General features: G+C 32.9%; 1 protein-coding gene and 2 pseudogenes across 1 annotated transcript; 2 read left to right on the forward strand and 1 right to left on the reverse strand.

The window, feature by feature from the left end:
* Window positions 1–19,071: 19,071 nt before the first annotated feature.
* On the forward strand, window positions 19,072–21,380 carry LOC120144417 (annotated as a pseudogene).
* A 537-nt stretch (window positions 21,381–21,917) lies between these two features.
* On the forward strand, window positions 21,918–26,846 carry LOC120144412 (annotated as a pseudogene).
* Window positions 26,847–28,583: 1,737 nt separating this feature from the next.
* On the reverse strand, window positions 28,584–30,439 carry LOC120144345 (ninja-family protein AFP3-like). Its single transcript, XM_039158433.1, has 2 exons — window positions 29,717–30,439; window positions 28,584–29,003 (listed from the first exon to the last, which is right to left on the reverse strand). The coding sequence occupies exons 1-2, from the start codon at window positions 30,300–30,302 to the stop codon at window positions 28,612–28,614; spliced, it is 978 nt and encodes a 325-aa protein (XP_039014364.1). The 5' UTR covers window positions 30,303–30,439; the 3' UTR covers window positions 28,584–28,611.
* Between the last annotated feature and the right edge of the window lie 41,650 nt (window positions 30,440–72,089).

The raw sequence follows: 72,089 nt of genomic DNA on the forward strand, positions 1-72,089 counted from the left end.
ACCCCCCACAAGCTCTGTAGCTATGGCATCTGAAAGTCTCTAGGTATCACCTTGCTCTATTGCAAGCTTCACCCCTGATCTAAGTCATTCTAAGAAGGTCTTGAGTGCACCCCATTCACTCATTGCACCCTTGCATATGAGCAGCTCACCCTTGAGCTCATCCACCTCATTTCTCAAAGCCATAACCTCGGCTTTATGGGTATTACTCCCTCGAACAATCTCTAACTAGTTGAGATCTTGGTGTATCTCATCCTTGAACCTGTCCTCCATGGACTCCAATTTGTCAAAACGAGACTCCACAACACCCTGAGTCTCCTTGACATCTTCTTCAGCTTTTTCAAGTCTTATGACCCCTTTCTCCAACCAAGTTAAGATTTCTAACATACTATCCAGTACCTCCATCGCGTACTCGGAAGTTTCTCCACTGAACTCGTCGAATAGCTTTTATACATCTTTCTCTGTCTGACTTTCTAACTCCTCCAACCTAGTAACCCTTTCATCTACCAAAGCTATCGACTCCCTTAAAGTTCCATCTCAAACTCTTTCGTCACGAACTAGTTCGAGCTCAAATCCTTGCCAACTTAACTACTAAAGTAAATTGAAAATATAGTAAGTAAATTAAACTTACATGGTTTACTACTTCTACCAAAAACATACAAAACGATCGTTGTCTGCCCACAACGACTCGTTCTGATACCATTTGTCACGCCATAAGAACATTCAAGGCCAAACTGTCATAATATCAGAGTTAATGTCTGACGGAACGTACAGCCTTAGACGCTTCTTGACACTTCTAGGTCTTCTCTACGACAAAGTAAGCCTTACCCAAGCCTAGTGAGCATGCAGACTCACCAAGGTTGGAACCAAGCAACCCTCAAGGCTTCTAAGATGTGGAAGCTTTAACACCAACGTGGCTACTCCAAGTCACCAAGGTTGGACAATAGTATGGAAGTGCAAATACAAGTGTGGTTACTCATAGCCACATAACTTTATTACTCTCTCAAGATAATGAATGGAATGAGATGTTACAAATGAGGAGGGGAGGCTCTCTATTTATACTTGAGCTCCCTCTAAATTAATAGCCTAGATCTATTTACATCAATGACTAAGATGATCCTAATTAATAACAAATCTTTATATCTAAGGAAACTCCATCAATCAAATCCCTTATTTAAGGGAGACACCCAAACACCATCTCATCACATTAATTAGTATGATTCCTTCCTTGGATGGCTGATCACACATTATATGATAAGATTCCCCCACAATCTCTTCTGATTTGTTGTCTCTTGCCATATCTAAACTGCCTATGTGGACACAATTTGATAAGGTGCCACTTTCCTTTTTTTGCACGGCCAGTGTGAACGGGCTCCACAACATTCTTCAAGTGATGGGCCAAGTCTGGTGGTCTTGCAAGCCCGATACTCTATCTGGAACCCCTTTGTCAGACACTTGCACCAATATCCCGAGCCCAACTCTACAACCCGTGACACAAGTACCGAGGTAACTGTTTTGTCTACTTTGAACCATCGACCCATCTTGCTCTCTTCAACTCAGATCTCTTAGGACCCTCAGTCGTAATCTTTTCATTACCTATCAGCCTGGTCTCTCTATCATGACTTTGAAAACCTTCTTATGAACCATTGGAACTCATCCCACCCCATGGCTTTGACTATTGTCTCATTCTCTAGTGTTACTTCTTCTTGGAATTGGGATATTTTTCATTCGATTGGAAAGAATAAAAAATTCTCATGGCTCTTCTGCGTGGTTTTCAGCATTGTCTAGACCAACGAATGATACAAAGTTTTTTTAAGCTTGAATTTAAATTGTTACAGGATTTGGAACTTGTTACTGATCAGAAAGAACAACTTTGGATCCAAAAATCAAGGGATGACTGGATCTTTTTTGGTGACAAGAACACAAACTTTTTCTATTCCAAGGCTATTTCGTCGATGCTCTTCTCATGCGATCCATGACTTTGATAGTGAGACTTGTGAGGGTCATACCCATTTGCGTGATATAGTCGTCGACTATTTTGAGTATTTATTTACAGATACCCCTTTTTCTGGTCTTGATTATCATTTCTAAATGTTGATTTATTCGATGATGAAATTAAAGCAACCTTTTTTCTCAATAGCCCCCTTAAAGGTCCTAGATTATATGGTCCCCATGCCCATTACTATCAGAAGCATTACAAAATTATGGGTTTTTCAATATGTGTTATGGTTCATTCGATTTTCATGAGGGCGAACTTGGATTCGACTCTTAATCGTACTATCTTCTATTTCATCCCAAAGATTAACCGTCTTGAGTACTTCACTGATTTTTGGCCAATTAGTCTCTGTACCGTTCTTTATAAATTAATTACCAAAATTATTGTCTGCTGCCTTCAACATAATATGCATACTTTAATTGAACCTAGTCAGATTAGCTCCCTCAAAGGGCATAGTATTACTGAGAACACTATCATTAATCAGAAAGTGATTCATTCGATGCATACAAAAAAGGGTCGTACTGGCTGGACGACCATTAAAATCGATCTTCACAAAGCTTTCGATAGTCTCCGTTGGGATTTCATCCAGGATACTCTCTTTGATAAGAAGCTCCCTCCCTATATCACCAGTATTATTTTGCATTGTATCTCTATTACTTCGATGCAAGTCTAGTGGAATGATACACTTAGCCTCCCCTTTAAACCCGGGAAGGGCATCCGTCAAGATGATTGGTTATCGCGTTATGTCTTTAAATTGAACATGGAGCATTTAAGCCATAGTATCACCCTCCTGGTAGATTGTGGTTTCTGGTCTGGCTTTAGGTTATCCCACTCTGGTATGCCTGTCTCGCATATCTTCTTTAAGGATGATTAGGTCTTATTTGCTAAATTCGATGTTACGCAAATTGTGCTTATTATAACGTCCTTGATTCCTTTATCTATTTTTCTAGTCATTCGGTGAATAAACGGAAAATGTAAATGTTCTTCTCCCCCAATACTTTACCTCATGTAAAGTTTGAGATTTGTTCTCGCCTTGGTTTCCAGGAAATTATTGATTTTGGTGTTTACTTAGGTGTTTCGGTTCGTCACACTGGCTCTAATAATGACATTTATAATTTTTTTTTTGATAAAATCAACAAAAATTTCGATGGGTGGTTCACCCACACTCTTTTCTTTACTGGAAAATTAAATTTGGCTAAGTCGGTCCTCATGAGCATCCCTTCCTATCTTATTCAATCTTATAGGCTTCCTGTTAGCGTTTGTGACAAGATTGATCAATTTTTTTGGCGATTCATTTGGGGCTCTTCTCCAACTTCTAGTCGTATTTCTCTAGTAAATTGGGACCAGGGTATCAAATAGCGTTCCAAAAACGCTATAGCAACCGTTATATTACGGTCGTGCCACCATCCGAAACCGCTTTTCATGGTTTTTGTAGTGGATCACCGATTCACACCAATTTCGGTCAATTGGGTCCGCGATATAACAGGAAACGGAGGATTACGCCGATAACGGGATGCAACGATCGTTATTCACCCGTGATTCCAAGACAAAAACAAAAATAAACATTCCCTCTACAATCAAGCATTCAACCAACAGTATACAAAAAAATCAAAATGAATGGAATATAGATAAAACTATTTAATGAACGGTTGAATCAAATACCCATTACTTACACATCTTACCAAAAAACCAATCAGGAAGGGGAAGAGCCAGAAAAATAAAGCACATTCAGTAGGAAGTCTTTTGTCCATTGAAGAAGGTAAAATTGTAAAAGTTTTTTGTTTCCGCTTAGCTTAGGAAGATTGAAGATGCAATCTTCACTCAGAGATTTGGGGTTTCGAATATGCAATCTTTCATTCAGTGAAGGTTGAAGAAGAGTGAAATGGGTGGGGTGAAACGAAGAAGATTGAACTGGGGGAATGGGGATTGGAAGAAAGAAACGAAGAACTGAAGTGAACTAGTAAAGAAGATAAGTTGAGAGAAGTGGGAACAAGAGCCGGTCAATTACTTATATTATTAAAAAATATATTGGTAAAATTATTTCATGCACCAGTGAAGAAAATTTGTTTTACAAGCTAGGTTCTAAAGAATATAAATTTCTAATATTGTCATATATTTTATTTAAGATTTATGAGTTAGCATTTTAGAATTTAATTCTTAATTCTTTTTTATTCTTTAATTTAATTCTTAATTTAGATAGTAATGTTTAATTTTCATTTAATTTAGTCCTAATTTTAGTAATCAAAATTTCAAATATTTAAATTTTACACTTTTATTTTAATTCTATTTGATTTAATCATTTTAAAAATCTTTAAAAATTATTCCTTATAATTATAATTATTTTTATTATATTTTAAGATAAGTTGTGCAAAATTTAAAAAAAAAATTCATGACCACAACAGCCGTAGTGAACGTGATGGCATCCGTTATGTCTGCAACCGCGATAAGCGCGACGCGACCAAAAACGTGACCGCAAATGCTATTTAAAACCCTCCTCTAGACCTATTTCCTCCTCCATCTCTCGAGAGCCCCTCCTCTCTTGTTAGATTGATTTCCTCTCTCTATAATAAAGTCTGGTTCATTGACTTCATCCTTATTCGACGAGAAGCCAATGCTTTTATTGATTTCATGGCCAAAACAACATACCAACATGATGGAATTCTCAGGACTTTTCCCACGGGTCTCCTCGATTAGGGCTGTAAAAAGTTGACTCGACCTGCAAAACTGATTGAAACCGACTCGAATCAAAACTGTTTTTGACCTGCACTGTGGCAATCCGAAACTGACTCGAGTCGGAACTGGTGTTGACCTGAACCCAATTTGGACTTGGAAATTGTGGATCCGAACCCGACCTGCATCCGACCTGAACCCGAATTGAACCGAAAATATGATACCCGAACCCGAACTGCATCCGACTTATATGAACCCGAACCCGAGATTGACCTGGTAAATAAATGGTATTACCCGACCTGTTTTCAACCTGACTTGTTTTCAACCTGACATGTTTTTAATCTGACATGTTTTTAACCTTACATGTAAATGATCTGACTTATTAATGACCTAATCTGATATTTACCTTACTTATATATTACCATGGAAATCTTATAAATTATCAGCTTTTTAGCTTATGATGTAATTCAAATATTAATATGATTACTTTTTAAATGTTATAATAAAATATTTATTATGATACTTATATTAATAAATAGACCTATTATATAAAATTAATAAAATTATTTAAATGCAAATTAGATAAAACATTATTAATAATGCAAAAGGAAAATTAATATAGTTTAATTTATATAAAGAAAAATAATATTAATAATAAAAGTATTTATTATGTAACATATATTAATGGTTTACATTAATAATATGAATACTTTTGGCAATAAAATAATAATTAAATTGATAATAACTGAATGTTAATATTAAACGTGATTAATTCTCTAAAATATAAATATAAACTATACCGTTTAATTTTTGTACAAAAAATTATCTAACAATTATAACATAAATGAAAAATAATATAAAACATAAATTTAATTGATAATGATAATTTAAATAACATTTAATATAAAATTTGAATTACATTTGAGTCAATTCAAGTTCAATACAATAAAATGAAAAAAAAATTAAAAAATTTTAAACTCTCAGATCTTATAACAAAAATGTTATAAGGCTAAAAGCCTAACTTTGCTACCATAAATTTCTTCATCGAGCTTTTATATCGAAATAGCTGTAAACATTATTAAATTACTGGCAACTTTTAAAGCTACCAACATAATTTAACATAAGTAGCTATTTCGAAAAAAATGACAGTTTGAACAATCTATTTAAGTAAAACCAACAAAATAAAATACAAGGCAACAACAAAAAGCAAGCAACAGGCAACAACATCAACAGAAGGTAGATTTTTTGCAATAAACAAACATTTAATTAGTGGTAAAGCCAAAGGAAATACGATGGCCAACAGTGCCAAACATTTTCGACTTTACCAAACCCTTACATAATAAAACATTCAACTTTGTTTATGAAAATAAAATTAATATCAAGCAAAATCAAAATGTGTTATTTTGGACAGAAACATCCTACAAAAAAAAAACAAAAACATTAATTAAAATATGTTTCAAATAAACATAATAAACACAATAAGTAATTAATAAGTAAAAGTTACCTATAACAAAAAAAAACCAAGACTGAATCGTAAATTCCAATGGCTTCACTTAACGTTAACACCCTAAAAATTAAAATTAAAATAATTAATAAACAATTTGAAATATTGAGATTAAAATAATATATAAATCAATTATATCATATATTTACATAGCATAGTCATTAACCACATTAAGGTAATCTTCATCCTTATCCTCCGACTCAAAACCATACAACCAATTACGTGTTGAAACAAAAATCTCAAAATGTTTTAGTAAGAGTAAAGCTCTTAATTTGGTCAAAATTCTACCCCATACTAAAGGACGATTCAGATGCAACTGAAGTAATTGAAATAGTCAATATATCTCTCGCCATGCGAGAAAGTACAAGATATGAAACACATTAATTTTTCCAATACTCCAAAATATCAAAGTTTGATTCTCCAGTACGAGAGATAAGGGGCAAACTGATGTACGAGTCAACATCAGATCATTCACTCCTTGAAGCAGCTAAATTGGCATCAAAATTTTGAAAAACAAAAGACAAGAAATTAGTAAATAAAAGCATGATATAAATAAGTTAAAATTCAACTAGAAATTATATTAATTAACCTGAAATAAATCTGATTTTCTAAATGTTCGAGGTCGATTGGAACTTGAGCCACTTATGTCCAAGGTTGTGTTACTTTGGATAGAAGAAGAAGAATAAACACTAGGTTCATTTTTGAATAAAATACATATAACTCAAGAAACTCGTCATAAATGAGACTTATCCTCCGTTGAACCTCATCCTCAACATAAAGAACATTGTACAACTTCTTAAGCAGTTGTAATTTATATCAAGGATCAAGTAAAACATATTGCCAAAGTACAAAGCCTTCATATAAGAATTGCAAATACCAGTGTACTTCCACATATTCATTTAAAACTACGACAAAGAATATACAAGAAATCAAACAAGCTAACAGATTAAGCATTTCACAGAATTGGTTTCATGCTAATTTGCCCGAACAGATTCATAATATTTCCAGAAAGCAACAAACTTGGATTACCTGCCTTATAGGTTCTGGCACACGAAATTTGCATGTCATATTTACAATATTGATTGCCGTTTCAAGCGATACTCTATGACCAATTGAAACAAATACAGGCTTTAGTGAACCTTGAGAAGCCAAACCAAAACCTGGACAAGGAAAAACTCAACGTACAAGAGAAGGTGATAACTGATAAAGGCACCAAATAGAGTAAAAGACTAACTTGCCTCGAGGGTGAAGTAATCCATTACCATCCACCATAAGTACCTGCTGAATGCATGCACGGATTAGACAACATAAAGGAGATGATGAATAATAATAAAACTAAAAAATTTAAACTGAAATACAGAGGAGAAAACCTGAGGGTAGAAAGGACTAGCATCTTTTTTCATATTCTCCAAGAGATGTACAAGAATGAGAGCCTTGAAAAAGAAAGAGTTAAATGGGCTGAGTTAAATAGTTGAAAGAATGAAAGAAGACTTGGGGTATCATTTAGACAAACAGCCTCTCAGAACATATTTATTTCCAATTTTCAAACAGCCAAATACTCATCTTTTCAATAAATTATCCAATTTGTACCATGCTACAAAAACAGTTAAGCCAAGATGATCAATGATAATACGAAAATGAAATTGGATAATTTAATACTCAATAAAAACATGTATTCCAAACTTAGATTTTCAGAAAACAAAACTAAGCAAAATTTAACAAATTGTTGGTCTCCTGTACATGCTAAAGCCACACTTAACCCTAGTGGCATATGTCAAAACAAAAATCCAAATTAACTCAGTTGCAGAGAGTCTTAAGTGTATCAGAAACATCCAGTTGGTTGCAACGTCAAGAACATAAATCATTATTCTAAACTGTTGGAATAGTTTGAACCAATGTCCTTAGTTTCTCTGACAATTAAAAAAACTACTTTGGAACAAAAAATCGCTACCAGATCCAAATATCTATTAGTAAGAATCAAACAAATCAAAATCAAGGGAAGAAACTTTACTGCCAAAAGAATCAAAGAGAGAAGATTTACATGAAGAATCTAACCTTACTCAGAAAGTTAAAAAGATAAACGGATCTCTACCGCTCTTTTAGAAATAGCCAAAACAGGGAACAATAAAGATATTATTAGTAACGAAAGAGAACAAACGTTGTTTGGAAGCAGAGAAAATCGGAGAGAGAGTGTGAGAATAGGGCGAGAGGGGGTTAAAATAACCGGGCGGACTCAGCGAGTGGCAAGCGAACAGAGAAGGGTAATTGTTGTCTTCAAATCCTCCAGAACCGAGTTCAACTGAGCCTGCAACTCAGATCCCTTACTGACCCGTGTTCGGAAACTTTTGGATGTTGAGCGGGGAAGAAGAGGGAAAACGAGGGAAATATAATTTTGGATGTTGAGCGGGGAAGAATAGAGATCGAAAATAAAGGAGGGAGGGTTTGGCGGGAAGAGGCGGGATAAAATGGTATTTATAATTAATATTAAAATAATTATATATTATAATTAATACTAATATAATTAATATTAATATTAACTTATATTAATATAATATAGTTTATAATTTATAATTAATATTAATATGAAATATAGTCTATAAAATTAATATTAATATAAACTATATGTTATAAATTATATTATATAGTTTATAAACTATATACTATATTAATATAAATCATAGTTAAGATAATTAACATTAATATAACTATATAGTACATTAATATAAACTATAGTTTATAAATTATATACAATAGGTTATAAGTATAAACTATATAGTACACTAATATAAACTATTGCTTATAAACTATAGGTTACATATATAGTTTACATAACATATAAATAGATTGTATATATACATATATTATAAGTTATATATATAGTTTATATATGCTATACATAATTTATACATACATATACTATACGTTACATATATAGTTTACATGTATACATATACTATAGGCTACACATATATAATTTATTACTTAATAATTTATGCATAGTGTTTCTATAAACTATATATATATTCTATAGATTACTTATATTAGTTATACATACATATATATAATATTAATATAAATTAATTTATATAGTTTATACATATATAGTTTATATATATATATATATATATATATATATATATATATATATATATATATATATATATATTAATATTAATATAAATTATATTTTATAAACTATATACTTTTTATAGTTTATACATATATAGTTTATATACATAGTTTATATATATACTTCATATAAACATAATATATATATATAGCTTATAATAATTATATAGTTTATAATATAAATATAGTTTATATATAAACTTATATTATATATATATATATATATATATATATATTATAATTTTTTTCAATTTTTTAAATGAATGCAATTTTTTAAATATAGTGTATATAGTTCACTAATAAACTATATATATAATTCATATGTAAACTATAGTTCATATGTAAATTACATAAGCAAGGGTTAAGGTTCAGGATTTAAAGTTTAGGGTTTAGGGTTAAGTGTTTTTATATAATATATACTTTATTAATTTATATAGTGTAACCCCACAGATCGATGCGGGTAACCCGATCCGATCCGATCCGGGAAGTCACATTAGGGCCACCGGAGCGACCCACTATAAAAATAGTGGAAAATTTAAAACTTTTTATCAAAACATGTAAATTCATAAAATCATTAATCGGCATGTAAAATTAAAACAGATTTTCAGACTCACATATAAAACAAAATACAATTACATGCCCCCTAATCACATGTACCGTACTCTGAAACAGCACCGGAAGAACTCCTTACTGATGACAATAGTTGCACTGATACAATTCTTTTAACCTGCAATGTTGAGTAATAGAGTGAGCTTCAGAAAGCTCAGTAATACAGAACTACCAGATGATGCTGAAAAACGTGCAGATACAGATAAACATATGTTTTCTTATTGTTTCCGAACATGTACAGATTTTTATGCTAATCAGAGATCCTACTGATTTTTCATATGGTAACAGACAATGAGCTTTCAGTTCAGATAAATATTTCGAATGACTGAGTTCAGGAGATCAGAATAGGTTATCTAGTGTGTTCCTGTAAAACCAGTAAAAATATACAGATTTTTTAAACATATATATATACACCCCCATCCTTTCACAATCTGTTTGTGTAGGTTCCCCGGAACCATACACCCAGCACAACTAGTGAGGCCCTGAGCACACAGTCGAGAAGCCTGCAGATAATCTTCCTCCAACAATAAACCACCCAGATAAAACATTTCTCCATCGGTAAACAGAGATATCAGAAATCAAAACAGAATTCAGATCAGATATCATAACAGAATCTAGATCAGAAATCAGAACAGAATTCAGATAATGTATTAGAACAGAATTCAAGTCGGAAATTTGATAAAATATTTATATGATTAGGGAACACACCAGAGTTTACAGATATTATTCAGAGGTACTGAATAATCTTAGCAGGCAGAGAAACACAGATTTTCAGTATACCGATAAAATACCGGAAGTTAGAAATACTATTGAAAAAGTTATTAACTGACGGAATCATCAGTTATTCAGAATGTGAATTATCAGGATCATATCTTATTCGGACAGTTTTCAAAAGTTGTACGTAATCAGAAGGGTATTCAGAATCCTTTACATCCATGTCAATTGATCGGATAATCGAACAACTTGAGAACGAAGATTCAGAACCTTAACAATTTATGTCGACTGGTCAATTCATTTTCCTTCCAGTGTATTTACTCTTTAATGCCACAAATTCTTGTCCATAGATCATCTTCAGAATCATCGCTGAATAGATCTTCCAATGGTCTTTATTTCATTTCCAAGCTTCTACGATATCATGAAATACTGACGTGCTTGATTTGTAGTTCATGTTCCATAAGGACAATACATCTTATAAACTCATCAAAATTTCCATACTTATCCAATTCACTTACTTAATCCTCAGTCATTGAGGTTACTTAGCTTATTTAGCAGTTAAGTCTATTCTAGTTACTTTGGGGTTTTCCAGAGTAATTCAGACGTTTTTGAATTTCGAATACATATTGTACTTTTGTTCAGTTCAATTCGGTATTTGTGGTTGATTTGTCGAACAAATATCCAATTATTTGTGCTGAATGCGATCTAGAGTTGAGCTGAGCTGAATACTTCCAAAATTATCATCGAGCCAAACTTGAGTAGACAAACTTGAGCTGAATACATATCATTAAGGTTGATCGACTCACTTAAGTTTTGTTCCATAACTTTTAAAGGTAGTCCAACACCTATGCTTATTTGGATTCCTTAATTAATCCAAGGCATTTACTTAATATAGGCCATAAGGGTATTTTGGTCATTTTGTTGTTCAGTTTTATCCTAATCATTGCAGAGCTTGAGGATATCCCATCATTCCTGCTTGGTGATATTCTTGGGTCATTTCCACTACAGGGTATTCTGGTCATTTTACAGATCCAATGTATTACAATCATTTTCTTCCGTCCGATCTTATTATTGAATTCAAACTTATCATTTATTTCAGTACATTCGAACAATTCTGACAAAAGAACACCCCCGATAAATTGTTTTTCAGGTATTTAGTCATAACTCGGATATTTTCAGGTCAAGTATCTTCTCAGATTTTTCAAACGGAATATCATGAATTTTTCTGCACTAAGTCAAGGATCTTAACAATCAAATACGTACTTAAATCGAGTTAAGTACGAATTCTCAAAGTACTTTCTAATTCAGGGTCAACTAGAACTATTTTACCTCTCAAGGGCATTTTCATAATTTCTTAACCAGATAATTTCGATATTAGATCTTAACAAAAATAATTATAATTTAAAGATCTTATGGTCAATTGCTTTCCCGAACATTCTCTGATCTTGAAATTATTCCTTAACAAACTTCTAGCATCTTGCACAAATACTTTTTGGCGTTAAAAACCAGTTATCCAAATTTTCTAAACAAAACTATCATTTCTTATGCACATCTGTAATTATATCAGATCAATATGTCCTTTCAGAGTTATTAACCAACTTCCAGGGATAATTCTTATCATCCTACAACATAAGGGTATTTTCGTAATTTTACCTTATCAGAATATTCTCATAATTTCTCATCCGAGTACCTTTAATATTTAACCTTTGTTGATATAACATATAAGTTACAGATCCAGGGCTGATTCATTTATCACTAATCACAAAACTTGTAATTTAATTCTAACAATCTCTCAATCTCCTATATTAATCATCTTAACCATAATCAATTACTGAACCTTTTTACCGTATTCAGATCGAGTGTAATAATTAATTAACTACACAAATGAGACTAATCTTATCTTAATCATGCATTTACCAATATTCACATGTTCCATAAAGCATAAAGAGGTAGTAAAGTATTACCTCGATTTTTGTGTCATACTGATCGACCATAAAAATTCCATTCAAACGCCTTTGAACTTTAAATCATCTTCCAATATTTCCTCGGATCCATATCAACATAAATTACATTAAAAAAAACAGAGCTTAATTCTGAAAAACGGATCGAATTGGATGATAAATTAGTGAAAAACAGCTTACCGGGCTCGAATTTGGTGAAACTTTGGAATTTTTGAAAATTTGGAAATTTTGGAATTTTCAGTCAAAATCAAAGTCAACGGGTTTGACTGGCAATTTCGAGGCCTTCGGGTCCGAATTTCAAAAAACGGACTGCGGAATCAAATTTGGAACGTCGAAAAATATCAGGTTAGGTATACTCGGTCAAAGCCAAATGTCGTTTAATGCCCGGTCAAAGCCCGTTAAAGTTTTGGTCAACACCGGTCAACGGTCAACAGGTCAGGTCAACGGGTCGGGTCGGGTAAACGGGTCGGTTTAAAACCGGTCAAACCTGTCACAACAGTTCCAAAACCGGTCGAACCGGTCATTTTTCGCTTCCCCACTTGTAATGGCGGCACGTGGGACCCCTTCAGTCAGCCTAAAAATCACGGAAAAATTTCTAAAAATTATTTAAAGCGATTTCGAGGCACTTACAAAGCTCGGTTCACAATTTTGAACGGTGTAGAGCTCGATTTCAACAAATCGGAAACTTTGACCGCTTCACCTCCTCACGTGCCGCCGTCGACGGAGACCAAGGATGACACCGGCGGACTCAGAACGATGCAAGGAACATGATGGTGCGGGAGGTGTCGTAAACGGATCATCGTGAATCGATGAAAAACCAATTGAAATCGAGTTATTACCGACGATACTTCCGACTGAAATTAACGACGAACAACGACGATTCACGATGAAAGGTTTAAGGGGTTTTGTTCCTCGGTTGATAACGAACACGATGGTGGTTTCGGCTCGTCGATCGGAGGTCGGACGGCGAGTAGATCAGAGTTGAAAGAAGGGTTGTTGGAGAGGAAAAACTGGGAAAATGTGAGAACCTGCGCACGGGGAGGGGGTTTATAATTCAACTCATAATAAAAATAGGTAAACCACGAGTTTAGTCACTGAACTTCTTGCACTTCTTAAAACGGTCTGTCAACTTTAAAATTTTACAATTTAATCCACTGTTTCTTTCAAAATACCAATTAAATCCACCACTTTATAATTTCTTAAATTTAGCCCATAAATTGGGGTGTTACATATAGTTTATGCATATTGTTTCTATAAACTATATAAGTAATTTACTTTATATGATATATATATATATATATACTATACATAGTTTATACATACATGTACTATAAGTTACATGTATAGTTTACATTACATGTATACATATACTATAAGTTATATATATAGTTACATTACATGTATACATATATTATAAGTTACATATATAGTTTACATTACATGTATACACATACTATAAGTTACATATATTAATTATTGTTTATAGACTATAGATTAATGTTACATATATAATTTATCAAATGTATCTATATATATATAGTTTATAAAGTTTAGGATTTAGGGTTTAGGATTTTTATGAACAATATAATTTATTACTTTATATAGTTTATGCATAGTGTTTCTTTAATATATATATATATATATATATATATATATATTATATATATATATATATCTATGTATTACTTATATTAGTTATACATACATATATATACTATATAATATAAATTATAACATAAAAACTATAACATATAAACTATATAGTTTATACATACATGCATACATGTATACACACATACATGCATATATGCATACATGCATACACGCATACATGCATACACGCATACATGCATACACGCATACACGCATACATGCATACACGCATACATGCATACACGCATACATGCATACACGCATACATGCATACACGCATACATGCATACATACTATAATATAAATAATATTTTAAAATATACTTTTTATAGTTTATACATATATAGTTTATAAATAGTTTATATATAGTTCACATAAACATAATATATATATAGCTTATAATAATTATATAGTTTATAATATAAATATAGTTTACAATTTTATATACATAGTTTATATATATATAGTGCACATAGATATAATTTTTATATATAGTTTATAATAATTATATAGTTTATAATATAAATATAGTTATATATAATTTTATATTATATATATATATATATATAGATATATATATATATATATATATATTATTTTTTTCAATTTTTTTGAATGAATGCAAGTTAGTATATTTTTCATTATTTCTTCACATTTTGCATTTTTTTTATTTAACTCTTTTGTGTTTTTTAATTTATTTCAATTTTAAGTCTTTAACTTTTATATGTATTCAATTTAGTCATTAAATTTATATTTGCATATTCCATTGTTAGTTGTTATTTATTTATATTTTTGTAACTAGCCCATAATTTTTTAAATGTATTTAATTTAGTCCTTTTTTATATTAATTTAAACCTCACATTTTAAATTTATTTTGATTTAGTCCATTACCTATGTGTGTTGTTTAATTTATATTTTAAGATTTTATTTGTAATTTTACATTTCTTCAATTTTGTCATTAAATTTATTTTTTTACAAACTTGATCCATGAATATTTATTTCTCTTATTTTACTCGAATCATATACAATTACAACTTCCAATTCAACAATCACGAAATATGACAAAATAATTAATCCAAAAAAATAAAAATGACCCGACCTGAACTCAATCCGTATCCGATAAACATCCTACCTGAATTTTATATGTCAATGATGTGACCCGATCTGAACGAGATCCGACTGAAGTCAACCCGAACCTGAATTAACCTGGTCTTTATCTGCTTCCGACCTGAATTGTTTTTTACCTAAACTGACATCGATCCAAACTGAAAATGACCCGACCTGAACCTGATCTGGATCTTGTGTCAAATCAACCTGAATTGACCTGTACCCGATTTTACCCGACCTGCCAAAATCCGACTGAAACTTGTCCGATTACCTGATTTTACAGCCCTATCCTCGATACTCTTTCTAGAGATGTTCTTGGGCCTCCTTACCATAGAGTAAGGACTTGATGTACTGGCTTCGGCCTCCCTTTCATTAAAAAAATAATTTAGTCGATTTTTCAAAAATAAAAAGTTTAATTACTTTAATACATCAAATGATCGGTAAAAAATGTTGATTTTTCTAAAATTATTAGGTTCGAACAACAACGTTTGTAGGATGTGTTTGCATTATCAATAAGTCAAGAAAATTTTGAACTAATACTATCTTATAGCCACTTCAAATTATTAAAAAAATCTCTAATTAATTAAATAACAATGAGATTATATTATTATTCAAGGACAAAGTTAAGAAAACATTTTAACAGAGTCAGTATTAAATTAAAAACCAAAATATAATTTTATCATTATTTTAATTCAAAATTTTAATTAATTATTTAGAAATTAAAATATTAGCATAACTTTTTAACTAAACAAAATTAAAATCTTTAACATCTCTCTTACGAGAGGATCTTAAAAAAGTTGTTACTGAATTGGTGTATATCAAGAGGGAGCAGGTAAAGATGGTTGTCTTTCCTAAAATTTATATATATATATATATATATATATATATTAGATTGTTTTTATATTTTTGATTAAAAATATATTTTTACTATTTCAAATTTTATAAGTTCTCTTATTCTTAATATTTTATTAATTTATATTTCAAATTTTATAAGTTCTCTTATTCTTAAAATTTTATTAATTTATTTTTTTAGTATAAAATCATGCAACGTTACGTAGGTACCCAGAGTTGCATGCCCTTCTGGTTTTGGGTGCTCTACACCTCTTGTGGCCTTGGGGTTTCCTTGGAATTGGGTTTGGATTTTGATGGTTCATTGAATTAAAAATATATATTTTTTGTGAGCTATTTGATAAGTTCAACCTAACAATAAAGACTATAAGTAAAAATATTTAATAAAAGAAATTTATTTTTAATTTATTGCCACTTGAATTTATATTTTGAATCTAAACTAAAAAAAATATTTTAAAAATATAGTTAATTCAAAAACCGACGAAATTAACTGGATTAGCTCAATCCTATTAAATATTTTTAAAAATAATTCAATACAGTCAATTATAAAAAATTATAAGAGTTCGGTTAATTCAATTTTGGACAATTCGATTCACTTATTAACCGGACTGATCATTTGAACACTATATTAATATTAACAACGTAAAATTAATAAATGGATATAAAATTTAATTTCGTAAAAAGTTTTATTCATATAATTAGAGATATAATCACAAATAATACATATTTCTAGTAATAAATTATATGTGGTTGATTGATAATCTCTTAAAGGAATAGATGTTAGAATGTAAATAAATGTGTATATTTCGGCCGTTTGGGCTTAGACCAACAAAGTATTATACACACGTTTCTTGTAAATATCTCGTAACGCCCTAAAATTTGATAATCCGAATTCGATTGATCAAATATAATTTTTTTAATTAAATTAGAGTTTTATATTATATTAAAAAGATTTTTATGGTTGAAATTATCTGATTTATTTTTTGTAAAATTCGATCTTACAAATGTAGTATCAAATATTTTCATGAGTTTTTCTATATCGAACTTTGTATTTATTTATTTATTATTAAAATAGCGAATGAATATTGTTAAATTCATTTTGGAACATCAAATTAAGAAAGTGAGGTTATTTATTTCATATACATATATGTATATTTTATTTTTGAAATAAAATATGAAAAAGGACATATAATTAGAAATAAAATTCAAAATTAAAGCACATGTAATTAGAAAAATGCCCCATACCATTCTTCTCTCTCTAGTTATTAATATCACATATACAATATTTATACAATTTGATGAATCAAAATAAAATAAAATGATTTAGTATGAAGAAGTCTCTAGACTCCATAAACACATAATTACAAAAGTAACATATTACATATATATATATATATATATATATATATATATATATATATATATATATACAAAAAGTTTTAGGTTAGGGGTGGCTCCCCAGTCCAGGACATGATATATCTAAGATTCAATTAGGATTTACATATTAATTTACAGATTGTCCAACAAAAGTGATGGTGATAACATTTAAACTTGACCTTACAAGCTCAAATTCATGAATTCTAATCAATGGTATCAACCTACCTTGACTACAAAATACAATATATAATAAATAAAACCCGATCCAAAACTATTAAGCATCACTTTAGAAAAATTATGAAAAATTAAATCTGCAATATATCGATAAGATATATCCTTTTAAATTTAATTATTATTAAATTTTATATTCGATTATGTACATTCACTCCCTTATGAGAGAGCATGAATCTTAAAATTTTTGCATTTCGAATGTGAAAAGAAATGGTTGTAAAGAAAGCATGCATGCCAACCATCCACGAGTTTAATTGACATAACCCTTTTTTATTTATTTTATAAATTAACGTGAATCACGTGTATTTTTTTGGACAAATACGAGACAAAATGACAAACAAAATATGAAACTATAGTGTTAATCTTTTACGATACATGTACCCTTTGCTTTATAGCTTTATTGAATTAAAGTTTCCTTAAGGATCATATCTGGTTTCCTGGATGATATGTTATGAAATTTATTATTGTTAAATTTCTGCTAAATTTTGGTTGCGTATGTGTTTTTTCTCATTATTTTAACTTTCTTTCTTTCCTTCTTTTAAATTTAAAACTTATATTTGGATAAAATATTTTTTTAATAATTAATTAAAATCAAATATTAATATGTAGGATCTATTGAGAGATAATCCATATCTTAAGTCGATTTCGAGTTAAAAATATGTATATTTTCTTTGTTCAATTCTAACCAAACCAAACCAAACTAAACCCCAAACCTCATTTCTTAATTCTAGACATCTTAGAATGTTTTTAATCAATAGCTGAAAATTAAAATAAATAAAAGAAGTCATTTTAATAGTTTACGCCACTTTTTTTTTATTAATTGAATCATCCGCGAAAGGAATTGTATGACTTAAATTGTCTCATTTGCCCAAACTGGCCCAAATCAACTCCATTGCCGAAAGCTTCAAGTCTTGATCCTTCATTGCCCAAAATACAAATCCAACCCAAAAGGGACTCCATTGTAATTTTGCAAAACAATCAAGGGCGTTTTCGTATCTAAATGATCCATTCCTGTCTTTCCCATCCATAAACAGTTACTAATCGAAGCAAATCCCAATTATTTACTCTTAATCACTTAATCGAACGGTTTATAAATAAAATCCACGTCTTTCAAACAATTACTTGCGGTCTCTAAATGACCCAAAAACTAGCCGTTACACAGAGCGTCGCCAGGCTTCTAACGTTCATATTTTTTTTCTTCTTTCCTTTGATTTATTGTTTGATCCAAAAAAAAAAAAGAAAATCAAAGATTCCTCATATTTTCTCTTTCTTGGAACTCTCCTTTTTCCTCATCAATCATAAACCAATACTCAGTTTTCCTTTTTCAATTTTCCTCATCAATCAAAGATTTCCTCAGTTTTTCTTCAATGGAGGTCGCGAAGAATTCAAAACTGGGGACTCCTGTGAAAGACCCAGAAGGTTATTCTCGATCGAAAACCCCAAAGAAATCTAAATTTTCTGAGAATTCTAATCCAAATGTTTCCGATTTAAGTTCTCCGTTAACGAAATCTTCAAAACATCATAAACATTCTGCCAAGAACCCAGTCATCTATTCACCGAGTAACAAGCTTAGGGAAAGGAAATTTGTGGTGGCTAAGAAGAACAAGAAGAAAGTAAAGTCCGATTCAAAACCAACGAAGGATGGGGTTAATTGCAAATGCAAAGAGAAGTCAGGTGGGAATTCGAAGAAATGTCTATGCATTGCTTATGAGAATCTGAGAGCATCTCAAGAAGAGTTTTTCAAGAACAAAGCTAAACTGAAGCTAAACAAGAGGCTAAGAGAGGGGTGATTTGGATGAAGGGTATGGATCAGAAATTCAAGAGACCGACGAGATTGAAAACTCGAGTGAAGCAGGCAGTTCTACTATTATTAAGAGGAGGAGAGATACGTTGATGGAAGAAGCAAGGAATAGTGCGCCTGAATTTGGAAAAGTTATGCATCTGGTTCAGGCCTTTGAGAGGCTTCTTTCAATACCGAATTCGAAGGGGACAGATAAGGAAGGAGAAGACGAAAAGGAACCAAAAGAAGAGAAGATTGATAATGATATCAAGAATAAGCCACTGAAATGGGAGTTTCCTGGACTGAAACCAACCAACGTGACCGGGGGTGACACTGAGAATGATAATGAGACATCATTTTTTCCATCGGGTTTTGTTTTGAATGCTGAGAATCTTGGTTTGGATCCGTTTCTCAGTTTCTTCTTCGTGGGATAGTAGCCAAGGAAGGTCAGAGAAGCAACTGATTGGTTATAGTTTACCACCTGTAAATATATTTGCTTCTTCATTTTATATTCTTTAGTTCTCTGATTCAGAGGGTTTACTGTTATATTGTTTCCTTTATTTTGCAGTGTTTCAAATAGGACTTATAATGGAGGTCGAAGAAGCCGAAGAAACGTAAGTAACCATTCACTTAAGCTGATATTTTCCTGTTTTTATAATATTGAACTTCAAATGTACTCGAATCTTCACTTAAGCTAAAATGTTATGTTAGTAGAGTAGGATTCAGGGATTTAAATGTGATCACGAAAGCATCGGTTAATTAATCGTAGATGAATATTGATTACGAAAAAATAATGGAAATGAAAGATGAGAGAGCTAAACTGCTTGAATGAATCTTGAGGCCCATCTACAATTGTTTGTGAACATAGGTAAAATGGTCTGTACTTGGAACATGAATCACAGATAAAAATATATGCAAGTAAATGTTTATTTTCTGCAGTTGGCTTATGAATTTGTATTGCATTTTAGAGCTCTGATTCTGTTGGGAGAATTGGTGGTAGTAGATGGAAAAAGCTCAAATCAACTTCCCTAAAACCATTCAAGCTAAGAACTGAGGTACAACATCTTTTTGACTTTGGATTTCTGTTTATAGATTTTATCCATCTTTATTTGAAAGGATTCTTTATAATCTTCAATTACTTGTTGCTATTACAGAGAAGAGGTAAAACGAAGGAAGAAGAGTTCATGAAGAAGATCCAAGAAATGATGATAGAGCAAGAGAAGCAGCGGATTCCAATTGCTCAAGGCCTCCCATGGACCACCGACGAACCAGAGGTCTGACACCATTTCTACACAGCTCAAATAATTTGAAGAAAAAAAAAAGTTAACAGTTGCATGCAGGTTTTGATCAAACCTCCTGTTAAAGAGAGCACCAGACCAGTGGACCTATGGCTCCATAGTGATGTACGAGCCGAGGAGCGTGCGGAGTTTGATCACCAGGTTCATTTTAATCACTGCTGTTTGATTGGTAGTATGTTTTGGTGGTCATTGATGTTTTGAAGTGCTATAATGTTTGGGCTTAAAAGTCACCTTTTTTCTCGTGTGTTTTCCAGGTTGCTGAGAAGATGAGTATAATAGAGAAGTATAAAATGGAAAGGGAAAGACAACAAAAGGTAAACAAATGTATCCATGATTTAAGTTGTTTGGCTTTGAGAAATAACCCAAGTAGTTTTTTTTATTTGCTTTTTTTTGCTTTTTTTGTTGCAGATGGCAGAAGAGAAGAGATAAAAAGGTTGAGGAAGGAGCTCGTACCAAAAGCACAGCCCAGCCTTACTTTGACAGTCCTTTTATTCCTAGAAGGTAAAGATTTTGCCCAGACCCTTGTTGAATATGCATAGTTCATGAATACTTGAGAGAGTTTGAAAAGTTGATTTGCACTGTGCTTATGTAGTGTGTGTTTTGGTTATGTTGAAGGTCATCAAAGAATCCAACTATACCAAGGGAGCCAAAGTTCCATATTCCACAGCATAAGAAGATAAAATGCATGTCATGGAAGGACACGAGTCCATTCACTTTCCAGGGCAATGAAATGTAGATTCTCTTTTTTCTTTTTTCATTTACCATTTTCAAAGTCCTCTCAGGATTTTGTGTACTTGAGCAACCAATTTAGTTGCAGTTGTCATTTTCTTTGATGGAAATGAAGTGTCTCATTCTAATGAGCAATTGCCTTTTATTCTTCAATCACCAACCAACTTAAACATAACTATTTACAAAACCGAATTAACTATCGCAAAACGATGTAGTATTAACAACAAGAATGATCTCATCGACAACAATACGATATCATCAGTGTTGAGCATTAAGCTAAGAAAGCCAAGGCACACAGTGAGGATCATCAGAAAATGGCGATGAAGCACACAGTGAGAATCATCAGAAAATGGAGATGAAGCAGCTTCTCTCTCTAGCTAGCCGGTCCCACAAGCCTTCCTCTTCCTTGATCGTCCCATTGTCTTCCTCCGCCGCCTCTACTCTCGCCTCCACCGCCTCTTCAGAATCTAAAGTGATCTCCCCTCCTCCACCAACCGCCTTGATCTACGACCGACTAGCCCTTTCCGTTAAAGAAAAGCTCCAAAACCCAGATGCCCGTTTCCTCAGGTACGGTTCCCCTCACCCGACCCTAACCTCCCACACGCGCATCCTGTTTCCCCCCCGAAACCAAAATTACTACTTTGCCCAACGGCCTTCGTGTCGCCACCGAATATACTCTGTCTTCCCGCACGGCCACCGTTGGGGTCTGGATCGATGCAGGATCGAGATTCGAGACCGATGAGACCAACGGGACCGCCCATTTGTTGGAGCACATGATAATTAAAGGTACGGAGAAAAGGTCCGCAAGGAAACTGGAGGAAGAGATTGAGAATATGGGAGGGCATTTGAATGCCTGTACTTCGAGGGAACAGACGACTTATTACGCCAAAGTCATGGATAAGGACGTCTTTAAAGCTGACATTTTGCAGAATTCGAAGTTTGATGAAAATAGAATTAGTGGGGAAAGGGATGTAATTCTAAAGGGAAACGGATGAGGTAACTAATTTTTTTTCTTTTTGATTTCAAATGGGTTTTATCTAATATTTCTGCTTATATTTGATTTAGTGTTTTCTCTCTTTTTTTAGATAACAAAAGAGGGAATATGGATCCCCCCAACACTTTTTTATTTCTGCATGGCTTAAATAAGTAAACAAATGCCGACTTTGTGGAATATATATGACTTTTAAGAAACATTTGACGAAAACGATTATCGGGGAGAAGCATATAAATTCAGCAACGTAAAAAATTTGGCTTTTTATGTGTTTTAGTTTGTTTTGGCTTACGTGTATTTGCTTGGTTGATTTTGCCACGTCTTTTATCTGTTTTTTAGGGAATATAAGAGGTAATTGGAATACAAGTGTCTGTGCTCGACACTTGTGTTTGGTACATGTTCGAACATGAGTAGGGTTATGATCCTCCAAATATGTGAAATAACATAGAAGAATCGAGCAATACGTGTCAAGCACATGTCCATATCCGATAAACACTTTGCTTTTAAATCTGGCTAACATAGGGTAGTAATGTGTTTCTAAATGATTTTTGGATGATATGTGGTTTCTTGATTGAATTAGAACGCTGATTATCTGTTTTTATGGAATAGAGTGTGGTAATTGGGTTGGTATAGGTGAAGTTGGCTTGTTAGCTTCTAAGTAAGAGTTGTTTGGTTTGTTTGATACATTTGGCAATAACTGTTTTTTATTGTTTACATATGCTGTGTTGAAGTTTATGAGGTTAGTTACTCAGGTTTTAAATAGCGTTTGCGGTCACATTTTCGGTCGCGTTGCGTTTATCACGGTTGCGGATATAACATATGCTATTGCGTTCATTGCGGATATCGTGATCGTGAAATTTTTTTCGAATGAGCTGATTTTTTTAATAAAAAAACCTGTTTTTAAAAAAATTAAAATAACGGAATAATAGCGGCATAGCGGTTGGCTATTGCCGTGATTGGCCGCGGTCCGTTAAATTGAGGCCGCGATCCCCGCATTGGTGTGATCCCGCTTCACACCGTTTTTTCTGCGATAGCGGTTTCGGACACCACCGTGACCGCGATATAACGGCCGCGACACCGCTATTCGGCCACTATTTGAAGGTTTGTGTTGAGAAGTTGGTCATAAATAAAATTGCTGTTGCTTTTTTCTTCCGAGTAGTGATATTTGAAGTCTAGATCACATTGTTTATTTTCATTAAATTAAAAGTGGATGGCACTAACAAGTTCACTTGTTCGTCTCTCTGTTTTAGTTATATGTTGATCATTCCTAGGAAGGCTATAATCTTGGGGATTTTTGCAGGTTGAGGGTCAAACAGAAGAAATTATTTTTGACCATTTGCATTCAACTGCTTTCCAATACACTCCTCTTGGTAGAACTATTTTGGGACCTGCTGATAATATTAGGACGATAACCAAAGTGGATCTGGAGAAATATATTCAGACACACTACACTGCTCCGTGAACGGTATGTAGATCCTCAAAACTAATGAATTTATTGTGGTATCCATTTAATAATATACGATCAACTCCTTAAAACTAACGAGTTATTCCAATTATTTCTTACCATATCATGTAAGGAAGGTACTTAGTGCAAGAGGTGTTGTTAGGTTCTTATAAATGTCTGTTATTTGGTAACTTATAAATGTGTGTTAGCTTCTGGAGCTGTTAAGCATGAGGAAGTTGTTGAGCAGGTAAAGAAGTTGTTTACCAAGTTATCATCTGATCCAACCACTGCTTCTCAGCTAGTTGTGAACGAACCAGCTGGTTTTACTAGTTCTGAGGTTGGTGCCATTACTAACATTTAAACCTTTTTATTCAGTAATGACATTCAATTTATTATGCCTTCTGCGGTTTTATTGTTTAATTTTGACAAAATCAGGTGAGAATAATCAATGATGATGTTCCTCTAGCACAATTTTCAGTTGCCTTTGAGGGTGCATCTTGGACAGATCCAGACTCCATCGCACTAATGGTTACGCAGGCAAGTTGGGTTGATGGAGCAAATGTTGGGGGTGGAAAGTACATGGGGTGAGTTTTCCTCCTTAATCGAATCACATTTTAAACTGGCTTAGTTGTTTCATGATGAGACCCCCCTGTTGCAACAATGTTTTGATTTGTTCCATTATTCCTCCAAACAGCTCTGATCTGGCACAAAATGTTGCCATTAATGAAACCGCAGAAAGCATGATGGCGTTCAACACTAACTATAAAGATACTGGTCTTTTCGGTGTCTATGCTGTTTCCAAGGTGAGATTCCCTGCCTGTACGTATAATTTTTTGTATAATACGTTTAAACATGTGTATGTATATATTTCGACTACTACCATTATGATTAAGAATTTTAAGTTAATTTTTCATATTCTTTGATATCATCTTAGATATTTATAGTTCTCGTGTAGTTACCTAAACATTATATCTGTTTCCCTCCTACCCAACCTTAAATTAGTTTTAACATTTTGATTTGCATGAATGAACCCTTATTGGCTATATGCTGTTGTATTTTGTATTCCCTTTTCTTTTCATTTTATTCTACCTTTTGTTATGAATGAATATTAAGATTTACGTTCTGTTTTCAGCCTGATTGTTTGGATGATTTGGCATATGCTATCATGTATGTGATAACCAAGCTAGCTCATCGTGTTTCAGATGGTGATGTCATTCGTGCTTGTAATCAGGAAGCGAAAAATGCTGCCTCTTTTTAATGGATGATAGATATTTTGTATTTTATGTTTTGTGCTTTTTTAATAACTTCAAGCAGTATGGCAATAATACAAAAGTAGTAGCCAGTAGGTGATTTTACATTCTACATTAAAAATGTGTATATAATGCACCTACAAGTAGGGGGTGTAATCAAGCCAAGCGGCGTCCGAATAGTGGCAAGCTCAAGCTCGATACTCAGGTCGAGCTCGACCAAGCATCAAACTATAAGCTTGGGCTCGGATTGAGATATAATTGAGCTACTTGACCTCTATTAAGTTTGATTACCTATTTTTTTTACTTGAAACTCAATCAGTCGATTCAATTTAAATGTCTTTTGCATATAAAATAAGGGTATTTATGTAATTTAATAATTTAAAATATGTGTTCAGGAAAAGCTCGATTAGGATTGTGAGCCACTCAAGGCGGGTATTATGGTGCTCAAATTCGGCTCCATTATTTCCAAATCAAATTCGATTTGTTTTAGTCGAACTCAAATAGCCTTTGAATACTAGTGTCTCATTTACACCCCTACATACAAGTGTAGATTTCGTTAAAAGACCTTAGTATTTGTTATGTATATTTTTCTTGAACTCATTCTTGCACATTAACATCACATAAATCTGTGCATGGTACCAAGGTTGTGCCCATGAATAGTGAATGCATCACGTTTCCTGTAAATAACTTGCGAAAATATATTCCCTTTGCTTGACTGCTTCCTTTTGCTCCCTTCAGTTGAAGTCAACCTTGATGCTTCATATAGATGGAACTAGTCCTGTAGCTGAAGATATTGGGCGCCAGGTATATTTTTTTCTGCTTTGAAGAGTTTTTAACAACTACCTGAACTAATATACTATACTGGAGCGGATTTGCTGGTGTTACTCTGGTTTTTAGTATCTACTCTTTAAGCCGGGTAGTGCATGGGAGTAATCATATCTTTGGAATCAGCTGTTTCTAAGGAAATGAAGTTTTTAATGATTCAAGGGGAAGTCTTGATGAGTAGAAGCAAAGATTATTTTTTATTTTCCTCTTACAGAATTTTATGATCTTAAATAGTGGACTTCTGTTATTCTGACGGTGTTATGCAACATATATGCCAGAAAGTAGCTGTTCTGAGCTGTTTTCGCAAGAAATTTTCTTTTCCTCATTTCTAATCTTTCTTTGTGTTTGATCCCCCGTCCTTGCAGATACTTGCATATGGTCGGAGAATTCCATTTGCTGAATTATTTGCTAGGATTGATGCTGTAGATCCAAGAACTATCGTGTTGCAAACCGATTTATCTATGACAGGGTAAGAACCAAAACCTAACCTAGCCATCACTACTCCATCCTTGCTGCTTTTACATAAATGAGTTGAAGCTGATACGATGTCGAGATGCCTTAGTTTCAGTAGGATGAGACATTGAACTTGGGGTTAGACTTTGAAGTTTGTTTTAATTTGGAGTGTGTTTGGTTTTGGCAGGATATTGCAATTGCTGCAATGGGTCCTATCCAAGGTTTGCCGGACCACAACTGGTTCAATTCAGACGCAGGACCTACTGGAACCTTTATTAGATTATTTTGTGACAAACCAAAATTACCCCAAGGATTCATACCACCATTTTTATTCAACTGTTATCATGTAATAAGCAAATGCCGTTGCCGAGAATCATTGACAAAGGCAGCTGAGTTGCATTCGTACATGTATTTTTGGATTTTAGCTCCATTTTTTAACATTACTTGCTAGTTGCTACTCTATATTTTGCCATGAAAAAAGCGAACACATTTAAGGCCTTTTGTAATTCCCCCAAGTTGCATTGCAGTGTTAGGGTTGATTTACCGAAAGTTTGTTAGTTGACGGGTTGGGTTAATTTAAATTATTACATATATTTTTGAAAAATGAGTGAGAGGCACAAGATTCCAAATGGTGTTAGTTAACAATAATTAATTTTTTTTACTAAAATATAAAATAATAATTAATCAACCAGTTCATAGATAGATGCATCTTTTTGGTCTTAACAAAGGGCGGAGTCTTTAGATTCTTTGCTTGTTTCTTATGTCAGATTTTATTATCTAGTTCTTCCTTTGCTTTGTTTATGGCCTTGAATCCACAATTAGGAGAGGATGACATGCTTGAAGGTTGGGAGATTGGGATATAATATAAGATCAGTTGAGTGTTTTCTAGGAGAAGATTATGAGTTAGTAATCACCTTACCTTCATATAAAAAAAGGATTACGAGTTAGTAATCACCTTACCTTCATATATAAAAAAAGGATTACGAGTTAGTAGGTAGGCAAATGAATGATGATTGAATCTGCTGAATAAATGCTATCAACATATGAAATATTAACACACAAGCCATATATTAACTTAATATTATTTCTTTAAACTGCTTTTATTTTAAAATTACTTTATTTTTGTTCCTCTCTCTACTTACTTTTCTACCATTTACTTTTACAAAATCTAATAATTTCATGAATTTAAAAGTCTATATAATTGACTTAAAATTGATTTTTTAAGCATTAAACACACATTTGTATATAAAAAAGAATTGAGGTTGAGGGTTTCATTTTTAAGAATCCCGAGTTACACGATCAATCAACCAAGGATTGGGTCCACGCAGGACCGGCCCTGAGCATACCTATGCTCAGGGATGCGACCGCCTAAGGCTCCAAACTCAAGGAACCCAATTTTAAAAATATTTTTAAGTTTAATAATTAAAAAATATTTTTAATATATTTTTTTATTTTAAACACTCAAAAATATGATAATTCAATAAACCTCAATAATTAAAAAATATTTTTAAATATAATATTTTATTAAAAAACTCAAAATATGATGATCCAATGAATCATATTTTAATGATTGAAAAAAAATTAAATGTAAACCCCACTTATCTTCTTGTCTTCCCTGACCTAACCTTATAATATATGACCGGGCCTGAGTCTAAGTACTGTGTATGTGGGTATCATGTCATAGTGCATGACATGACATGGAGCAATCATACTCAGCACTGCCATTTTCAACCAGGTTTCAAGTAACTATGTCATTGTTGATGTGATAACTTTAAATGACATCCTAACATGTAAAACCACATCCATGAACACATCACAAAGGATTCAGTTGGCCGACCACGTGATGCTTTTTTTTTTGGGTGGGGGGCAGGAAGAAAATGATGCCAGCCATCTTGATATCCAAACTGAAGTTTTCATTCACTTAATAAGGTTAATAGCCTAGTCCAGAATTAAAAAAAAAAAAAAACTAAAACCAATAAAGGTGAAATTTCATGAACCTTTTTTTTTTAATTTCTCTCTGCATTACTTCTTTCACGGATTTGCATCAGAAAATGAAAGAAGGGTTAACAACTATACGCCTTAACGGATGTTCTGCATCTCGGCCGCCGGCATGTTTGACGAACTCGGCAGGGGAGAGGAAGCTGCCATGGCAAACACATACAATTTTGACCTCCTCCCCCTTTCTATATCTGTAAAGAAAGCCTTCTATTTTCTTCCCATTGGGGCCATCACCTGTTGTTGACACACAAGGCATATCCTCCACAATGTTCATCTTCTTTTCACCCACTGCTGCTTCACTAGGCTGATTCCCAACTCCGGCTAACTTTTCGGATTTTTGAGTCACAGTTTTCCCAGGGTTTAGAATTGGTTTCTGCTCGGTCTCGGTGGCCAATTGCACACTAGTCGGGCTTCTAGCGTTGGGGCATCTCTGAGTTTCTGTAACATAATGCAACATACACTGATATCTGAGCTCAACCAGAAATGATTCAGCTTAAGATAACAAAACAAACAACAACAACAACAACAATCTATGCCATGTTGCATATCTGTAAGTCCAGAAGATATTGACAAGCTTTAAACTCTAGCCTAAAGCCTATGTCAGTCAGATTGTGCGGTTTCTCATGTATTTGGAGGGTCATATCCTCGAACCCATATCTAAATATGTGACTCCAAGTAAGATACCTAAAGCTATTTCTACCCTAGTTTGCTAAAACTATAGATCGGTACAAGTATAGTAATAGATCACTACCACTTTCTGAATTAATGTTCCCTAGGATTGTTTTAGCCTCTCATGAAGATATTACAATTTTATCTAATTTCACAACCTCAATTTCCGTTGTTTATTTTTGGATCTTAGGGGAAAACTTAGTTCAACTAGAACAATATTGCAGATATAGCGGCAATCAAAGATGATCAATCATCTAGAAGAAAATCAAGCATTTAAAGATAAAATTTCAGAGATCAGATTAACAGAATCTGATTACTTTTGAGTATGTCATGTTCATAGAACTACTGAGCCACCACACCAACATCAACAAACGAAGATTAAATAGCAACTAGTAGGACATGAAACACTAGTAAAAATAACATCAATCAATAATAATTCACATAAATTAAAAGAAATAACATTTTTATGAAAGTATAGATACCTTGAGGTGGTTGGCTCTCAAGTTCAGATATCCCAGAGGAACCACTTCCTTGGGATCCAATTGAAGCCGCTATGGTACCACCCTCTTCTCTCTTATCATCTTCACAATTCTCTCCACCAAAACCCCCTCTTCTTCTATCCCTTACACCTCTCAAATTCTTCTGTTTCTCTGATCTCTTTCTCTTAGCTTCCATTCTCCTTAAACTCTGCAACTCCTTCCTCTTCCTCCACTCCTCCTCTGTCTCCGTAGGCAAAGAACATGTCCTCAGAAGTGAACCACAAGCCATCGGGAACACAGCATGCTCATTATACTCTCTTCTCGTGGAGTTGTCAATGAAATCTGGTATTGAAGACGATCTCTTGAGCTTTTTAGCTCTCGGGTCAACCCCAAACCGACCATTCAACGAAAGTCCCAAGCTTAACTCAATCTCTTCTTCTTCTGCTGCTTCTTGTTCTTGGCCAGTTGTATGAGAAAAATGGTAGCCTGATGACATGAACCTTTGAAGTAGATCCCTTGGAAGATTGCCCAGATGCATGGGAATGTTTCTCTGGGTTTCTTTCTTGCCAATTTCCTCAGCTTTTGCCATTCAAAGACAAAACCAAAATCACGAAAAAAAAATTAAATTTTTAAAAACATCAAGGTGTAAAGACAAACTCTTGACCCAAACCCCAAAAGCTCTCATCTTTTTCTTTCATCTGAAAAAAACCCAATCAAACAAATTGACGAAAGAATGAAAATATCGAAATAGAAACCCCCACCCCCCAAAACAAAAAACGCTTAAAGGAAACGACCCCACGTGTTGGTGTGGACAACAAAACCAAATAACAAATAATATGGTAAATTATAAATTTTATCACTGAACTTTATATCTCTTATTATTTTCATTTAAATCTAAATTTTTTTAATTTTCTCACTGAATTTAAATATTGAGATTTTTTTCACTGAACATTACTTTTTTTTATTTTGATAACTTCACCGTTAAATAGTCAATGACATTAAAAATGATGTCATTTTAAAAAATAAAATTTTCACTAAAACGACATTTACATCTATATAATAGCTCATTTCGACATCGTTAACTATTTAACGGTTGAATAACAAAAAAATTTAATGTATAAGTTTAATGAGGAAAATGAAAAGATTTAAAAAATAGTGATTGAAATAAGAGAGAAAATAAAATTCAGTTACCAAATATATAATTTATCATTGTTAAATAATAGTACTAGTATTAGTTAACAAAATAAGCATTTCATTAAATACGTTTAGAAAATAGTGTATACATGGTAAATATACATTTAAAAAATCATTAAAATGAACTAAAAATAAAGCTAAGATATCGATGTGACATCAAATTAGCTGTCGCCACGTCATCGGTTTCTTTAGACGTGATTGTCGTTTTGCCAATTTGCCTTATCACTGCCACGTTTCATTGGCTTATCTTAGAATGGCTACTCGTGGCTGTATAACTCATTTCATATTTTCTATTTTCATCCTCTAACTTTTTAGTATTTTCATTTTGATACATTAACTACGCATCCACCATTCAAATTAATCGTAGCTATGAAATTCGAGTAATATTAGAGTTCATTGTAACATTATAAAATGAAGGAAATTATATATTTTTATATTAAGTAATGTTTTAATTAATTATAATTTATGACAAATTACTGGTGAAAAAGCTCATAGGTGGCGTTTGGTTCGCTGAAATGTTTCTGAGGGAATTGAAATCTATAGGAATTGGAATCTGAATCTGAAACATGTTTGATTGGCAGGAAATTGAATTGGAATCCATTTCCATATTATGTTTGGTTCGCAAACATGTTAAATGAATTTGATTTCAGTAATGTAAAATGATAGAAATGTCCTTCTTGTTTTTTGTTTAATTTTAATTTGTTTTATAACTTACATGTAACAATATATTATAAAAATTTAAAAAAATATTAAATTTTTATTTTATTGATTGATTATTCATTTTAATAAATTATAAAAATCATACTAATAAACATCATAAGTTAAAATCATCTAATTAGGGATGGTCATGGGTTTGGTTTTTGGTCCACTCGACCCGACCCGAGAACAAGGGAACCTCCACCCGAAACCCGACCCGACCAAAATAAAGTTTCATCAAACCCGACCCGACCCGACCCGAATATATAATATTAGAAACCTGACCCGAAATAATAAAAAAATATTTTTATTTAATAAAAATAGTGACTTAATTGAAAAAAATTAAATATAGAGGGGTATTATTGTAATTATTCTAAATATATAAGGTAAAATTATATATTTTTTTGGGTCGGGTATTTTTCACCCTAAACCTGAACCCGTCCTGAATATCACACTTAAAAAAACCCGACCCGAATATCACACCTAAAAAATCCCGACCCGACCCGAACCCAATTTTTTTTAAAAAATTCCAACCCGAATATCAAAAAATTGATGAAGGTAATATGATCAAATTTCACATTTCCTCCTATAAAGGATTTCAATTTTATCATGTTATGGAATGTAACTTAATTTTTCTCTCTTAATAGAATTGAATTTCAATTCTTCCTCATTTAAATATTCCAGCTAATCGAAACAAACGCTAACCGTGTTGCAGATTGCTGGGTCTTGCCGAACGTGTATGTTTAGCTGATACCTAGTCGCTATAGCTGCTTGGCACGTAGATAAGTGGTCCCTCTGGGATTCACGCCAAATCCATGGGATTAACTAACCACTATATTTACTGAATTAGTTTTTCGAAAGGTTTAGTATGCAAATTGATTCCTAAATTTTATATAATTTTTTTAATTTGGTATTTAAATTTTTATATAAAGTTAAAAAATTGATATGTGTATTAACTTAAATTTTTAACCAATTAATTATTTAATAATGTGATATTGTCTATCATAATACTAGCATTTATTAAGTGTCATATATCACAAATTATTATTTCTTTTTTGAAATCCATATATCGCAAATTAAATCGATAGATTTTTGAAATATGAATGTTTCAATTTATTGAATTAGGAAAATTTTATAAAATATATATTTTTTGGTGGTAAAACATTATTATTTCATGTTACATTAAATGTCTGTTTAAATTTTAACGATAGAGTGACATGTTTGTAATTGTTCAAAAATGACATATATTATTAAAACCATAGTTAAATGACCTTAGATGTAATTTACCCTTACAGATATTCCACTTATGTGAGAGAAAAAATCCATTAAAGTAACAAGATAAGATATAAAAAGTGAGGCTTCGATACTAGGTGATTTGACCAAACTGACACTGTTTAATCAAATATTTACTTTTTTAGTACCGTTTGATATATATTTCTCGAAGTGTCACCTTTTCGGCTGAGCTGGCGAAAGGCGCATCCCTGGGGACGCGCTTTATCCGGGTTTTTGCTGAGTTGGATGCAACGTGTGAAAGGCAAATCCCGGGGACGTACCTTCACGGGATTCTGATGACTCGGCTGCCACGTGGGAAGGCGCATCACCGGGGACGCGCCTTCCATTAAATGCCATAAATGCCCCCATCCGTTTTCCCCCAACTACCCCTCCTCCTCCCCTATATAAACCCCCTCAACCTCCCTCATTCTTCACACCAAAATCATATTCTCCTCTCTTATATAACTCAAATTCTCCAACTATTTGAGTTTAAATTTTTTAGTGGTAAGAAATTTATTTTTATGTTAGTATTTTTTTAAATAGTTATTATTTTATATTAAATAATTATATAAATATTATTTTTTTATTAAAATAATATTTATATAATTATTATTTATTTAGAATTATTAATTATTTTTTGTGTGCTAATTATATTGTTTTGTCTATAGTTATAATGGAAGACGAAATGCTGATGCGATTGAATATTGACCATATCTCTAGACATTTTAGCGATATTGTAATATTTTTTATAATTAATGTTAATATTTAAATTTATTTTTAATTTAAAGTTATTATGAATTTATATTAATTTTAATTTTTTTATAATGCATATTATTTAGGATACTGATCGTATTTTAGAGACTTTTATTAAAAATCCACGTATACCGACACCGAAACGTATTTTGCCATATTTGGCTTCTGTCGGGTTCGGGTATATTGCAACAATTATTGGTTGTTGCAAACTCGAACATGTCCTAATTTCTGCACTGATTGAGAGGTGGAGGCCCGAGACACACACTTTTCACCTTCTATGTGGAGAGGCTACAATTATATTGGAGGATGTCTCTATGCATCTGGGGCTTCCTGTCGACGGAAATATAATGTGTGGTATGGCGGATGGTGATTGGCAGTCAATTTGCATGGAGTATCTTGGAGCTGCTCCGCCAGAGTTTAATGGAGGTAGAATAACTTTATCTTGGTTGAAAGCTAATTTTGAGGTTTTAAATGAAAATGCTTCAGAGGATCAAGCAAAGGCATGTGCTCGGGCATATATTGTACGAATAATTGGAGGAATATTGATGCCCGACAAATCACGTAACCAGGTGCATTGTATGTGGTTGCGGCATTTGATTGATTTTGATGAGATATAGTTGGGGCGCTGCTGTTTTGGCATTTCTCTTTAGAGAAATGTGTCGGGTGACAAATTATAAGAAAACTGCTATCGGTAGATGTCTCATGCTTCTGCAATCATGGGTGTGGTTCCGCATGTCTTTCTTATGCCCGATCGTGAATGAACCATACGTATTCCCATTATTATTGAGATAATTTTTGAACTAAATTTTGATTTAAATATTTTTAATTAAATAGGGTGATATTTAGTTTATATTATATTTCATAGGTGGTCGATGAAAAGAAAGAACCATAAAAGTATACCTACTGGGTTAGAGGAAATTTGTTTACTTATTGATACGAAAACTGGGTCTGATGTATGTTTTTAAATCTGTTTAACTATTAATATTTTAATTTAAAATGCTAGATATAATTAGAATATTTTATTTATTTGAATTGTATATTTATATTTCAGTTTCAGTGGATACCTTATGCGAGCGATGAAGTGAAGGCTTGCATCCCACCCCACCTTAGTGGGTCATTAGAGGTATGGATGTCGGTTATACCTCTTATATGTTATGCTATTATTGAGTGGCATCCAGTTGATCGCGTGCTCCGTCAGTATGGTTGTACTCAATATATTCCTGGAGCACCTAGGAATTTAGACGACGTGTATAACATAGATAGACGAGGAAAGAAAGAGGTTAACTGGGTGGTGAGACACAGAGATTGGATTGCGCTTTGGGAGAACCGATATGCACTGTTGGCCCCTCGACAATATTACGCTGAAACTGGTCATATGGTTACGGATAACTATATGGACTGGTTTAATGAAAATAGGAAGCCGTTTCTACTTTCGGCTGAAGCACGAGGGGTTAGCATTCCTAGGCGCCGAGAAAGACGTCAACCGTCTCAATATCATCCTCCCCCGACGCGTGGATGAAAGAGAATACGCTACCGGTTCTGCATCAGTCCCACCACAACATCCTTATCCGCCGATGCCGCAGGGGTACGTGCCCAGCCCTCCACTTCATATGCCAAGCCCACCAGTTCATATGCCATCTCCGCAGGGTTACATTCCGAGCCCGTAGGGTTATATTCCTAGCCCGCTAGGTTACATTCTGAGCCCACAGGGTTACATTCCTAGCCCGTCAAGTTACATGCCTAGCCCGCAGGGTTTTATACCATATGGAGGTGCATATACGACTATGTTTAATGATCCAGCATATGGTTCATATGCATCTTATTTGGCTGGTGCTGGTTCTCCACAGACACCTCAATCTCCATTTGGATCAAAAACATCGATGCCAATGTTTCCACAGTTTTCACAGTTCCCGGGGAGCGGTGGGATTGTTACTAGCAGTCCTCCAGGGTCGTTATTTTATACAGGCCCTTCAGCCCCTTCAGCGTCATCTACACCAAATGAAGAAAATGTTGATGATGATGTTAGTGAAGATGAGGAGACTGAAGAACAAGTTCCACGAAGAAATCCTCCACGAAATAGACAACCACCGCCATGTGGAACTCATTCGAGAAGACGACATCAGTGATCCAGTTGTATTTTAATGTTATTTAAATAGTTATATTTCAGAATTTTATGTAATTTGGTTATGTTATTTAAATGTTTCATGGTTGTTACATACATGTTTTTAATGTTATTTTTTATTCACATTTAACATTAAATGTTTGATAAATGTTTTTAAAATACAAATTATATTATTCAAAATTTAAAATAAAAATAAAAATAATATTATTAGAAATTTAAAATTAAAATATAAATTATAGTATTCGGAATTTAACATTAAATTTCAACTTAATATTCCAATTGTATTCGAAATTAAAAGTTATATTACAATTATAGTTCACAATACTTAAATTGAAATTAAATTTATCCATACATATGATTTTATCATTAACATATATATTAAAACGTATACATTAAAATCAACTTATCACTTCACATTTATTCGTAAAAACATCTCGATGCTCATTCCATACAATTTCAATGTCACAATCAACTTATCACTTCACATTTATTCAATTTATCCATAACATTTTATCTAATTTATTCAAACTTCAAATAACGTTTTAATTTAAGTTATGAACTTTCAAAAGAAGTTAAATTTTGGTTATAATTTACCTGATTTCATAATCCATCTATAGTTCCCGAGGGACATGAGTGACATAATAGGGCAATGATAACATATTCTCTGACAAAATAATGGAAGACGCGCCCCCGGGAACGCGCCTTCAAGTTCCTGAGAAATAATAGGTACTGATATGAATAGTGTCCCCGAGGGACATGAGTGACATAATAGGGCAATGATAACATATTCTTTGACAAAATAATGGAAGGCGCCCCCCGGGAACGCGCCTTCAAGTCCCATGAGAAATAATAGGTACTGATATGAATAGTGTCCCCGAGGGACATGAGTGACATAATAGGGCAATGATAACATATTCTCTGACAAAATAATGGAATGCGCGCCCCCGGGAACGCGCCTTCAAGTCCCCTGAGAAATAATAGGTACTGATATGAATAGTGTCCCCGAGGGACATGAGTGACATAATAGGGCAATGATAACATATTCTCTGACAAAATAATGGAAGGCGCCCCCCCGGGAACACGCCTTCATGTGAATAGTACCCCGATTATAGACACTATTATATGCAACATATTATAAACTTTCAAAACAAACTTCAGTTCACAAGCTTTCAAATTATCAAATTCCCAAACTCTAAATTCTCAAATTCTCTGAAAATGAGTCGTTTCTGTTGTTGTTTTGTATGATGGAGAAATTAAGGAAGCTAAAGATGGGGTTGTTTTTGAGTCAGATCATTATATCCCATTAACCTTGAAGAGAAACATCACAATTGTGGAGTTAATCACAAAAATTTTGTTAAAGATTCATGTAGCAGGCCGGAGAAGACTATCTTCACTTCAGTATAAATTTCCTACTGAACTTTTTTCGCTCACGTATACATCATTTCATCTTTCAAACGATGATGATGTTTCTATGATGGTTGATGCTCATATGGGGAGTTCACAATCTCTTATTGAAATGTATGCCACTTTTATTGAGGTTCGTGCTTCTCGTGGTCTCTCATATTCCTCTCACTTTGGCATTGCATATCAAGCTGATCAAGTTGATAGCCCGACACAACTGATCTGTAATGATTTCACATCATTAATGGCGGATCCAACGCCAGATGCCATGCCATCAAGTTCAATAGGAAGGCATTCATCTGCAACTGCTTATGATCTCAACCCACGTGGCTTCACCAATAATCCATATGACAACATCTCTTCTACTTCAAGGGGCAGACATTCATCTGCCAATGTTTTCGACTTACATATGGAAATGCCAATGAGACGATAGTCTATTCACATCCCACATGATACAATGACCTCAAGTTCAAGGGGAGGACACGCAAGCGGGAACTTATTTTACCTCAACATTGGATTATCAGATGAAACCTCATCTCCACCAGAAGAACCTCTTCGGGAGCCAGGTGTAGATGGTGCTGAAACGGGATTATTCGTTGAACCTGACTCATCACAGTTTAACGTACATTCTGATGATGATGAGGATGACGTTCCGATAAATACAACCCCAGCCGAACTTTCTGCACATATGTATGAGGCTGATTATGATGCAATGTATGAGCCTAAATTTTCAGATCTTCCTGATGTTGGCAACTATGGACTTCAATCATCAGTCAATGACGGTAATTTACATATTGGAATGGAGTTCGCATTGAAGGAGGAAGCAATGATGGCAATAAAGAGTTACAATATTCGTAACTCAGTTCAGTCCCGAGTTGATCGATCTAACATGGAGAAATATGTCTGCTACTCCATCCAACATGACAACGGATGTCAATGGATGGTCTGTGTATCAAAGAGGAAGAGGAAGAACAACTTATGGGAACTAACCAGATACAACGATCCTCATACATGTTGTGCAAGAGGTATAAACCAGGATCATCCCAACTTGAACTCCAACATTATTTGCCAAGCAATCATGCCCATTGTGAAACAAAGCTCTCATATAGCTGTTGCAATGTTGATTTCTGCTATACAGTCACAATATGGGTACACTGTCTCATATAAAAAAGCATGGTTGGCAAAACAGAATGACATTTGCAAACTTCATGGCGAATGGATTCCTCTTACAACGAGCTGCCCAGTTGGTTTCATGTTGTGCGAATACTCAATCCCGGGACAATTGTTGAGTTCGAAACTCAACATCATTACGTGAATGATCGAATGGTTCGCGATCGCTGCCAATTTTACCGTGTCTTTTGGACTTACCCTCAATGTATTAATGCAGTCAAGTACTGTAAACCAGTTGTCTAAATTGATGGTACTTTCTTGTATGGGAAATACAAGAAAGTTTTATTATTGGCTGTGGTCCAAGATGGAAACCGCAATATTCTTCCTGTTGCGTTTGCCCTCATTCAAGGAGAAGACACTAAGTATTGGGCTTTTTTCCTTAAAAATTTACGTTTACATGTTGTCACCAGGGAACAAGTATGCATTATTTCAGACCAAGAAGCCGGGATAAAAGCAGCAATGGACTCTTTGGGTACAATGTATAGACCTCCACATGTTCAACATCGTTATTGTGTCCGTCATATTGTTGCAAACTATTACGGAAAATACAAGAATAACGATGAACGTCAGTTAGTCGTACGGATGGGTATGTTACTTTTTCCCAATTTTTCTATCAATTTCTTATTACTTATTTATACTTCATATTAACTATTACATATTCCTAATGGCTTAGGTTACAAACTCTTACCTCAAAGGTTTGAGTCGATGCTACAAGAGCTGTTTGGCAAAAATAAGAAGGGGTGCGAGTACATTATGGACATCAGCAAAGAAATGTGGACAAATGCGTATAACGGGAGGTATCGCTATGGTCATATGACAAAAAACTTGGTTGAAACAATAAATTCAACCTTAAAGGGGGCGCGTCATTTAGCAGTCACGCGTTGGTTAAAACGACTTATTTTCGTTTGGGTCAACTCTTTGCAAAGCTCGGTGGACAAGCTCTTACTTGGATGCAAAACGACCATATTTACCACCCAAGACTAGTAGCTGATTTACAGAAAAAAATGGATGCATCAAATGGGATGCTAGTTACAAATTTTTCTCGCACCCGTGAATTGTTTCGTGTAACCGAAATGCCACGTCCACTGCAAGGGATTAAAGCTAACTCTTTCAGAGTTAATCTGCAAGAGAGGTGGTGCGATTGTGGTTTCTTTCAAGCACTCAAATATCTATGCTATCATGTCATTGCACTTGCTCACATTCGCATTTGGACTACAAAAATTATGTTGATCCCGTATACCAACTTTCACAAGTATTCAAGGTATATGAATTTGAGTTTTCGCCCATAGGAAATGAAAGAGACCCAAATGAGATTCAAACTTGGCTTACAATTGTACCAGATCCATTGTTATTGAGGGACTCAGGTCGTCCAAAATCTACTATAATACATTGTGATATGGATATTCGGGAGAAGTCAACAGAACAAAAATGATGTGAGCATTGTAGAAACATCGGGCACAATAGAAAAAAATATCCAGCTCTGTTATATCATATAACCGTTAACTCTTATTTAATTAATATTGTATTTAAATGAATGTTTTTGTTTCTAATAATTTAATGTTATTGCATTTTATATAATTTATCAATGTATGTACACCTAAATAATTTTTTTTAACTTTTAAATACATAAATATTTTCAATATATTTATTTAATATAATAATTAATATTATTAGTTATAATTTTTTTAAAATATTATAATAATTCCACTTTTAAGTAGAGAAAAATATTAAATTAAACAAATTAAAAGTTATTAAAAAATTTATGTATACGATGACACATTTCATGTTTTGATTGGAGGATTAAATTTATTAAATTAAATTTTCAATAAGACTAAATTCATAAAATATGTAAGTCTTGAAGATTAAATGTGTAATTATACTAATTTATTAACTTATGCATAATATTTTCGTTAAATATTGATAATAGATGACTAAATTGATAACATTTAAATAATTAACTGATAAAATTAATAGATCGATAATCAAAATAAAAAATAATAATATAACCATATGTGTAATATTATAATTTCATACATTTTTCCTATAACTACAATAAAATCAAAACTGGTTTTCATATATTGTTCTATCATATTAATGTAGATAATTCACTCTACCTTTAACACACATTAACAAAATACATTTGATAATTCTTACATTATAATCGAAATACTTTACATAATATATTACTAATTTATAATAATAATAAAAATAAAATATTTATTATTAAACAAAATACCAGCGTGGCAGCCGAGTCATCAGAATCCCGTGAAGGCGCGTCCCCGGGGATGCGCCTTCCACACGTGGCATCCAACTCAACGAAAACCCGGGTTAAACGCGTCCCCGGGAATGTGCCTTTCGCCAGCTCAGCCGAAAGGATGCCATTTCGAAAAATATATATCAAACGGTACTAAAAAGATAAATATTCGATTAAACAGTGTCAGTTTGGTCAAATCACCTGATACTAACATTTACACCTATTAACAAATGCATTTCAAACACTTGCACGGAAAAAGAACTATCCAACTAATACACTATCATACCTTCAATCATTAACTATGTCTTCTACACGTTTTGTAAGGATCCTTCAACATTTTAGCTACCGCACAATAATCTTATAAGTCAGTATTTCAAAATATATTTTTTAATATAAACCGTTAATATTATTAAAAAGTGAAAATGTTTAAAATTATAATAAATGTTTACAACGTAAACTAAATATATAATTTGAAATTTTTTTATAACATTGAAATTAGTCACTTTAGATCAAATAAAGATTATTCATATAAAAGGTTAAAAACACAACCAAAAGACTCTAACAAAAAATAGATACGAACAAATCTGATTGCGTCGACAAACGTATCACAAAAGAGAATTAAGTATTGAAAGACCACCGAGAACGCAAAGCATAGTCGAGCGTCATTAGAAACTATCCACGAATGCAAAAATCGCGCATTAAATTCAATCCGAGGATCTATAGCAGGAAAGATCAGACATTATTACAAATAAGCCTCATCTTGACGTTGCCAAATCTAATCCTAAAAAATATAAACAAGAAAATGATCAAACAGCCGAGAAAGAAAACGAAAAACGTGTTATAAATGCAGAGAAAAAAGTATAATAAAGACAATAATATTCTTATTGAAAAATAAAAAAAAAGAAGAAAAGAGAAAAGAGAACCAACAATTGACAACTAGCATCAAAACTGATACCGCTATCGACTAAACAAATCAGAAAAAAAAAATCTCATCTATAGAAAATAACGCAAAATAAAAATAATCTTGAGCAACATAATATTTTTCTTGTATTTATTTTGACCAACTAATAAACGTATATGATATATATTATACATTGTACATATATACAAACATATATATTACTGCATTTCAATTGATTGTGTTGTAAATGGCAAACTCATGGTTCAAGTTTTTCGTATATATATATAATATATAATAAGTATATGCATATATATATACATATGTAATTGCTTGGGTTATTTTCCTTTAAAGAATGAAACAACTTGCTTCTAGAAGGGAATTGAAACAAAAAATAAAAATTATATATATATATATATATATATATTATAATTTATAAAATACTTGAATTTTTTAACTATTTTTTTAAAAAATTATAATATTTTGTAATTTTTCATCAAGAATGATCAATTTGTATATTCTTAAAAATGATATTTTTTTATTAAGTTAAAGTGATTATAAAGTAGTATTTACTCTCAATACAGTCACTAGTGCTCGAATCCATGACCTCTAGGAATAACAATCATTCTTTTAACCGCTGAGATAAGTTGGTTAGTGCAAAAAAATATTCAAGTGGTGTTTATAAACAATAATAATTTAATCTAGTTGAATTATAAAATTTAATTTGATTCAATTTTAATAAATTTAAAAATTATAATAATTCAATCCAAAAAATTAAATAACTGAAATTTTAATTTTTAGAAAACAAATTAAATTAAGTTTTTTTATAAATTAAATTTATTATCCAAAGAAGCAGAGTTTTGCTACAACAAACATCCAAACCAGGGAACAAAAGCAAACTTACTTACAACAAAAATGATTAGTCTATACCCCAATAATTACATAGGTAATTATTAACATTATCAATTCTATTAATATTTCTACCTCTAAGTTGAATTCCAACAAACTCTTTAATGGAGTTCAAAATCTGATCAACTGTTCGAGACCTTCCTTGGAATATTCTTATGTTTATTTCCTCCCAAACCGAGTAAATGAAAGCACACCAAGCAATCTTCATGATGATAGAAATGAGGGATTTACCCTTCCAAGCTTCACAAGCCCATTCAAGCATGTTATCCCAAGACGTGTGAGTTCTGCACAAGTGAGAGAGATTTAAGATAGCTTTCCATAGGGAATTTGCGAAGTTACAGTCAGTAAACAGGTGGTTCCTTGTTTCAAGAACTTCATTACATAAGACACATAAATCGTCAGAAGCAATTCCCATACGTAAAAGCCTCTCCCGACTTGGGAGTCTGTCCAAAATAGCCATCCAAGTTATCATACTAAATTTTGGAATATGGAGGGAAACCAAATCAATTTATGCCAAGGGACCTTGCTTCTTTTTACCCGAATTGCTTCACATATATCTTTAGTCTTCATTGTTCCTGCATTTAATATAGGGAGAGCTTCAGTCCTTAGTTTCATTAGTTTTCTGATGCACCAACTAAAAGCATAACCTTCATTCATGTCTCTGAAATCTTTACTCTTAATCACATAACTTTTAATCCAAGCAACCCATAAAGATCATTCTCCAGCAAGAATATTTTAAATAAGTTGAATCATACATGCTTTGTTCCAGGATTTAATATCCTTTAAACCAAGTCCTCCTTTGGATTTAGGACAACAAATCTTATCCTAGCTTACCCTTGCACCAGATGCAGCTTTTTCAGAGCCTTTTCATAAGAAACGAGAGCAAAGTTGATCAATCCGGTTAATAACAGACTGAGGAAGAAGAAACTGTTTGCACCAATAATTAGCAACACTAAAAAGAACTGTTTTGACAAGTTCAAGCCTCCCAACATAGCTTAAAAGTTTCCCAAACCAATAATGGAGCCTTAATCTGATTTTTTCAATAAGAGTCAAAAATCATTTTTCTGTTAGCTTTCTAGTGACTAATGGTACCCCTAAGTACCTCATTGGTAAGCATCCATACTTGAACCCAGTAGTATGTTTAAAAATCTCAAGGTTTCTAGGAGAAATTCAGCAGAAAACAATTCAGTCTTGGCAACATTTAATTTAAGACCAGACAAATCATAGAAGTGGTTCAAGATACTAATGACACCAACAATCGATTCTAAATTTCCTTTACAAAATATTAGAAGATCATCTGCAAAAGAAAGGTGAGTGAGTCCAATCTTTTTACATTTTGGATGGTACCCGAAATTTCCTCTGGCAGCACAATATTAAGGATTCTTGAAAGAACGTTCATAGCAAGAACAAATAAGATAGGGGATAAAGGATCACCTTGTCTTATTGCCCTTTCACCCTATCAAGCTTCCATTGAAGGAGATAGAATATCTAGCTTCAATTAATAAGGGTTTTCCTCTACATACTAAGGGCCAATTTTCATCAAAAAGAAAAAAAATAAGGGTCATCGTCTTTCCTCCTTTGTATTTTATTTGTCTGGGTATTTATATGTTGGCTTAAATATAAAAAAGGTGTTCAACGTATGCTTTTGGTTCCAGTTTGGTGTCTAACATTTTTTTTATTCTAGTTTGGTGTTTAACGTTTTATTCTGTAATTCAGTTTAGGTCAAGCCTTGACAGACCATTAATTTCGACCGTTAAATGCCACCTGACATATTTTTTATTATTTAAAAATGATTTCTGAAAATAAAAAATTAATTAAAATAAAAAATGATTTCTTTCCCTATCTTCCCCTCTCTGCCACTTTCTCTTCCTCTTTCTCTTCACCGAAGGCAGCAAATATCATTTCCCTCTCTTCCTGAAACCAGTTCAAGTGAGTAAAGATTTCACGGACAAAATGCCATTTCATCACCAACCAAAACAAATCAAAAAGTCATATATATAGAAAGAAGAAACTATAACACTCATAACCCGTATATGTCTCGAGGTACGAGTTATAAAAGTTACATTAACGTTTAAGACATTCCTTGATCATAAAAGCTTAATTTTTTTAAAAATAATCCTCTTTAAACATTTTCTATTTCAACTTAATTTTTTTCCTTATTCCTATAAAATCATAAAATAATATTTGATCATTGAAAACGAAATAGATTTCAAGCAACAATTAGGCAGTTTAGTATTGTTTCATAACTATAAAAAGTTGCCTAAATACTACTTAATTTAAAAACCATTTAAAACATAACTTTTATATGATTCATTCATAAATACGATTATAACTAAAATTAGCCAAAACTAAAAATAATCCTTGTTTACTATTACAGACCCTTTTAAAATAATTCAATAAAGCATACCATCAAGGGTAATGCACATGCCACTAATAAGTTAAAGATAAGATGTCTTACTGATTCTATAGGTAGGTTTGACTTCCAAAAGATGCTCAGAAAGCTCCTCACTTCACGACCTTTTCTATATTTGAACCTACGCATGAAAATCATCACGTGCTAAGTAAAACTTAGTGAGGCAGTAATATAACTAAAGTGATATAAAACAAAATTCCATAAAGTATACAACATAAAACTGTAATTTAAATAAAAACATTAAAACTTTCAAACCGAGCTAGTCAAGCCATTTTCCTCTTGAAAACCTGAAAACCATCATCTCATGACTTTATCAAAAATCATGTAAATCAACATCAAATATCATAAACAACTCATGTTCTTTTCATTCGAACATATTTCAGAACTTTCATTTCAATTCCATATTCCTTTCTTTCATATTCTTGTCATAACTTTCACATTTACTTTAATAGCTCAATGTATATGTAAGAGAATGCAAGGTACGTGAGTCAGACGAGTGTGATCAATATCATAATCATAATCACAATCACTCTACCTCATGACATGCCAATTGTACTTACGATTCTCAATAAAACATACAATGGGCTTTCAAATGATATCTTATTCATTTCATAATCAATATTTCAACTCAGAATCATTTTCCAATCATTCTCATAAAAATCATAATTTGGACAATTCATACCCTAAACATTCATAAGACTTTATATAAACATTATGAAAATAATATGTATTTAAAATAGAAAACATACTTTAAATAATATGTGGTTTACTTATCACAAGTCAGACTCAATCAAAATAGCCAAATAAATAAATAAATTGCATTCACTTTGACACTTTATTAATAAATCAAAATATAAGTCTCACTAAGCTTTAGAATTAATCCTTTGTTTTCAAATGCTTCAACTACACAATTTATCAAAATTTCATATTTTGGCAGTTTGCACTACCTTCAAAGAAATATTATTTTGTATTTATCTACATACTTATTATACTTATATCACGGAAAACTAGACTTCAAATACGAATCTAACCATATAAGCACTCCATCTAGTTCCACATGTACAATTTATAGTGAATTTTCGAAGTTGACTTACAAAAGCTATTTTGAACAGATTATGTTGCTCTGTTTTCTTACCTATCATCGATTAAAAATTCATATCTCTTGTACACTGCTCAAAATTATTATTTGTTTATTTTAAAAAAAACTAGACTATATACGAATTCAAAGGTATAAATATCATCTTCTAATCATTTACGTATAATTTATAGTGATTTTCTAAACTTACTGTTCAAATCTTGAATTCTAGGTACTTTCCTTAATTAGCTTCCTTAACTCATTTCATACTTCTATTACTTACCGAATGAAATATAGGCTTGAATCACAATTCACATAACATTAGGAGTCACTTCTTAACGTTGTAACTCCGACACTGGCTCATCGCAAGCCAATATTTGTTCGATAACATAAATACAAATTAAATGCACTCACTTTTGCCTCATTATCGAACCTTCTCCACGTTAATCTTCTCAATCCCGCATCTTTTCCTTTCCTTTTGAGTTACTTGGATCACTAGATTTATCATGGTCTTATGATGTTATAAAATAACATAAAATATTCAAATTATATGTTAGTATCTAACTAACATAATCTAAGCTTAAATATTAATTCAATAGAAACAAAAATCGATACTTAAATCAATATAAATTTAAATCATGTTTCCCATCAAAATTTCAAACTTCTCAAATACTTATTCAATCCCATAAATATTTATTTCCACTATCAACCCTTCAACTTGTGCCAAATACACAATCAAGCCATTAATTATGAATTCTTTCTAAAATTCACCTTATATTTTCCATTAAATTCATGCTATTCTAATAATCACATCTTAAATTACATCAAAATCCAAATATTCCCAAAAACTCTAATATGGACGAACCAACATGACCTTACACATCAATTAATTCGTCATGCATGCTTTAGAATTAATCTCCAACATAAAAAAACATAATAATCTTCCATAAATCCTTCAAAATCATAAACCCTAATTTCTCAATCTCAACATATAAGCTTATTCACCATGTAATATTTATACCAAATTATTGAGAATTTCATGTAGATTAATTCTCTATCTAATAGCTTAATCCAAAAATAAAGTATATAGCTTCAAAAATCAAATTAAAGCACTTACCTAGGTAGCCATGAAACTTTCAGCCAACTTGAAGAAAATAGGATGAAAATTTTTCTTCTCTTGATTATTCTAGGATAAATTTCTAATACACTTGGCATAAATATAAATTAAATGAATTTAAAATTCATTTAATGAGAAATTCCATTTATACCATTAATGAATCTTGAAAATTACCAAATTCCATTGCCATATCCTCCATTAAAATATTTATTAGTCAAATATGAAACAATTGACTTTGACTTTCTACTTTGGCCATGCAATTTTCAAAAGTTGCATTTTAGTAAATAAATGTTCAACTGTTCAACCAAATCTAAAACATTACACTGATCTAAGCTAAATTTATTTGATCTAAAATATGGAAATAATATTTCCAACCATTATCTAACATCCTTCAATTTTTTGTGAAATTTTGACTCGATCCTATTATTCGATTCATATACCGAACTTTATCGCTTTATAGCTTTTAATACAAATCATGTACTAAAAATATGATTTCCACGAAAATTCTTGTTTTAGGCCAAACTGTTCATTTATGGGATAAAATATATAAGTTTTCAAAATTACTTTTTTGGGTCCCTAAACTTTTACAAGTTTATACTTTAGATACCAAACTTTCAAAACTTACATTTTAGTCACTAGTAAATTTTGGGATATTACATCTCCTCCCCTTAAAGAAAATTCGTCCTCAAATTTTCCATATATATTTACATATCTAATGTAAAAAAGACGAAGAAATTGGTTTTTTTATCAACTTTATGATCAAAATCATTTTATTTCTCAGTTCTTTCAACTCCATATACTAGAATATTTACTGGTTCCTCTTCATATAACCAATTTGGCTGGATCTTGATTTCCTTTCATGTAATACATAAAACACATTATGAATTTTGTTAATCTCTGGATACAATGCTTACTGATAACTACCCGTCTAACTCTCTTTATAATTTCATATGACCAATGAATCTCGAACTTCAATTTTCTTTACGCCCAATTTCAGAACCATTTCTAAGATGAAACTTTGAAAAATACTTTATCACTTCCTCGATATTCGATCTTTTTTCTTTGCTTATTTGATCCTTTCTAAATATTTGTTATCTTTATTTTGAAGGTTTTTAATCTAATCTGGCAATGCAGGTCTCAACCTTAACTCTGCAACAAGGACATTATCATTCTTCCTTGAAAATCAAGTATCTAAACCTTTCAAAGCATATAAGATCTTTCGGCTAAGTGCATCAGCTACCACATTGTCTTCCCAAGAAGATAATCCATAATCACATCACAATCTTTTAAAAACTCATTTCAACTCCTTCGTCTTAGCTTCAATTTCTTCTGAGTTAGCAAATACTTCAAACTTTTATATATTGTATAAATATAATACTGCTCACCAAAAGTAGTGGCATCAAATTTTTTTAAAACAAATACTACAACTATTAACTTCAAATCATGGATCTGATAATTCTATTCATACGTTTTTAGTTATATTGAAGCATAGGTTATCATTTTGCTTTCTTGCACTAATATACATCTCAAACCAATATGAGATGTATCACTATAAATCATATTATCTTTACCTGATTCTGGTTGTAATAAAACCAATGCTTCTATTAGGATATTCTTAAAAACATCAATGTTTTCTTGGTACTTTTCAGTCCATACAAATAACACATCATTTCTAAACAACTTACTAAGTGGAAAAATAAATATCAAGAAATTCTTCACGAATCTCCAATAATAGTCAATTAACCCCAAGAAGTTTCGAAATTTGAATTATTTTCAAAGCTTTCCAATCTACTATAATTTGTATTTTCTTGAATCTACTCCAATTCTTTATACTGGAATCACATGGCCAAGAAAAACAACTTACTGCAACCAGAGTTCATATATCGATGACTTAGCATATAACTTTTTATTCCACACTCTCTAAAGTACAATGAAGAAAAGTGTGTCGTGATCCTTTTTGGTCTTAGAATAAACCCAATATTATCAATTAACGCAACCAAAAAGTTATCCCAATAATATTGAAACACTCGATTCATCAAATCTATGAATGCTACAGAAGTATTAGTCAGTCCAGATGGCATCACTATGTACTCGTAATGACCTTGTCGAGTTCTGAAAGCCATTTTTGAAACTTTTTCCTCTTTAATCATCAACTTATAATACTCAATTTAAAGATCAATCTTCGATAATACTAAAATACCTTCAAGTTTATCAAATAAATCATCAGCCCTTAGAAAAGAGTATTTATTATTCACCATCATTTTATTCAGTTGAGAGAAATCTATATGTAATTGTAGTAATCTATTTTTCTTATTAACAAAGAGTATCGGTGCACCCCACGAAGACATGCTCGTGTTAGAGTATGCTCAAAGACCAATCATATGATGATTATATTGACACATTTTATTTACCGTATTTATCAAATAAAGGCATTACCGTTATTTTCTTTTATTGTATTTCTGTGCATCGAATAATCTAAAATATAATAATGTCCGTATAATAATGTGATTATTATTAAAAAAATCCTTAGTCAAGTATTATTATGGGCATGGACAATAATAATAAGGTTAAGACTAACATGATATTGATTGATGGCAAAGAGTTGTCATTGAAATAGAGATGTAAAAATTAATACATGAATATATTGTCAGAGAACAATATATTGGATTGACCCGCTATGAGCATATGTCTTGGATTATTATATGATGGTCACGATATTGCTCATAGTGACAACTATATGTATAATACTTAGACTTGAGATCATTACAATCTTAACATATATGTTGCATGTTTTGATAAAGTTAAAGTGTTCTCCATAACTGGTTGCACTATAAAGACTTACATTGAACATATCATGATATATGTAACAGGGTGCGAATGATCAAGATAGGATTTGTCCTTCTTACATAATAGGAAATATATAACAGGCCACTTGATTGAGTGAGACTAGAAAGCATAGTCATGATTGAATAAGTTGATATGAGATATCGTAAATTATTCATTTATTATAGTCTACTCTAGATATCAATAAATAATAGATGGGCTACACAAATGTGATTGTTCAAAGACTTGTGCCTGTTATAGATATAAAGGACAAAAAGATATAATACATTAAAAGAGTTAGTCATGGGCATGTTATGTCAAATCATGACTTCCCGTAACTTAGGTAACAATGACATATTACTAGATGTCACTCATTGTTTGTAATATTAGAATAGTTCTAATTATTACTATTAACGTTACAGGAACCTACAGGGTCGCACCCAATGGTTCAAAAGAGAGCAACTCATAAATGTGTCACATATGTACAATTTGATTGTATAAGAATAAATTGTGAATTTAATATATATATATATATATATGTGTGTGTGTGTGTGTGTGTGTGTGTGTGTGTGTGTGTGTGTGTGTGTGTGTGTGTATGTGTGTGAGTAATTTTAATTGCACAAGAATACCATATTTAATAATATAATTAAAGTAATTACACTCCCAATTAAATTCGTAATTTTTAAAAGCCTTAATAGCTAGGGTGACACATATATAAGGATATATTGGTCTAGCAGTCGTTTTTATGTCTTTTGAAAAATCCTGAAATTCCTGGAACCCTTTTAGAAAATATTTTGCTCTTAACATCTATTCAACCGGGTAAACTAATTAGAGGCCGAGACAAATTTTCGTGAAGGCTAGGATTCGAATTATTCCTGATTTCCATTAGTCGCTGTTGTATTTACTGATTTTTAAGGAACCCAATGTAAGTAATCACATCTCTTCCTCCCAGTTTCGAATTTAACATACTTGGATCGCTGGTGAGACCGTCACCTTTTTGTTTCTGCTGTACCATTGGTGCGATGACGGTACCAACAACTCAATCTAATGAAACTCCAATCAAATAACTCATATAATTGTGCCTTTATCTTTTTGAGTTGGCTCAAAGCCATTAAGATAAGCATTGTACCAAAAAATATCAATCTTAAACTCCAGTTCTTGATCAGGAGGTAATTCATGTAATTCATCAGGGATTACATATAGAAATTCCCAAACTGTTAGAATATCCTCCAACCTAACTTCAAATGTTCAACTGTCAATTACACTTACCAGAAAAATTGAATAACCTTTTTTATGTCAATTTCGTTGCCATTACTACAGATATCACATTGGACAATAATTTTACTTTTTCTTCGATTTCAATTACTTTGAAACCCTTCACATTTTTCAGAAATAATCGCTTCTTGGGAAAACCTACCTAACCATAATACGAAAATAACCAATCATTTTCCACAATAATCTCAGACTCATCAAATGGTAATTTCATAAGATTTGTTAGAAACGTCGCCCCTTGAACCTTTATTAGACAATTTCTACTTATTTGCTTTATTCTGACGCTAAAACATAGCGGTTTTGTTACTATAAATAAATTATAAGAAAATGCCTATTTAAGGCAATCTTTTATTAACACAACTTATTCATGAATTCTTCTCTTAACGGTACATTTATACTTTACCACTTGAAATTATTCTAGATATACTTTCACATTTCTATAACCTTACTCCAATTTCCATAATCGTGAAACCTTTCAAGTTATTCATATCAACAACTACTCTCTTTCAATCTTGTTTTAAATCCTTTCGAAGGATAACATAATTTTCATCTAATTCACTAAAAACTTAACTTTATTTAAACTTTAACAGACAATTTACTTACCTGTAGACATTCCAAAATCATAGGTAAATTTAATAATCTTTGGGTCATCATCATTGTCAACTTCTCTTGTAGTCATTTTAAATCTTCTGATAGATTCCTCTAATTCAATAACCTCATTAAACGTTGGGGCTTTGTTCCACATAATAGAAGAAAATCCCTTACAACTCCCACCCTTCTAAGATGTGTTACTAAAGTCCTTCCAGATCCATTTGGATCGGTTTTAGTCGCGATTCTCTTTCTAACATCATTTACTTTCTTAGCTTGGTTCTTAACTTCCGACATCTAATACATGCATTTCCAAGTTACGTTAGTAAGGAGAAGTATTATCAATAAAATCATCAAACCATACCAGATTATAAATTTTCACATCCTAGTGGCATGTACATATTTCCAACATAATATATGCTCGGATTAGACTGACAATCGGCTAAATCTATAGCTCTTATACCAATAAATGTAACACCCATAATCTTTATACGTCTCAGAGTACGATATAAAAGTTGCATTAACATTTCAGACATTCATTGATCATAAATACTTAATTTTTTTTAAAATTTGTTCCTTTTTAAATATTTTCTATTTCAACTTAAATTTTTTCTTTATTTCTATAAAACCAAAAAAAAAATATTTGATCATTGAAAACGAAATAGATTTCAAACAGTAATTAGGCAGTCTAGTGTTGTTTCATAAATATATAATATTGCCTAAATACTACTTAATTTAAAAACCATTTAAAACATAACATTTATATTATTCATTCATAAATACGATTATAACTAAAATTAGCCAAAACTAAAAATAATCCTAGTTTACTATTACAGACCCTTTTAAAATAAATTCAATAAAGCATACCGTCAAATGTAATATACATGCCACTAATAAGTCAAAGATATGATATCTTACTGATTCTGTGGTAGGTTTGACTTCTAAAAGATGCTTAGAAAACTCCTCACTTCACGACATTTTATGTATTCGAACCTACGCATGAAAATCATCACGCGCTAAATAAAACTTAGTGAGACAGTAATATAGCTAAAGTGATATAAAACATAAAATCCATAAAGTATATAGCATAAAATTACAATTTAAATAAAGATATTAAAACTTTCAAACCGAGTTAGTCAAGCCGTTTTCCTCTTGAAAACCTGAAAATCATCATTTCATGATTTTATCAAAAATCATGTAAATCAACATCAAATATCATAAACAACTCATGTTCTTTCCATTCGAACATATTTCAGAACTTTCATTTCAATTCCATATTCATTTCTTTCATATTCTTGTCATAACTTTCACATTTACTTTTATAGCCCAATGTATATGTAAGAGAATGCAAGGTACATGAGTCAGACGAGTGTGCGCTATAAGCACTTCTGTAACACCCTCAACCCATACCTGACCCGGATACGAGTCCAGGATGTCATATTAACTATCAAAAACAATATTCTAAAAGAAAATAATAAAACATTTGGATTTATATAACTAAAATACGATAATATACATATGTTTGTACAAAATTCATCAAAATGCTTAGAGCATACACAACTTAACAGTTTAATCACATGCCAACATTCATTTACATAACAAAATGACCTACTGATTAAGTTGCTTCTGATCTGATAGTTGCAGGAGTAATGTTGTCCATCTGTTGAATTTGTCTCGTCTACTTTCTCGGATCCTACGTGTGAAACACTCACACACTAAGTCATCAACTTAGTGAGACAATATAATAATGACAAGAAAATATAATGAGAATTCTAAAAATGAAATGAAGTGCAATGAACATATGTATTTAATCGGTGTAATATCTATAACCATGTTTCCTACACATAGACTTATTACATTAACATTTATAAGTTCATATTAATCAGTTCACTAGCCCATGATACTATACTGAGAACCTAAGGTATGTGAGTACTGTGAGGTTGTGCACTATGCTGTCACCACATCTCGTATAAATGCACCGAAGTGCCACGTAGAATTGCACCGAAGTGCCAAGTAGAATTGCACCGTAGTGCCATATAAGATGTCCCTAAGGACCACGTAGAAAATTCCTTAAGAATCATATACATATACTAAGGACCAAATATGTGTCTCAAAAGACCTCATACATGTTCCAAAGAATACATATATGTCCCGAAAGACCACGTAGACCCTCTACTCTTGGCATGCCAACTATACCTATAGTTCTCATATACAAAACATGGACTTTTCTCAATTTACATAATATATCACATATACATATCTTTTTTCTTACCGTCATCATATAGCTCATATAACTTCGCATACAAATTCATTTAAAACATATTACACAATGCACATAGTATGAATTTCTATTACATTTCATAATATAAAATGAATAATGCATCAATGTATTGACTCTAAACTTATCACAAGTCTAGAACTAGATACACTACTATAATCATGTTATGCATACGCACTCACCTATATTTCTTTGCTTTTCCCTCGATCGATCCTACTGAGAAACTGTTCTGGAACTTGTTTAGGCTCTAAATCTACATAAATATAATTTTCAAAATTATTACCAGATGCCTAAACCTTGTAATTAACTTCTAATAGCTTAAACAAATTTAAGGAATTAATGTTTCATTTTTCCTTTAGGGGGTATCGGTACCCCTCTGGGGGGGAATCGGTACCCCTATGACATTCTGTAATTTCTCGTTTGAGAGGGTATCGGTACCTATTGAATGGGTACCGATACCCCTAGCCCATAAATCATGTTTTGAACTCGAAAATCACTTCATTTCAGCTCCATACTTCACTTCCTTTAATATGCCTAACTTTCATACACATACTTAAACTCATTTTTACTCCATAATCACTTCTTTAAACTCAAAATTCTATCATTTACATTGCATTCAAGAATCACACTAAATTTCCAACATGTTCTAAATTTAATTCTAACACCTCATACTTCTTACTTAGCTTGATGACAAGTCAAATCCAACTTCTAATTCTTATTATGAACTTATTCCAAGATTTCATTTCATGGTTCCTAACCTTTAATATCCCCTAACTTCATCATCCATTGATTTTAAGATAACTTAAGCTTTCCTTAAGCTTAGTTATCTTCTAAGGATCAATAAGCAACCTTAAATTCATCAAGAATTTAATCAACAAGAAAACTTACCTTTAGCTTGGCTTTACGGTGGAGAAGAAGAATGAAGAAGAAGAGAAATCTGGAACTTTGGTTTTTCCCAATTGTCTTCCACATGGGTATTAAAATATCCCTCCAAAAGTAATATTTAATTACTTCCCTGCTAAAAGACTAATTTGCCCTTGTAATTCTTCTTCTTTGCTAATTGATCCTACACAAAACATTTCAATCAAATCCTTGAACTTTTTAATTTATCTCATTTGGTCACTGAATTTTTAAATCTCACAATTTAATCACTAACCCGATATGGAGGATGTTACAAATCTCCCCTCTTAAGAAAATTTATCCTCAAATTTTCATTGTACAAATAGATGGGGATATTGAAGTCGCATATATTCTTCACGTTCCCACGTGGCTTCTTCTACCTTGTGATTTCTCCAAAGAACTTTGACCAACGGAACCATTTTATTTCTTAATTGTTTAACTTAGTAAGCCAATATTTGTATTGGTTCCTCTTCATAAGTAAAATCAGGTTTAACTTCTACTCGCTCTGGTGCAACGATATGAGAGGGGTCGGACCTATATCTTCTCAACATGGATAATGAAAGAAGTTATGGATTTTCTCCATTTCTGGTGGCAAAGATAACTGATATGCCACTGGTCCTATTCTTTTAACAACTTCATATGGCCCGATGAATCTAGGACTTAGTTTTCCTTTCCGACCAAATCGTAATACTTTCTTCAGTGAGATACATTCAGAAACACTTTATCCCCAACTTCAAATTTAATCTCTTTTCTTTTAAGGTCAGAATAGGACTTTTGCCGATCAAATGCCACTTTAAGATTATGTTGAATTTCCCGAACTTTATTTTTAACATCTTGAATCAAATCTGGACCAAGAATACTTCGATCTTTAAGCTCATACCAGTTCAATGGCGTATGACATTTTCTCCCATATAACGCCTCATAGGGTGCCATCTTAATACTAGACTGGTAACTATTGTTGTAAGCGAACTCTGCCAGTGGTAAGTATTTCTCCCATGACCCTTTGAACTCCATAACACATGCTCTCAACATATCTTCCAAGATTTGAATAGTCCTTTGATTGTCCGTCCGTCTAGGGGGAAAGGCTGTGCTAAAATTTAAACGAGTCTCTAACGCTCCATGCAATGATTTCCAAAATCTTGAGATGAATCGAGGGTCTCGATCAGAAACTATAGAAACAGGTACTCCATGCAATCTAATAATTTCTCTAATATACAATTATGCATACTTTTCCATAGAGAAATCAGTTCTGACGGGAAGGAAATATGATGACTTGGTCAATCGATCAACAATTACCCAAATTGAATTTCTTTTGTTCGGAGTCAAGGGTAACCCCGAAACAAAATCCATTATCACGTTTTCCCATTTCCATTGAGAAATAGAAAGCGGTTGCAATAATCCAGACGAAACTTGATGTTCAGCTTTAACCTGTTGACATATTAAGCACTTGGACATAAATTTTGTGATGCTTCGTTTCATCCCTGACCACCAATATCGATCCTTTAAATCCATATACATCTTGGTTTCACCCGGGTGCATTGTTAATGGACTGCAATGAGCCTCTGTCAATATATCTTTCTTCAAATCTTCATCGTCTGATATCACAATTCTTCCTCTATAATACAAATTCCCATCCGTCTTAACCTCAAAATCCTTAATCTCTTTATTCTTTACTTGTTATATTCTTTTCAAACACATTTTATTTTTACTTTGTAATTCTCCAATTCGATCCAACCATGCTGGTTTAAGCTTTAACTCTGCACATAAACCACCGTCTCCAGTTAAATATAATCTTGCGTTAATAGCTCGTAAGGCTGCAAATGTTTTTCTGCTCAAAGCATCTACTACCACATTAGCTTTTCAGGGATAGTAGTCAATTATTACATCATAATCTCTTAAGAACTCAACCCATCTTCTTTGCCTCAAATTAAGCTCTTTTTGAGTCATCAGATACTTTAAGCTCTTATGCTCCGTATACAAATAACATCGTTCTCCATACAGATAGTGACGCCAAATCTTGAGAGCGAACACCACTACAGCCATTTATAAATCATGGGTAGGGTAATTCCTTTCATGTGTTTTCAAATGTCTTGATGCATACGCTACCACTTTCCCTTTTTGTATTAATACAAACCCCAACCCATTGTGGGACGCATCACTGAATACGACAAAATTCTTGTCAGATTTGGTTGAACCAATATAGGAGCTTCTGTCAAAATTCCCTTTAAAGCTTCAAAACTTTCTTGACATTTAGAAGTCCAAACAAACGGTACATTCTTTCTCATCAATTTCGATAAAGGCAGTACTATCATCGAAAAATTCTTAACGAATCTTTGATAATAACCGACAAGTCCAAGGAAACTCCAGACTTCCGATACATTCTTTGGAACCTCCCAATCCAAAATAGCTTTTATATTTTGAGGGTCTACCCGAATCCCATCTGTAGAAATCACATGCACTACGAAAACCACTTCATTAAGCAAAAACTCACATTTGGACAATTTGGCATAAAGCTTCTTATCTCTGAGAATTTGCAAAACTATCTTCAAATGTGTGTTATATTGTTCAATGGATTTCTAGTAAACCAGTATGTCATCAATAAAGACCACAACAAACTGGTCCAAATAAGGTTGAAAAATTCTGTTCATGAGATCCATGAAAGCAGCAGGTGCATTCGTTACTCCAAATGGCATTACAATGAATTCATGATGGTCATATCTCGTTCTAAAAGCAGTCTTTCAAATGTCCTTCTCCTGAATCTTTAATTGGTGATAACCCGAACGGAGATCGATCTTTAAGAATACCGAAGCTCCTTTTAATTGATCAAACAAGTCATCAATTCGAGGAAGGGGATACTTATTCTTGATAGTTACCTTATTAAGTTGTCGATAATCAATGCAGAGATGCATTGTCCCATCTTTTTTCTTAACAAATAACACCGGAGCTCCCCAAGGCGACACACTTGGTCGAATAAATCCCTTCTCTAATAACTCTTGCAATTGATTCTTTAACTCTTACAATTCTTTCGAAGCCATCTGATAAGGTGCCATTGCAATCGGAGTTGTTCCCGGTATTACTTCAATTTGAAATTATACCTCTCTATCTGGGGGTAATCCTGGTAACTCAGCCGGGAAAACATCAGGAAACTCTCGAACTATTGGAATCTCCTCTAACCCTTTATCCTTAGCTCTTATATCTATCACATTTGCAAGAAAACCCTGACATCCTTGTAGCAATAACTTCCTGGCAGACATCACTGATATTATATTTGCTAAAGGATTAAACCTTTCACTGATCACATTCACTTCTATTCCTTCTGGACTTTTCAGGTTTACTTTTTTCAATCTACAATCAATATTCCCATAATAGTGAAACAACCAATCCATTCCCAGAATCACTTCAAACTCATCAAACGGTAGTTCCATCAGATTAGCAGGGAATTTAATTCCCTGAATCTTTATGGGACATCCCTTACAGACCTTGTTCACCCGAGCAGTATGCCTAAAGGATTAGTTACTATAACCTCATTACTCGTAGTTTCTAATGAAATCCTCAATTCCTTTACTAACTTACTGGTAATATAAGAATAATTAGAACCCAAATCAATCAATACCAATACTAATTTATCATACAGCTGAAAAGTACATGCTATAATATCAGGATCATCACGATCTTCACTTGTCTTTAAATTGTATACCCATGCGGTTGACCGAACTTCATGTTGGGCAGAGGATTCAGACTGGTTCCTTCCTTTGCCTCTTCTCTTCCTCGTCCTCTCTGTGAGGTAGAACCAACTCTCTTAGATGGTCCAGTTCACCAACCATCAACGGACAATCCCGGATAAAATGTCCGGCATCTCCGCATCGGAATAAGTCCCAACAGACATTCGACACGCCCCAAAATGGTTTTTCCCACAATGCTGACATTGTCTCGCTTGACCCTGATTGGATCTCACAGCACTAGATCCTACCGGCTGTGTCTATCTAGGTCTTTCTTGACTTGCTCCTCTAGAAGAGGATGCAACCGATCCTGATCTAACTTGTGATCAAAATCTTGAATCTCTTCCTCTTTTTGGTGGTGCTGAGCTGGAAGAAAGACCCGTCCTTTTTGATGTCTGAACTCTTGAGTCCCCAAATCTCTCATTCTGAGCCCTTTCAAGAGCTTTTGCACGATTGATCACCTCCTGAAATGAGGATAAATTTAATACTATCTGCATTTCTTAAGCCTAGGGAGCAAACCCTCCACAAACCATTCACACGCTTCTTTTTCAGTAGATACAAGCTCGGCTGCAAACCGACTCAGCTTGTTGAACTCACATTTATACTCGTATACAGAGTGGTTCATCTATTTTAAGTTCATAAACTCATGCTTCATCTACCGAATAAATTGATCTCCAATGTACTTGTTTTTAAATTCTTCTAAAAACAAATACCAAGTCAACTGGTTACTTGACATCCTCATGGTGACGTTCGTCCACCATATCCTCGCTTGACCACTTAATAAAGAGACATCTTCATCTAACTTCTCCACTTCAGAGCAGTGGAGACCATCTAACATGATTTTCAAATCATTTAACCAAAGACCCGCCACAACCGGACCTTCTCAGATTCTCCCTTAAATTCGGGAGCTCTCAAACTTCTCAACTCTTTTGCTATATTCATTCTTTGAGTTGGTGGGGCAGGAGATTGAAGACGCGTCAGAATATCGTCCAACGTCCTGAAGAAAATGTCTTGGTCTTGTACAGACACTCCCTGAGATGCATGTCCTTCACCTTGCATGGCCAGGGCAGTGAATTACTGCTTTCAGCAGGCCTATCGTCTCCCGCTTCACCTCGGGATCTACTATGTCAGGACATCTAATAAGAATAAACACATCATTCTATTAGCAAAACATCATACTCATACTATACCAGATCATAAGTTCTCACTATATGTTGGCATGTATTCCATTTAAAGACTCTATAGACTCTGGTTTATGCCTAGAATCGGCTAAACCATAGCTCTGATATCATTAAATATAACACCCTCAACCCATACCGACCCAGATACAAGTCCAGGATGTCACATTAACCATAAAAAACAATATTCTAAAAGAAAATAATAAAACATTTGGATTTATATAACTAAAATACGATAATATACATAGGTTTGTACAAAATTCATCAAAATGCTCAGAGCATACACAACTTAATAGTTTAATTACATACCAACATTCATTTACATAACAAAATAACCTACTGATTAAGTTGCTTCTGATCTGATAGTTAGTAATGTTGTAGCTGTTTAATTTGTCTCGTCTACTTTCTCGGATCTTACGTGTGAAACACTCACACGCTAAGTCATCGACTTAGTGAGGCAATATAATAATGACAATAAAATATAATGAGAATGCCAAAAATAAAATGAAGTGTAATGAACATATGCATTTAATCGGTGTAATATCCATAACCATGTTTCCTACACATAGACTTATCACATTAACACTCATAAGTTCATATTAATCAGTTCACTAGCCCATGATACCATACTGAGAACCTAAGGTATGTGAGTACTGTGAGGTTGTGCACTATGTTGTCACCACAGCTCGTATAAATGCACCAAAGTACCACGTAGAATTACACCGAAGTGTAATGAACATATGCATTTAATCGGTGTAATATCCATAACCATGTTTCCTACACATAAACTTATCACATTAACACTCATAAGTTCATATTAATCAGTTCACTAGCCCATGATACCATACTGAGAACCTAAGGTATGTGAGTACTGTGAGGTTGTGCACTATGTTGAAAACATTTTGATATTTCGATATAACAAATTAAGTTTAATAAATTTTAAGATTTTCCAAAAATATTTTCTAAGTATATTCGATATAATTATTCGAATATCAAAATATTACTCCAAATCTTTCAAATGTCATTTTTAATCCTTACTCAAGTGTAAAATTAAGTTTTAGTCTTAAAATAATCTCAAAACAATTTTACAAATTTCAAAGCCAAAATTTCCAGATTGCTCAGAGGGAACCGATTCCCCCCAAGGGGGTACCGATTCCCCCTGAATGGTTTGGCTCCGAGAATTCCAGTATGCTCGGAGGGAACCGATTCCCCCCACTGTTCAACGGTCGAAATATTTGAATTTTACACTTAGGGAACCGATTCCCCTTAAGGGGTACCGATTCCCCCCACGCTCTAAGCTATTTTATTAATTGATTTCACACAAAAACGGCTATATTATCTTCACTAATCATCCCCAACGTTCAGAAGTGATTCAAGGTGTATTTAAGCAAGCTTAGAAGCCATTGATCAATAACAAGAAACAACAAGCAACTAGAATCAAGAGAGAATAAAGAGAAAACATCAAACCTCAAGTTTTAGCATTTCAAGCCTATTTTTCATTCATTATTATTTTGCTTTCAAGAACACTTATTGTGCTTAATTGTATTCATTCTTGAGTGTTCTTTTCTTTGTTCTAGAATTGTGCAAACAATCTACCTTGTGAGGATTTTCTTGTAAGTTTGCAAATTTGTATTGTTCTCTTTGGGAGAGAGTGTTCTCAAGAATTTGGGGTATAATTCTTGAGGGTTTGTAAGGTTACTCTTTGTTCTCAAAACAAAGACAAATTAGTGAATTTGTGGAAAATCCTTAGTGTGGATAGCTAAGGTAGTGGACGTAGACTTTGGTTGAGAAAGTCGAACCACTCTAAATCGATGTGCAATTACTTTCAATTTTCTGCAAAAGCTTCCACCAAATTTTTAATTGCCAATTCACCCCCTCTTGGCCGATTCCATCAATCGATTAACTCAATAATTGGTATCAGAGCCTAACTCATTTGAAGGTTTAATCACCTCTTGAGTCGATTCGGGAAGAGTTACATTGATAATCAAAGTCATCAATGGCCTCTGCTTTAAACTTCGACTCCGGTCTCGATTTGATGCCCGTCAACAAGCCTCCTTTCTTCAATGGGGCTAACTATGCCTATTGGAAAAAATAGGATGATGTACTTCATTCAAGCAAGTGACATGAGCATGGAATATCGTAGTAGAAGGATACATCAAGCCTCTCACTCATCCAAGATTGTGGAGTGAATGAGAGACAAAAATGTTCCAGCTCAACTCCAAAGCCATCCATATCATATTTTGTGCTCTTGGACCAGATGAATACGGAAGAGTTTCATCTTGTACAACGGCCAAAAAAATATGGGACAAACTTCAAGTCACTCATGAGGGTACTGATGAGGAAAATAAATCTAAAATTAGTATTCTAACGCACAACTATTAAAATTTCAGGATGAAACCAAATGAAGATATCAAAGCTATGACGGATAGATTCTCAACGATTTTCAATGGTCTCAAATCATATGGAGAGATCATTTCAAATGAAAAGCTTGTGAGGAAGTTAGTCTACTCCCTCCCAAAATCGTGGCAATCAAAGAAGACGTCAATCATCGAGTCTAAGGATCTAACGTCCTTAACTCTTGAAGAGCTAATCGATTCACTCCTCACTCATGAAATGATGCTTGAAGATGAGGTGGACCTTGATAAGATTTAAGAGACACCAAAGGAGAAGGAGAATAAGAAAAACATTGGAGTTGCTCTCAAATCCACAAAAGATGAGAGTGATTCGGATGAAAATGACGATGACGAGGAAATGGCATTGTTTGCCAAACGGTTCAGAAAAATGATGAGACCTTACTGAGGAAGAAAATTCAAACGAAATGAAGGCCTCAAAAATAAACCAAAAGAGAAGGACCCGATCATTTGCTATGAATGCAAAAAGTCGGGGCATGTCATATACGATTGCCCATAATTGAAGAGAAAGGGTCAATCAAAGAATAAGCACAAGGCTCATGTGGCTACATGGAGCGATGAAGAAGGTTCCGATGAAGAGGAACAAGAAGTAGCAAACTTGTGCTTGATGACATTCGGGGAAGATTCTAAGGTAACCTCTAACTCATCTGATTTTGATGATTTATCCTATGATGAGTATTAGAGGAATTTAATGGGTTGGCTTCGGATTATGAGAAATTGTTTTTAAAAAATAAAAATGATATTTTAAAATTGAAAAATGAAAATAAACTCATATCCAAAACCAACAACGACCTTGAGAGTAAAATCAAAGATTTGCAAATCAAACTAGAAGAGTTTGAAAAGAAAAATTTGGATTTGCAAAATTTACTTTCAAAGGTCAATGATGATCATCAAAAGAAAATTGATGATCTTAAAGCCTCTTTTGATAAAGTTGGAACAAAAGTTTTGAAAATGGAGAAAATTCAAAATCCAACTTTGTTAGAAAAAGTTTTAAAAACTACAATCATAGAGGTCCCCAAAGAACCTCTAATGGAAAAATCATTAGAAGTATATGGGTCCTAAAGAGTCATTACTACTAAGATAAGGATATCCTACACAAATGGATACCTAAGGGGACTAGGATTTGGAAACTAATGAATATGGACCAAAAGAATTTGGGTACCAAAAATTAGAAATTAATCTATGTTTGTAGGAAAAGGAGCATTGCTACAAGGCACGGGAACAAATCCAAATTCATGTACCTTGATAGGGTGCTCAAGACACACGAACGGAGACAAAAACCAGTTCATTGAGCTTATCGCCAAAAATTGAGGAGAAGTGACTTTTGGTGATGATTCAAAAGGTCACATTAAAGGTATTGGCACTATTGGTAATACCTCTTCCATACAAATTAAGAATGCTTTATATGTGAATAGATTAAAGCATAATCTATTGAGTATTAGTCAATTTTGTGATAAGGGATTCAATGTCATGTTGATATTAATGGTTGTAAAGTCATTGACATTGCATCTAATCAGATTATGTTGTTGGTCATAGAATAGGAAACATATACATGGTGCATTTATATTTATTGATATGACTAATTTGTGCCTAGTTGCTAAGGATGAACATGATGGTTGGTTATGACATAGGAGACTAGGACATGCTAGTATGAGTGTTTGCAACGGCTAATTCAAGGTGATTTAGTTCGAGGTTGCCTAAGCTTAAATTTGATAATGATAAAATCTGTGATGCTTGTCTAAAGGAAACAAAAGTGAGTTTCTTTTATATCTATTAATGATGTATCAACTAGTAGAGTCTAGTAGAGTATTACAATTGATCCAAATAGATCTTTTTGGGCCAACTAGGACTACTAGCTTGGGTGGAAAACAATATGCATTTGTCTTGGTAGATGACTATTCTAGATATACTTGGGTTCTATTCCTAAGTACTAAAGATGAAGCATTATAAAAATTCATCACGTTTTCAAAAGTAATCTAAAACGATAAAGGTTACTCTATAACTAGTATTAGGAGTGATCATGACACTGAATTTGAAAATTTTGGATTTACTGAGTTTTGTAATTATAATGGTATTAGTCAAAAAAATTTAGCACCTAGAACCCCTCAACAAAATGGAGTTGTTGAGATGAAAAATCGAACTTTAGAAGAAATGACTAGGACCATGCTTTGTGAAAAATAATTTGCCAAAATATTTTTGGGCGGAAGCCACAAATACCGCTTGTTATGTTATAAATCGAGTAATGATTAGACCTATTTTAAAGAAAAATCTATATGAAATTTTAAAAAATAAAAAGCCTAACATTAGCTATTTTCATCCTTTTGGATGTAAATGTTTTGTTTTAAACAACGGTAAAGAAAACCTTGGCAAATTTGATAGTAAAAGTGATGAAGGAATTTTTCTGGGTTATTCCTTAAATTCTAAAGCTTATCAAGTATTTAATAAAAGAACTTTAGTTGTAGAAGAGTTTATACATGTTGTTTTCGATGATAATCCCCTTCCGAGGAAGGATTCTTGTGTGAATGATGATGTAGGTGTTATAAATACAAATGACGTTAGAAATGACGTTGGAGAACCATCATCAAAAGGAAGAAACGAAAAATAAGGAAACTCATGATCCTCTTGAAAATCCAACCATTGAAGAAAATGAAGTATCTTATCTAAGAGATTACAACTATGTCAAGGATGGTGAGATTATAGGTGATCCATCCAAAGGGGTAACAACTCGATCTTTTCTTAGAAATATTTGTAATTATGTTGCATTTATTTCATGCATAGATCCTAAGAATATTAAAGAAGCATTAAATGATGAACATTGGATTATGGCTATGCAAGAAGAATTAAATCAATTTGAGATAAGTAAAGTATGGACATTAGTTGAAAGGCCTAGTAATAAATCTATTGTAGGTACTAGATGGGTATTTAGGAATAAGCTTGATGAGAGTGGTAATATAGTGACAAACAAGGCTAGACTTGTTGCTCAAGGGTATACTCAAGAAGAGGGCATAGACTATGATGAAACATACACTCCCGTGGCTAGGATGGAAGCAATTAGAATGTTATTAGCATTTGCATGTTTTCATGAATTTAAATTATATCAAATGGATGTTAAAAGTGCATTTTTAAATGGTTTTATAAAGGTAGAAGTGTATGTGGAACAACCTCCAGGTTTTGAAGATTCAAAATTTCTGGATCATGTTCTTAAATTAACAAAAGCGCTTTATGGTTTAAAACAAGCTCCTAGAGCTTGGTATGAAAGATTGTCAAACTTTTTAATTGAAAAATGTTTTTCAAAAGGGAAGGTTGACACTACATTGTTTTTAGAGCATAAAGGTAAAGATTTATTAGTAGTTCAAATTTATGTTGATGATATAATATTTGGTTCTACTAATGATGTTCTTTGCCAAGAATTTTCTAAGCTAATGCAAAGTGAGTTTGAGATGAGCATGATGGGGGAGCTCTCATTTTTCTTGGGACTCCAAATCAAGCAAATAAAAGATGGCATCTTCATCAATCAAGCTAAGTACGTCAAAGGTATGCTCAAGAAGTTTGGACTGGAAAATGGCAAACCTCATGACACTCCAATGAGCTCTTCAACAAAGCTTGACTTAGATGAATGAGGTAAATGTGTAGATGTTAAATTATATAGGTCAATGATTGGCTCTTTTATTTATCTAACTGCAAGTAGACCTGACATTATGTTTAGTGTTTTCTTATGTGCTAGATTTTTCAATCATGTCCTAAAGAATCACATTTACTAGCTGTTAAGAGAATCTTTAGATACCTTAAGGACACTCCTAGTTTAGGACTTTGGTATCCTAGAGACTCTAGCTTTAGCTTGCATGCCTTTTCTAATGCAGATTATGGAGGATGCAAATTAGATAGGAAAAGCACCTCCGGTACTTGCCAATTCCTTGGAAATATGTTGATTTCTTGGTTTTCAAAGAAACAAAATTGTGTTGCATTATCTACCACTGAAGCCGAATACATTTCAGCTGGTAGTTGTTGTGCACAAGTTTTATGGATGAAACAACAACTTTTTTATTATGGAATTGAAGTAGGTACCATTCCTATCAAGTGTGACAATACTAGTGCTATTTGTCTCACTAAAAATTCCATCCAACACTCTAGAACTAAGCACATTGAAATAAGACATCACTTCATTAGAGACCATGTCACTAAGGAAGATGTAGTTCTAGAATTTGTTGATACTTTGCACCAATTAGCTTATATCTTTACAAAACCTTTAGACAAGGAAAGATTTTGGACACTTAGGAGAGAATTAGGTTTGACCAACCTATCTTATGTTAGTGTTTAAAATAATTTTAGCACTTTTAAGACTAAATGAAAATTGCTTAGAATAGTAATTTTTTGATTGCATTCATTGCTATTAGTTAGGGGGAGTTTATGATTCTTGATGAAAATTAACTTTAAGTTCAAATATAGTTTAAAGATTAATTGATTGTTTGAACGTGATTAATTTCAATATGAGTTGCCAATACCAGTAGAGAAAATTAATTTAGCATTTTGTGTGTTTAAAATCGGATTTTAGCATTTTGGTGCAGAGAAAATCGATACCCCCATGAGGGAACCGATTCCCCCTTTGAAGGGGAACCGATTCCCCCCACAGGGGAATCGATACCCCCTGGGGTTCTGGTTTTATCGGGCAGAACCTCATATTTTGCTCAAACCCTCTTCTCTCATTGTCACCGTTTCTCCTCTCTACTCTCTCCATATCTCCACTTTGCCTCAAAACAACATTTTTAATCGGAATTCTCTTTGAACATATGACTAGTTTAATTAGTTCTAGATAGAAATAGTGATCGGCATTGATTGTTTAGTGATTAGAAACTAGATATTACAACTAATTTCATCAAAAACACAAGAATTTTTCCAAAAAATTTGAAATTTTCGAAAAAAAATTGTTTTTCAAATTATTGTGTTTTAATTGAATTATGTTGTTGTTATGAAAACTATACATATTTTTTTTTTCAAAATCTTATTTTTCAAAAGTTTTCAAAAACTTTGCCCATTAGGATTGGTTTAGAGAACCTTGAAATATGAGGACTCAATTGAGTTTGGGATTGATTGAATGCATTCATGTTTCTAAATGCATGTATCCATTCTATTCCGACTTCCTAACCATGTCCAATCCTAAACGTGCTAGGTCATCTCCACTCACACCGTCAACCAAATCACTCCAAATCCTCCTCCTATTCCTGAAATTCCAATTCCTAATCCTAATCCTATTGATCCTAATATGACTATCCAGAACTCGTGCTTCAATCACCTGGTCCTAGAAATCATCGTTTTGGTATTATCATATTTGACTCTTACAAAATTAGAGAAGAACGTATCCCTTCTCGTCAAGCTATGTTAGATATCGATTTTAGATATCTTCCTCTTTTACAAGAGTGAAAATTTGATAAACTTTGTGACCTTGAACCTATAGTTTACCATCAACTTGTTCGCATCTTTTACTCTAATGCCGTTTGTGTCAAAAACCGAGCTCAAACGGAAACCATAGGAGTTCGTTCCTACCTCCTAGGACAATTCTTACATATTGACTCGGCTTACATAGCCAAAGCATTAGGATTAGATAATGATGGTATATCAAATGAAAAATAGGTTTTAGGTTCTCGTTATAAAAGAAGGGATAGTGCGAGTGTCTTAGACCTTCATGATCGTTTTCTTCATCTAATGATTTCTTGGTGGTTTCGACCATCCGAAGGTCGTTACCCTACTCTTCGTGCTTTAGATCTTTGGTGGTTACATTGTTTCCAAAACAGTATTAAAATAAACCTACCTCAGATTATTTTTGCTGAAATCGTTGAAACCGTAAATCTTGTTCCTAACAAGAAACTCTGTTCATCTCTAGTTTACGGTTGCATTCTGAGTAATCTTTTTTCTAAAGCCGGCTTAGAGTAGGTCTAGATGCCGTCTTTCCTCTAAAGAAAAAAATTAATCTTCTTTCCTTAACGAGAACGGGATGGATAAAGGATAAGGAAACCGGTGAATGGGTTCAATCTTCTGAAAATACTCCGGAAGCTAGTTCTTCACGAGCTCCACCAGAAGCTGACGACGATCCCGAGCTTGAACAATTAATGCGAGACATCGATGAAGTCGAAGATGAGCCTGAGCAGCCCGAGGAGCAAGCACAACAAACGAATCAAATACCTCCATATTTTCAATCTTTTATGGAGACATTCGATTTCCGATATGCTACCATAGATTCGCGCTTTACTTCTATAGAGTCCCATTTATCCACAATGGAGCTCAACAATTGGAAATTCTCCGGGAGATGCGTGCAAACAATGAAGCAACCAACGCTCATATTAATGAACTCACTCATGAGATGGCCGCTATGCGAGCTCGTTTTCCTCCTCCCGATCCTCCTACGGATACTTGATTCTTTGTTTTGCTTTAGTACTTTGAACTTAAAGCTTATTGTTTTAACATTTTGAATATTTTGGAATGTTTGATTTTTGTGGATTGTTAAACTTTGGATTTGTTTGGATGTTTGAATATTTGGTTTTGTTAAATTTATTGCATCATTTACATCATTTTAGCAATATGACCAATTTTGCCATGTCACATTAATTATGAATATTGATTATGAAACTAATGGCTAACGTTTCTCTTGATTGTGATCTTAGCAGCTTAAACTATATATAATCAATTGGCTAAATGATTTGAAAACCTTGTTTAAATTCTTTTAAAATGTCTTTTTGATTTAACAAAAAGGGGGAGAAGTGTTAAATGTTTTAAAGAGGAGAAGTGTTAAAGTAAGGGGGAGTAATTTTTCAAAACGTCGTTTTTTTTATTTCAAAATCTTAAAATTACTAAAATGTTTTGTTATATCAAAAAGGGGGAGATTGTTGAAAACATTTTGATATTTCGATATAACAAATTAAGTTAAATGAATTTTAAGATTTTCCAAAAAGATTTTCTAAGTATATTCGATATAATTATTCGAATATCAAAATATTACTCCAAATCTTTCAAATGTCATTTTTAATCCTTACTCAAGTGTAAAATTAAGTTTTAGTCTTAAAATAATCTCAAAACAATTTTACAAAATATTTCGAACCATTTCAAAGCCAAAATTTCCAGATTGCTCAGAGGGAACCGATTCCCCCTGAATGGTTTGGCTCCGAGAATTCCAGTATGCTCGGAGGGAACCGATTCCCCCCAGGGGTTACCAATTCCCCCCCACCGTTCAACGGTCGAAATATTTGAATTTTACACTTAGGGAACCGATTCCTCTTAAGGGGTACCGATTCCCCCCACGCTCCAAGCTGTTTTATTAATTGATTTCACACAAAAACGGCTATATTATCTTCACTAATCATCCCCAACGTTCAGAAGTGATTCAAGGTGTATTTAAGCAAGCTTAGAAGCCATTGATCAACAACAAGAAACAACAAGGAACTAGAATCAAGAGAGAATAAAAGAGAAAGCATCAAACCTCAAGTTTGAGCATTTCAAGCCTATTTTTCATTCATTATTCATTTTGCTTTCAAGAACACTTATTGTGCTCAATTGTATTCATTCTTGAGTGTTCTTTTCTTTGTTCTAGAATTGTGCAAACAATCTACCTTGTGAGGATTTTCTTGTAAGTTTGCAAATTTGTATTGTTCTCTTTGGGAGAGAGTGTTCTCAAGAATTTGGGGTATAATTCTTGAGGGTTTGTAAGGTTACTCTTTGTCCTCAAAAGAAAGACAAATTAGTGAATTTGTGGAAAATCCTTAGTGTGGATAGCTAAGGTAGTGGACGTAGACTTTGGTTGAGAAAGTCGAACCACTCTAAATCGTTGTGCAATTACTTTCAATTTTCTGCAAAAGCTTCCACCAAATTTTTAATTGTCAATTCACCCTCTCTTGGCCGATTCCATCAATCGATTAACTCAACAGGTGTAATATCCATAACCATGTTTCCTACACATAGACTTATCACATTAACACTCATAAGTTCATATTAATCATTTCACTAGCCCATGATACCATACTGAGAACCTAAGGTATGTGAGTACTGTGAGGTTGTGCACTATGCTGTCACCACAGCTCGTATAAATGCACCGAAGTGCCACGTAGAATTGCACCGAAGTGCCGCGTAGAATTGCACCATAGTGCCATATAAGATTTCCCTAAGGACCACGTAATAAATTCCTTAAGAATCATATACATATACTAAGGTGCAAATATGTGTCTCAAAAGACCTCATACATGTTCCAAAGAATACATATATGTCCTGAAGGACCGCGTAGACCCTCTACTCTTGGCATGCCAACTATACCTATAGTTCTCATCTACATAACATGGTCTTTTCTCAATTTACATAATATATCACATAGACATTTCCTTTTTCTTACCTTTATCACATAGATCATATAACTTCGCATACAAATTCATTTAAAACATATTACACAACGCACATAGTATGAATTTCTATTACATTTCATAATATAAAATGAATAATGCATCAATGTATTGACTCTAGACTTATCACAAGTCTAGAACTGGATACACTACTATAATCATGTTATGCATACGCACTCACCTATATTTCTTTGCTTTTCCCTCGATCGATCCTACTGGGAAACTGTTCGAAACTTGTTTAGGCTCTGAATTTACATAAATATAATTTTCAAAATTATTATCAAATGCCTAAACCTTGTAATTAACTTCTAATAGCTTAAACAAATTTAAGGAATTAATGTTTCATTTTTCCTTTAGGGGGTATCGGTAGTCCTCTGGGGGGGAATCGGTACCCCTATGACATTATGTAATTTCTCGTTTGAGAGGGTATCGGTACCTTTTGAATGGGTACCGATACCCCTAGCCCATAAATCATGTTTTGAGCTCGAAAATCACTTCATTTCAGCTCCATATTTCACTTCCTTTAATATGCCTAACTTTCATACACATACTTAAACTCATTTTTACTCCATAATCACTTCTTTAAACTCAAAATTCTATCATTTACATGGCATTCAATAATCACACTAAATTTCCAACATGTTCTAAATTTAATTCTAACACCTCATACTTCTTACTTAGCTTGATGACAAGTCAATCCAACTTCTAATTCTTATTATGAACTCTATTCCAAGATTTCATTTCATGGTTCCTAACCTTTAATCTCCCCTAACTTCATCATCCATTGATTTTAAGATAACTTAAGCTTTCCTTAAGCTTAGTTATCTTCTAATGATCAATAAGCAACCTTAAATTCATCAAGAATTGAAGAAGAAGAGAAATATGGAACTTTGGTTTTCCCCAATTGTCTTCAATGTGGGTATTAAAATATCCCTCCAAAAGTAATATTTAATTATTTCCCTGCTAAAAGACTAATTTTCCCTTGTAATTCTTCTTCTTTGCTAATTGATCCTACACAAAACATTTCAATCAAATCCTTGAACTTTTCAATTTATCCCATTTGGTCACTGAATTTTTAAATATCATAATTTAATCACTACCCGGTATGGAGAATGTTACAACTTCAGTGTTATCATCGCAATTAGAATATGCACTCCAAGTGCATTCATATCACTTGCACTAACGGTACTACACATAATGTACACAAATGTGTCAAATCATAATCACCCCACCTCATGACATGCCAATTGTACTTACGACTGTCAATGCAACATATATTGGACTTTCAAATTATATCTTATTTGTTTCATAATCAATATTTTAACTCAGAATCATTTTCCAATCATTCTCATAAAAATGTGAATTTGGGAAATTCATACCCTAAACATTCATAAGACTTTATATAAACATTATGAAAATAATCCTTATTTAAAATAAAAAGCATACTTTAAATAAATTACATTCACTTTGACACTTTATTAATAAATCAAAATATAAGCCTCACTAAGCTTTAGAATTAATCCTTTGTTTTCAAATGCTTCAACTACACAATTTA

The sequence above is a fragment of the Hibiscus syriacus genome, unplaced genomic scaffold (assembly GCF_006381635.1).
Source record: "Hibiscus syriacus cultivar Baekdansim isolate YM2019G1 unplaced genomic scaffold, ASM638163v2 tig00110889_pilon, whole genome shotgun sequence".
NCBI lineage: Eukaryota > Viridiplantae > Streptophyta > Magnoliopsida > Malvales > Malvaceae > Hibiscus > Hibiscus syriacus.

Excerpts from the sequence above, each read along its gene's own strand:
- LOC120144345 (XM_039158433.1), bottom strand. The coding sequence starts at position 30,302 with ATGGCAAAAGCTGAGGAAATTGGCAAGAAAGAAACCCAGAGAAACATT. Across the intron at positions 29,004-29,716 it reads TGAGAGCCAACCACCTCAAG|AAACTCAGAGATGCCCCAAC; the intron begins GTATCTATACTT and ends ATTATGTTACAG.